General features: G+C 32.8%; 8 protein-coding genes and 1 non-coding gene across 11 annotated transcripts in view; 4 read left to right on the forward strand and 5 right to left on the reverse strand.

Moving 5' to 3' along the window:
* LOC11446804 (T-complex protein 1 subunit gamma) overlaps positions 1-5,256 on the forward strand; it is a 6,177-nt gene extending 921 nt beyond the window's left edge. Inside the window, exons 3-14 of the mRNA XM_003593524.4 lie at positions 531-592; positions 694-766; positions 1,295-1,362; positions 1,544-1,613; positions 2,006-2,074; positions 2,157-2,228; positions 2,532-2,605; positions 3,171-3,833; positions 3,911-4,036; positions 4,167-4,271; positions 4,352-4,426; positions 4,725-5,256. Of these exons, the coding sequence (XP_003593572.2) occupies positions 531-592; positions 694-766; positions 1,295-1,362; positions 1,544-1,613; positions 2,006-2,074; positions 2,157-2,228; positions 2,532-2,605; positions 3,171-3,833; positions 3,911-4,036; positions 4,167-4,271; positions 4,352-4,426; positions 4,725-4,910 (1,643 nt within the window). The 3' untranslated portion in view covers positions 4,911-5,256. The remainder of the gene's footprint in view (positions 1-530; positions 593-693; positions 767-1,294; positions 1,363-1,543; positions 1,614-2,005; positions 2,075-2,156; positions 2,229-2,531; positions 2,606-3,170; positions 3,834-3,910; positions 4,037-4,166; positions 4,272-4,351; positions 4,427-4,724) is intronic.
* A 2,032-nt stretch (positions 5,257-7,288) lies between these two features.
* Positions 7,289-9,366, reverse strand: LOC25485936 (E3 ubiquitin-protein ligase RMA1H1). Of its 3 annotated transcripts, none has more exons than XM_013607055.3 (2): positions 9,216-9,366; positions 7,289-8,264 (listed from the first exon to the last, which is right to left on the reverse strand). In XM_013607055.3, exon 2 carries the CDS (start codon positions 8,204-8,206, stop codon positions 7,496-7,498), a length of 711 nt encoding a protein of 236 aa, XP_013462509.1. In that variant the 5' UTR covers positions 8,207-8,264; positions 9,216-9,366; the 3' UTR covers positions 7,289-7,495. The 3 variants fall into 3 exon arrangements, with proteins under 3 accessions (XP_013462509.1, XP_024631661.1, XP_024631662.1); XM_024775893.2 differs by having other exon boundaries at positions 9,126-9,280; XM_024775894.2 differs by lacking the exon at positions 9,216-9,366 and adding an exon at positions 8,535-9,106.
* A 9,145-nt stretch (positions 9,367-18,511) lies between these two features.
* LOC25485937 (probable 2-carboxy-D-arabinitol-1-phosphatase) lies at positions 18,512-21,797 on the forward strand. The gene is made up of 7 exons (XM_013607058.3): positions 18,512-18,767; positions 19,127-19,284; positions 19,847-19,966; positions 20,049-20,148; positions 20,802-20,941; positions 21,022-21,101; positions 21,456-21,797. Exons 1-7 carry the CDS (start codon positions 18,629-18,631, stop codon positions 21,580-21,582), a joined length of 864 nt encoding a protein of 287 aa, XP_013462512.1. The 5' UTR covers positions 18,512-18,628; the 3' UTR covers positions 21,583-21,797.
* A 5,036-nt stretch (positions 21,798-26,833) lies between these two features.
* On the forward strand, positions 26,834-33,774 carry LOC25485938 (callose synthase 11). Its single transcript, XM_013607059.3, has 4 exons — positions 26,834-32,498; positions 32,781-32,882; positions 32,981-33,137; positions 33,413-33,774. Exon 1 carries the CDS (start codon positions 27,158-27,160, stop codon positions 32,483-32,485), a length of 5,328 nt encoding a protein of 1,775 aa, XP_013462513.1. The 5' UTR covers positions 26,834-27,157; the 3' UTR covers positions 32,486-32,498; positions 32,781-32,882; positions 32,981-33,137; positions 33,413-33,774.
* On the forward strand, positions 30,126-30,204 carry LOC112419622 (small nucleolar RNA J33). Its single transcript, XR_003009747.1, has one exon. It is a non-coding gene; the product is annotated as a small nucleolar RNA J33 (small nucleolar RNA).
* A 2,802-nt stretch (positions 33,775-36,576) lies between the features above and the next one.
* Positions 36,577-39,915, reverse strand: LOC11446805 (uncharacterized). The gene has a single exon (XM_003593525.4). The coding sequence runs from the start codon at positions 39,635-39,637 to the stop codon at positions 36,824-36,826; it is 2,814 nt and encodes a 937-aa protein (XP_003593573.3). The 5' UTR covers positions 39,638-39,915; the 3' UTR covers positions 36,577-36,823.
* A 1,649-nt stretch (positions 39,916-41,564) lies between these two features.
* Positions 41,565-47,959, reverse strand: LOC11443820 (probable ubiquitin-conjugating enzyme E2 24). Its single transcript, XM_003593526.4, has 9 exons — positions 47,550-47,959; positions 46,058-46,936; positions 44,442-45,904; positions 44,201-44,338; positions 43,635-44,069; positions 43,484-43,547; positions 43,107-43,246; positions 42,692-43,003; positions 41,565-42,006 (listed from the first exon to the last, which is right to left on the reverse strand). The coding sequence occupies exons 3-9, from the start codon at positions 45,891-45,893 to the stop codon at positions 41,773-41,775; spliced, it is 2,775 nt and encodes a 924-aa protein (XP_003593574.3). The 5' UTR covers positions 45,894-45,904; positions 46,058-46,936; positions 47,550-47,959; the 3' UTR covers positions 41,565-41,772.
* A 19,615-nt stretch (positions 47,960-67,574) lies between these two features.
* Positions 67,575-68,322, reverse strand: LOC11441804 (uncharacterized). Its single transcript, XM_024775604.2, has one exon. The coding sequence runs from the start codon at positions 68,196-68,198 to the stop codon at positions 67,761-67,763; it is 438 nt and encodes a 145-aa protein (XP_024631372.1). The 5' UTR covers positions 68,199-68,322; the 3' UTR covers positions 67,575-67,760.
* A 2,608-nt stretch (positions 68,323-70,930) lies between these two features.
* The window catches only part of LOC11441256 (probable hexosyltransferase MUCI70), a 6,653-nt gene continuing 6,083 nt past the window's right edge, over positions 70,931-71,500 (reverse strand). Inside the window, exon 9 of the mRNA XM_003593529.4 lies at positions 70,931-71,496. Coding sequence (XP_003593577.1) covers positions 71,275-71,496 — 222 coding nt within the window. The 3' untranslated portion in view covers positions 70,931-71,274. The remainder of the gene's footprint in view (positions 71,497-71,500) is intronic.

The raw sequence follows: 71,500 nt of genomic DNA on the forward strand, positions 1-71,500 counted from the left end.
AGTATAAGAATCATGTTTGGAGTCAAAAGGTACAAATCCTAGCTTGAAGTTAGAATCAAGTATGTTGACGAGAACAATTCTATTCGAGAACATTCAAACATGAAAAAAAATTAATTCTACACCTCCAGAATCATTTGGTAATCAAATAATTTGCCATATTTTGTTTGGTGGTTCATGTTTCCGTTTTCACATTAGAGAATGCATTATGGAAGTTTTGGAAAATGATTTTAAACATAGGTTGGGTATTTTTGAAAAGCCTATAAAATTTCTAACATTGTTTTCGGTGTTTCTTTCTCTCTAGTTAGGTTCCATTTTATATCTGTCCACATTTTAAAAGAATAACTTATAACCATACATCATTTCATCCACCCATGTACAAAGTTAAAATTGAGAACATTGTTTGAAATTGAACGGGCTCTTAACCTTTGGTTTTAATTCTGATGTGTTTCAATATTTGATTTCTGTTATACATTTAAGCATTGCTTTTTAAATATGGACTGGTTCATTAAATCCATGCTTTAAATGCGCAGAGGACTCTTTGAAACGTGAGTCTGGACCAAAGGTGCATCATGCTAATATTCAGGCATCAAAGGTGAGCCTATCACTGATTACTGACCAAAACTAAGTGCTTGCTAATGGTTCTTAATATTCATTTGTTTTTTCTAATTTAATGTTGTTTTTGATGAATGGAAGGCTGTTGCTGATATAATTCGTACAACACTGGGACCCAGGTCCATGCTAAAGATGCTTCTTGATGCTTCTGGAGGTTAGTGTTTTCATTACGTAAAGGGAAATGTTAACGAGTGCCCCCGGGGCACTCTCTTCACACTTTAATTAGTAAGTTCTTTATGAAAAGTTGTGTATTGAGTGGTTTGCAATTGTCATTCACCGAGGTTATAACTTATTAAGGACTATTGTGAATCACACCTTTTGCGATTGTCATTCACTGAGGTTATAGCTTATAAAGGACTATTGTGAATCACACTGTTTGCAATTGTCATCCACTTAGGCTAAATATTTTCTTATTATTTGTATCATTAGTGTCCGAGATGTACATAGTTTTTTGCTGATTGCAAGATGTGGTAATTTTTGCCATTTTTTGTAAGAGTTTGGAACTGTGTTGTTCAACATGAGATTCAAGTTGTAGGTTCTGGGCATGATTTTTATCATTTTTTGCAAGAGTTTGGAACTATTTGTGTTCGACATGTAATAGTGTTTTTCATAAATGTATAGTTTTATGTCTTGTTTTTCCAAGTACTTATACACCTATTCGTTTCCCTGTAAACTACTACAGGAATTGTGGTGACAAACGATGGAAATGCTATCTTACGTGAATTAGATATTGCTCATCCAGCTGCCAAGGTACTTGTCTCTCTTACTTCATTTTATTGATATTGCTCCGTGGTACACATATTGCCATATAGTGCGTTCTTGATCACGTCCTTTGAAGGCACAACTTTCCGGTTTGCATTGAATTTTCTACGTTTAGTTTCTCTTTTGTTTAATATTTTCTGAAATTGTTGGCTTATTGGAATGGCTACAGTCTATGATTGAATTAAGTCGCACCCAAGACGAAGAAGTCGGAGATGGAACCACATCTGTCATCATTCTTGGTATGCTATTTGTGTCTGTATTAATTGATATTATTTGTGTGGGTATGTATGTTTATGTCTGGTATATATTTATTTAACTGTTATCACGGATTATATATTGGGCCTATTCTGAGCCCCTTTCATACCTCAATTGGTAAATTATTTGAGTCAATTAGCAAATCTCTTCAATGCTGAAATTTCCTGATACCTGTTGTAATCTAAATTCTCCTCTCTGGTGTTAGGTTGCTATTTTGGTGCATGATTTAATATCAAATTCCATAGTGTTTAGTTGTCTCATATACTAAATAGAAGATTACTTTTGTCCTGATTTATCGGGATTGCTACTTCCTCTTTTTTTTTAACAAGATCGGGATTGTCTCTTCCTATTTCAATATCTCATCATTTTTGTGCAGCTGGTGAGATGCTCCATGTTGCCGAAGCTTTCATTGACAAGAATTATCATCCTACAGTTATTTGCCGAGGTAATGTATGGTATTAATCAACGGTTGTTTCCTTACAGTATAAAATTGTGTAAAATGACTGCTACAATTATGTAATTTGCAGCATATAACAAAGCTTTGGAGGATGCTATTGCTGCTATTGACAAAATTGCGATGCCTATTGATGCTCAAGACCGTAAGTTTTTTTTTTTTTTACTATCAAGATTTGTACATTTTTTGTCACAAACCCTCCAAGTGGATTTGCAAAAGTTCAGTGAGCTAAACTGTCAATTCTATATTCCGATTTTTCGCGGAGGTGGAACCTTGATAGTTTGTACAAATAGTTATTGGGAAGTAATTCATAGCACAGTGCCATATTGCAATTCTGTTTGCTTCAAATTCTCCTAGCTGTCTTCAGTATGTAAGAACAGCACATCATTCATCCATTGAATTTCTTCCTGACATATAATCCCAATGCTATCAATGAACTAAAATGCAGGAGGTCAAATGCTGGGGCTTGTAAAAAGCTGCATAGGTACCAAATTCACTAGTCAATTTGGGGATTTAATTGCTGTGAGTATATTTCTCTTGGCTATATTTTCAAATGATATCCTTTGCTCTTTAATTCTTAAACCAGATAATTTCCAAAGCAACTAAAGATTTTTGCTTAAAATTTGGCTTAAAAATGGTGTTTTTTTTGCTTATAATTAGGGAGTATTTTTTTTCCTTTGTCAATTCAATTGCTTTGCATGCCAGACCTAGCAAATAGTGTGTAAATAATATCATTATTTGTGGTCTTGTTCTTTGGTTGTATTTGTTTCTGTTCAAGTGAACATGACTAAAATTTAATGCTACTATAAATGCAGATAATTATTACTGCCCTTTATAACTATTAATATGCACAATTGCATTCATTATTGTTAAAAGATTGGCCATGGCAATTGGCGCCACCTTGGCGGGTTTTTAGATAACTGCCATAGACAATCTGTCAAGGGATGCCCGCCATGGTGGCATCATAGGCCGCAATGGCGTGTTTATAGGGCTGATTTTCAGCTTTCCACCATATACAACATTGATTGCATGACCTTGCTAGATCTCTTGAATTATATTTAAAGTGCTGTCTTTGGTTATACTCCAGGATTTAGCTATTGATGCTACTACAACAGTGGGTGTTGATATTGGCCAAGGTTTAAGAGATGTAGATATTAAAAATTATATCAAGGTTGAGAAGGTCCCTGGCGCGCAGCTTGAGGATTCGAGAGTTCTCAAGGGAGTTATGTTTAACAAAGATGTGGTTGCCCCTGGCAAGATGAGGAGAAAGATTGTTAACCCACGTATCATTCTTCTTGATTGTCCTCTTGAGTATAAAAAGGGTGAAAACCAAACAAATGCCGAACTGCTTAGAGAAGAAGACTGGAGTCTCTTGCTGAAGTTGGAGGAAGAATACATTGAGGAGCTCTGCATGCAGATATTGAAGTTTAAACCAGACTTGGTAGTTACAGAGAAGGGTCTTAGTGATTTGGCATGCCATTATCTGAGCAAGCATGGAGTTAGTGCAATCAGAAGACTGAGGAAAACTGATAATAATCGAATTGCTAAGGCATGCGGTGCTGTTATTGTGAACAGACCAGATGAGTTGCAGGAATCTGATGTTGGTACTGGTGCAGGGTTATTTGAAGTTAAGAAAATTGGAGACGAGTACTTCGCTTTTATTGTTGATTGCAAAGAACCTAAAGCTTGTACTGTTTTATTAAGGGGTGCTAGTAAGGATCTCTTGAACGAGGTTGAAAGAAACCTACAGGTTAGTTATTGATATTTATTTACCATTGACCAAACATATTTGATCATGCTGCTTTCTGAAACTCTTTTGCATGCCAGGATGCCATGTCTGTTGCTAGGAATATAATAAAAAATCCAAAACTTGTTCCTGGAGGTGGTGCTACAGAGATGACTGTGTCAGCTGCTTTGAAACAGAAGAGTTCTTCTATTGAAGGCATAGAGAAGGTGAGTGTATTTCACTGTTGTTTCAGTGCACCGGTGGATACTTCATTCATGTTTGGTGGGTTTGAATTCCTATCCTGTGTTGAGCAACAGTTTGCTCTGGTTCTAACCTTTTATTCTTGCTGATTATCAGTGGCCATATGAAGCTGCTGCTATTGCTTTTGAATCTATTCCACGTACTTTGGCACAAAATTGTGGAGTAAACGTCATCCGGACAATGACTGCACTGCAAGGAAAAGTAAGTTTTGCTATGTATATTCTATATGCTCCTTTCTCTGAAGCCTGGTATTTTTTAACTTATATTTTTGAAAATTATAGCATGCAAATGGAGAAAATGCATGGATTGGCATTGATGGAAATACTGGTGTCATTGCTGACATGAAAGAGCGCAAGGTACTTTATTGTATTCTTGAAGTTTGCATATTGTAATTGAAACCGAAAACTATCTATTGTTATTTTGCCAAAGTCACATTAGAATTAGGACCTTTGTTATCCATTTATTTCTAAAAGAGGCAAGCAACACAGTGAAGAAATCCATGTTTATTTCATTACAATGGAAATACCTTTGCAACTTGTAATCACTAAACACTGTTATTTTGATTTACTGAGCACATGCCACATGCTTAGTTGTCTTGTAACTGTATATATCTTTGTAATTGAGCTCTGATAATGTTTTGTATTATGGTGCTAGATCTGGGATGCCTATAATGTGAAGGCACAAACTTTTAAGACTGCCATTGAAGCTGCATGCATGCTTCTGAGAATTGATGATATAGTGAGTGGAATCAAGAAAAAGCAGGCCCCTGGAGCAGGCCCTTCAAAGCCTAAGATTGATACTGAGGGAGATGCCGACGGCGAGCAAATCCTTCCTGACTGAAAACACACTTCCCTTGACGTTGTTTTTTTGACTTGTAGAGTTGAAAATCTGCTAGGTTCTTCTTCCTCTTTAAAAGTATTTAGTTATTCTTATGAAATTTTGGGTCCTTGATGGTGCTGTTGTTTTATACTTGGTACTGTTTGTTTAAGCAACTTGTGAACTTTAATGATGTTCAAGTGTCATATGCTTTATGGAGTGTTCTCGATCTGTTTTGAGAATTGTGTCAGGCTGAAATGTTTGTTTTCTCCTTTTTGAGAGTTGCCTGTTTTCTACTAAATTTCAGAACATGTATCTTTCTGCCAGTAATGTGATTACGCAGGGCTTTCTCTGCATTGTATCATTGAAACTGGTAGTAGTAGAATTAGAATAGCAAGAAACTGAAAAATGCTATGGAGAGTCGTACTTATGTACACAACATAGAAGGTTTGCAAATCAAATGATTTATGGAAGTTTGTTTGGCTCATGTCCTTAATATTAGGAATATGTAGGCTGGCCTTACAAATATGATTTAATTCCATTTTTATCATAACAAAACTCTCTTTATAGTTTTTACAGAGAGGGTAAAAATAAGACAATAAATTTTTCAAATAAGTGATAATTTTATTACTTTCTTATTTCTACAAACATTTAACAAATGAATTTACTTGGAGAAGTTAAAAATATATCATTGAGGCAAAAAAATATAAATTACAATTATTTATTCAAATAAAATATATTTTGAATAGAATAATTATTAGTTAGGTTGTACTCACCTTTCTGTCGAAATTTGGATTAACAGGATCCATTTCTCTGCGAATCAAAGGTTAACAATAAATATATATATATATATATATATATATATATATATATATATATATATATATATATATATATATATATCTATGTATGTATGTATGTTGGGGTAGTCTAAGATACCTTATTATTCTTCATATTTATTATGCCTGCCCCTGCAAGGTATCCTCTCCCCTTCTAAAAAGGGAGACAGTGTGGTAGTTTAGAGACAAATTTGATAGATCGTGGATAGTTTAGAAATGATTTATTAGATTTTTATATTCTATGAAGTAAATAAAAGATAGATTGGTAGTTTTTTGTTTTGTTTTGAAGAAGCTAAATTTGTCCACTTAAATTGACATTTGAGAGAATCGAACCTGAGATCTCGAGGAGGGGCACACTCTCAGGTCCCGGGACAACCCAAATTGGATAGATTGGTAGTTTAGAAACCAAATTGGAGATTTATACTTACCAAATATTAGTAGCGTGGATGGTCTAAAACATCAACATGGAACTAATATTTGGTATGGATCAATTTCAATGTTTTTTAAGAGTTTAATACTATGTATTCATCCCTTCAAACAACAAGAGAGTTTAATACAGTGTACCAATAATACTAAAATTTTATCATGTAGATTCATTTCCCCTTCCACAACATGTTGTGCAAATGCAAATTATGCAATATGGCTTTCTTCCTTTTATTGTTCCTTGTTGATGATTTTCCATTGGCAAGTTCTTTAGACTCATTATTATTAAGATAAGATTGTAAAGCAACTAGTCAACTGGATTTTTGGTTATGAAGTGTAATAATTTTCACTGTCAGCTTCTTTTGTTAGGACTCGTTTACAAGGATAAGGTTTGGAAAGATGCTAGTCCCCGTCGACATTTTTGTCTTCTAATAACAGCTAAAGTATGTAATGATAAGGAGAGGGTGCAACTGCAATGATGGAATCATGTGTTGGTGTAAAAAAAGAATATATAATTAAAGGGTCGGTTAACTATTGTCTATCCAAAAGTATTTATTAACATTTTTCATAATTATATTATTTATATTATGATAATTATTGTACTAAAGATTAAGTCGTATTTTTATATATTTAAGCGGGCAGAACTATCAACGAAAAAAGAGATGTTAAAATCGTGATTTATCCACAAGAGGGAAATTGACAGCCAAACTAACAGTTGTTTTGATATCTGGGTGGATAGGATGAAAACATACATGTGTGGACTTGATTGGGGTTTTCTCACATGTAGAATTGATGACCAAAACTTTTACCGTGGAACATACAACTCTCAAAACAGCTTCAAGAAAAGCGGTCAAATATGACGAAGTATATATCAAACAATCAATATGTTATTGTATCATTTACATTTGACACTTTTGTCTTCCTAACACCTCAGATCGTGCATTTTCTACAAAGAATTCAAAGCATCGTTCATATCAATGTTGCATCTCTTAAGCCCATGAATATAGTTTTAAAAGGATTGGTTTTACTGAAAGAGATTGAGGGGTTGTTTGTTGCTCGTTGTATGTAGTTTTCTAAATATTTGATATTAAGACAAATGAATTGAACAATTATACATCAGAATTTATATAAGCAATTAAATTTAGGATTGGTATGAAATAGTTATGAACTAAGTGAAGCCTTATCTTGTACTGTAAGAGTAAAACATTGGCAGTGACTTTCTGTGATATGAAACTAAATTGATGTGTACTAAATAGTGTAGAAGTGCACAAATTCTCTGACCGATGATAATTCATTGAATCAAGTTCTCCGATGCACATTCAGAATAATCTCATCCCAATTGCACATTCAAAAGACAATAAGACACAAAAGAAAGCAGCAAAATAGAAAATTTGAAATTCTGTTCAAAAATTTATCAGTCTGCAACTCTTGCCTTCTCAGTCTAGAGCTATTATTTCCCACCATCTGATAAGAATTTGGCGGGTGGCCGACTACTCCGGAAAAAATCATCTCCTCGAACATTCTAACCACAGTATGGTGGCGAGATCTTGATGTCATTGAGGCACCAAGATTAAGCATTTGTGAAGTAGCATCACCCTCTTGTTGGTGGTATGAAGAGGAGTTTAAATATTGTCCCTGATAAGGATTTCGATACGGAAGTCGCTGATGTTGATCACTTTGAGATGCTGTTGCCAAAAGAGCTTGAGCACCTGAAGCAGTTGGTCTTGGTGGTACAAAATTATCATCACAACAAGATGATTTTCCACTCGGTGGAGTGTGGCCACCGCGGCCATACAATGGGACCATTGTGGTATGTGATATATTTTCTTTACATACAGGACATTGTGGATGTTCATCAGATCCAAGAGAATCATCACTTTGAACATGTAGCCACTTGTAGATGCAAGGCCAGCAGTAAAGGTGGCCACAAAGGGTGACTACCGGTTCGTTGGCGAAGTCTAAGCAGATGTTACAATCAAAACCATTGGATTCTTCTGCTTCTGACATGGAATTTGGAATGGTTTTCAATTCATGGGAAAAACAATCCTCAAATGCCATGAATCAAGGAACTGGTTCTCACAAGTGAAAACAGTTACTTATTGGTGCTTCTTTGGCCCTGAATATACAAAAGAAAAACCAACTTAATTAATATTGGAAAAAGAAAAAAGTATTGGGAGAACCAGATTAATAGATTAAGTCACTCATAATTGAAACTAACTATAGGACATGAAAGTATATAAATCAATTACAATTTCATTAACTCAATCCATTAAAAAGAAAATTGTCAATTGAAAAAGTATCCAAATTGGATCCATCAATGAAGTGATACCATTGACCTTGACATGTAATTCAAGGTGGTTGTTAAATAAGTAGAAGATCAACTCACTCTAGTAAGGTGGACCGAATAAATTCTTGTTCATAAGCAATATTTCAATCCCTATCCACAACTTGCTTATAAAGAACTAGTATCATAAAAACACATAAAGCAAAATAATTAATTTCTATGGTTCTTGTGGCACATGGAAAGAAAGAAGCACATCAAATCTATTAAATCAAGCACTGTCAACATCATATTTATAGATGATAAGAAACTAAAAAAAAAAACTACAAAGAGCATATATAGGAATAAATCCTTCCTAGGACACTAGTATCATTAGTTTGTTCATATTCTGGGGATTCACCAAGACAAACCATCTAATCAAAGATTTTCTAGAAACCTTTAGTGTCTTATAAGATGTCATGAATCATGATCATGTGCTTGTGTGCAAAATCTAAAAACACATAAAGTACAAATTGCTTGACATCAAAAACCCACAAAGAGAAATTCCATAATACTTACTTCAATTCATTTCATATACCAGAATTCTATAAAAGGAAAAAAATCTTTGAAAGGAAGCAAAAACACAAGATCTAATCTAAGCAGTGAAAATTAAATGAAACAAGAAAGAGCTTGCAAAAAAGAAAGAACAATAATAACCTGAAGATGATGATAAAAGAAACAGAATGGATATGGAATCAAAGAGATGAAACAAGATAGTATATAACAAAAATGAAAACAGAAACATACCAAGATAAATACAAAAGAGAACAGCTTTTGGCTTTCTTTCTAAGAAGTTTATTGAATGTAAGCAACAACAAATGAATAAAGACACAACAAGTGTTTCTGTCTCTATATAGTGCTAGATAGATAGGCCTAAACAAATGATGACATGGTTTCTGATAAAAGTAGTTCTTAAATGATTTATAAGAAATTAATATTACATGTTTATAAGTAATTATGAATTCAATTTTTTCATCTTTTAATCAGTGCTTAAATTAAAAAAACAATTTAAACATGACAAAATATATAAAAAAAAATATTTTTAAAGTTAATTTGTATCATTTCAATTACTTTTTTTTTTTAATTAGCCTTTTAGATATTAATTTATACTTGATTTGGATATTTTCCATTTTTTTTTTTGAAGGAATATTTTCCATTGTTAAAAGTGACTATAGAAACAACAATATTGGTTTGTGCGACCACGTGATTGCATAGCCCATTGTTAGACAATGGAGTCCCACTTTATGATGCTTTTTATCGGTTACTTCCAAAACACTCAACTCAACAACATTAAAAATCATGACAACAATTCCCTTCAGAATTAAATATAGACTTTTTTTTAAGGAAAAATTAAAAATATAGACTTATAAATGTCTAATAAAATAGATGTATTTTTTTTTTCAAATTTTTAATTAAATATATCAACTTTGTTTGATTTTTCTTGATAATATTTGATTTTAGAGTAGTATTTTTTATGAGAAGTTTTAGGTGATTATAACATTTGAGCACAACATTTAATCACGCTTACATATTTAAAAGAAGATAGAAAAGAAAAATTCAATAATGATTATTTTTAAAATAACTAAATGATATCTTTTTTTTTTTTGAGGGAAAATGATAAATATCTTAATGTGTATGTTTATATATTTTTCTACTTCTAATGTAGGTCCATATACCCTACACTCTTATGAACACAAGTTTTCAAACTTTATCTTTTCAAAAAGTATATGCGTGTAGGGGGACCAGCTCAGTTTTTCTTTGTTAATCTGATTCACATGTTTGATTTTATTTAGGCTTAATACATGCTTTGGTCCCTTAACTTATTTTCGGATTTCATTTTGGTCCTCTAACTATAAAATGTTTCAATTTGGTCCCTTATGTCTTCTGCCGTTACCTCTTTTGATCATCTCCATTAGTTTGTTTTCAAAAATATTTAACCCTTGTCCACATGTCATTTAAGATTGGTGATCAAGGACTAGATTTGAAAAGTACACAAGTATACAATAGGCTCACAACATATAATCATTTCTATTTTTCTTGATTTTCCTAAAAATATAAATTTAAAATCACCATCAATCTTCTTCATCTATTTATATATTTTTAAAATAATTTGTATCCAAATTTTTAAAAATTAAAATATTTTTCAGAATTTTGTTGAAATTTTTTTATAAAAAAAAATCTGACCATTTTTTTTTCGTAATTTTTTTTTTTTTCAAATTTTGAAAAAGATTTTATAAAATTCAGGAATAATTTTTTTCATATTTTATAAAAATCTGAATTTTTTATATATTTTCCAGAATTTTGTAGAAAAAAAAAAACCTTTTTAATAAGACCTTTTTAAATTAAAATATTTTTCAGAAATTTGTACCCAGATTTATTATATATTTTTTTAAATATTTTCCATAATTTTTTAGAAAAAATTTAAAAAAACATTTTTTTTTCGGAAAAAAAAATCTGATCTTTTTTTAAAATTTCGTAAAAAAATAATTGTTTTTCAAATTTTTAAATCTTGGCAAAGATTTTATAAAAATTCTAGAATATTTTTTTTCTAATTTTAAAATCTGAATTTTTTATATATTTTTCCAGATTTTTAAAAATTAAAATATTTTCTAGAATTTTGTAAAAAAAATTTAAAAAAACTTTTTTTTTGGAATCAAAAAGTTCTGACCTTTTTTAAAAATTTGGTAAAAAAAATATATTTTTTTATTTTGAAAATGATTTTATAAAAAATCTGGAATATTTTATGAAAAATATGAATTTCTTTTTATATATCATAGACTACAATACACCTACATGATCTAACGGTTTCTATTTGAAAAATAGATCAAACAGTTAAAATGTAACGGATATGACCAAAAGAGGTAACGGTTAAAGACATAAGGGACCAAATTGAGACACTTTATAGTTATGGGACCAAAATGAAATCCGAAAATAAGTTAAGGGACCAAATTATTATTAAGCCTTTTATTTATGAGAAAAGGTTAACATGTGGTCCTGAGGTACTACTAGTTAAAGATCTTAAATAATAATTTTTTATGAAAGTTTATGTAATCAATGTATTGAGAATTAAAAATTTTAATATTTTTAAAGAATAATTACTTAATTTAAAATATCTTAAAAACACTTGTTAACAAGACTCATATGATTGATGAAATTTTAACTACCACAATTTTGAAAATCCATAATAAAGTGAGTTCCTAATTTGTTAGGAGAAAAGTGAACCAATTCTGTCAAAGAAAGAAAAAGACAAGGTGGGCATACCGCATATGAAGGGATATATTCCAAATAAGGCAATGCTATATATCTAGATAAAGAGTTGAGATATTTTCCTTAAAAAAGTTGTGATATTTAAATAACTATTTAAAACAACTTTAATTATAAAAAAAAAATTCTTCGATTTTTCTTGATAAAAAATAAAGTAAATATAAAGAGTCAGAATCTGTTGACACCAGGTGTAAGTCAAAAGACTTACACCAAATCTTAACCGTTAAATTTAATTGATCGTATGGTTTAAATTATATCCACGGAAGGAACGCATAACAGGGGATCTCGTTAAAGCATGTCATCTACACCAACTACAACCTTCTGTTAGTTTCGCTAAAAGTATCAGATCAGAAACCAAAGGATCTAGATGCAATTGAAAGCATTGAAATCTCAAAACAATCATAATTGAAAAGAAACGCTAAAAGGGGATAAAAAGAAAAATTGAAATATTTTAATTACTTTTGGATTCATAAAATTGATTGAATCTGATGATTTTTCATCCATAGAAAAATTTGTTGTCACATTAGGAGGTTTATCCAAGACTAAGAACATTTAGGTCTTGAACCAATGAAGAATGGATCTCAAGTGATGGTAGATGTGAGATTGTTGGTGAGTGGTGACATAATGGATCTCAAGCCAGAGTAAACGGAATCGCAAGTTTCATTGTTAGAGAAAAAACTACTATGAGGAAGGAGAAAGAATGAGCCGTGTTCCAATATTCAAATTTAATAATGACCGTACGATTTATTAGTTTTAACGGTTGAGATTTAGAGTAAGTCTTTTGATTTACACCTGGTGTCAACGGATCCTGACTCAAATATAAAAGAGATAGTTTTCAGAAATTTGTAACAAAAGATTATACAAATATTATTTCTTATAAGTAAAATAATTTTACACCATACATAAAAAAAAAATTGCGATTAAATTAACAAGTTTTATCATATCATATCTTATCCGGTTATAAAAACCAACATGATATAACATTCATTCACTTGTCCATCATCATAGAAATAACTCTGGTCTAGAAGTAATGCTAGACATTTGTTAACCTAGCTTTCTTTTTATATATATCGATTGATTGATTACACTTTCCTTCTCGATTTAATTTAAGCTAGAATAAGAAATGGAGAATGTACCAAAAAATGAAAAAGAAAAAGAGTATTTGATAATTTTAAAGTCGTAAAGCTATAATATGTGGATCGGTGCTATTGGGAGAGTCCCAAAGGGATTTTGACCAAAGCACCACAAGCTCAAAAAATTGAGTTTGGAACCTTGACAATGCATAAGAGTGATTTTAATACTTTGGTCTAAAGTAGAGATAGCACTTGTGTACCATTATATTATATAATATTAGCCAATTAAGATGTGCCATGTGGCACTCACTTTAAAAAACATATATAAAATAAAGCACTTATAAAGTAAGGGTCTTGCTAACCGGTGCCCTCGGGGCACTGGTTAAACATACTATAAAAGGAAATTATTACCATAAAAGGAAACTGTTTTTGACATTATTATAAATTAATTACACAATTTCAATGCATTAACTACTATATAATTTCCTTTTCCATACCCTTAACCAGTGTCCGGGGGCACCGGTTAGCATTTTCCATAAAGTAATATTGATATAATATTGATATGTGACACACTCTTACCAATCAATGTTATATAACATTGGTACCTTAATGATACACAAATGATGTTCTTTAAAGTAGCTGTACTATATTGAAATCTATACAAAATCCAATTGATCTGCATTCATCGGTGAACAAATCTTCTTTAGTAGAAAAAACAAAGAACATAAATCTTCTATTTTTTTTTTAATTGACAAATCTTCTATCATGCATTATCAGCATTGATATTAGCCAAATTGGTCTTGGAGAGATCTAATTAGCCAAATTACTACTATTATACATCCGAAAAATTGTCTAACCAAATGTAATTGGATAGCTAACCTATGAGCAATCCAATTGCCATTTACCTTAAAAAACACAAATTTGAGTTTTTAACATTTGACGATTCTAATAGATGGATCTCAAACATTTAAAATTCAGTACCTCGAAGGTCTTATATGATTTAGGGTCTCAACCAAGCATATTCTTAAGTGGGACCGCCCATATTTTTCTTTAAATGGGACTCATACTTTTTGTAATATTAAAAAATTAAAACGTAATGATATAAAATTATCGATAGTTAATTAGTGGTTCTTATTTAAGAAATTTGTGTGATATATTGAGTTGGACGGATTGAGTACTTATTAATTACTACTATTAAAAAATTATAAATTAGTAATATATACACGTGAGACTCATTTAAATACCTAAAATGAGTATCTTCATCGAGGATACTCTTGCTCAGAAAAAACACCAATGAGACCCCACTAAGAATTTGAGAATTTTTTCCATACTGGCTTAATACCAATCTTTGAAATTGATATCCACGCCATTGCTGAAATTTATATCCAAATGGTGGCCAAACGAGAATTGGATAGCTTAAATACAATATTGAAACACATGATCTAGAGTTTCAATATATTTTTCACATTTATGGTAATTAGAGGGCATGAAACCTCTTTCTTCCTTAATTGATTTTACATTAGAACATAATCATTTAAAATACTCCAAAACAAATTGAAGGAATATATATATATATATATATATATATATATATATATATATATATATATATATATATATGGAGTTTTCTAACTTATGCAACATTGCATAGGATAAGGTATCATAAATATTCCAATTTTTTTTTGTCAAAAAGATGTTCCACTTTTTTCAAAATAAATTATCATATTAATTATGTTTTTCTTGAAAAGTGGTTTCTTTCTCTATCCTATTAACCATTCTATTTTTTTTATAACTTTATACTACAATGATAAATATTATTTATTTTCTTTAGATGGATCATGAATTTTTTTTTCTTCTAGAAATCCTTCACCGTGACAAAAACAATATTTCCTATGTATCATCCCATTTTTCTTAATTAATTGACCTTTACTGATTGAGAACCGATCCTTTTAGAATATATAAAATCTGGAAGCTTCTTTCTCATTTAGAAAACACTGACCAATAAAAGGTTCAAAACAATTTTTAATTTCCTGCTCACTGTTGCTCAAATCAATTACTTCATATTATGATTTATCACATGGTTCATTATTTAGAAGATTTGTTCAAATCAAATAAATTTGTGACTCTCAACTTACACAAATATCGAATGCATAGGTACGGGAACATATGAGAAAAACCTGAAAAAATTGGAAAAATGTATATGTATAACTTATTGTGATTTAGCTACCATATGAGAATAAATGGATGAGTTTTGTCCACTTGTCATATATTTTAAAAAAAATGAACGTGGAAAGAGAAAATAATGTGAAAAAAAAAAAAAAACTTAACTACATTGAATTTTATTTAGAAGATGCCTATTTAGTTTTCTTAGTTTTTCACAGAATACAATAAATAAAATGGTTAATTAATAAGGGCGAGAAGATTCTTTTAATCACTTTTCAAGAAAAACATAATTAATATTCTCTCCGTCCCTATATATAAGACCCTTTTGTCAAAATCACGGAAATTAAGATAGTGAATATTTGTATTAAAGTTGTTTGTAATCACTATTGTAATCACTATTGTTTTTACAATTTTATCCTTTAAAAAAGAAGGTTAGTTTATGTTTTCAACATGTTATTTATTGTTGATTGAAGAAAAAGATGTATAATAAATAGGGGCATGTATGTAAAGAATTAATTAATGTAGTATGATAGTTTAGATTGAAGAAAGTGGTGTACTTATTGGATCTTCTCATATGCAATGTTCCATAGGTTAGAAAAATCCTATATTTATTTATATAGGGGCTGCTAACTTACATCCAATTAAAAACACTAAGGTGCAAGTTAGCAAGTTGCATCCACTTATAATTTACTAAAACACCCTTTTGTTTATATTCTAATTAATTTTAAATAGAAGGGCAATTTGTAACTAGCTTAAAAAAGATCCTTAAAAAAAGAAATAAAAAAGACAATGACATGCTTAAGGTACAAAACATATAATAAAGACAAATTTTTAAGGAAATAATATTTGAAATGATGAAACTGGGTGTAAATTAATGAAGGTTGCTAACTTGCACCTTAATAATACTTATAAAAATAAGTGTAAATAATCAAGTGGGTGTAGGTTGCTAACTTGCACCTTAATAATATTAGGTGGGTGTAACTTGCTAACTTGCACCTTAATATTTTTAGGTGGGTGTAAATTAGCAGCCCCCTATATATATATATATATATTATCATTTAGTCTTCTTCTAATCAATTAGGCTAAAATATGGTTTTAGTCCATGCAAATATGCCTCGTTTTGATTTTAGTCCCTGTGAAAAAAAAATTGTTTTTGGTCCCTGCAAAATTTTTTGTTTTTGAAAATAGTCCCTGGCCCCAATTTTTTGTTTTCACAGGGACTAAAACCAAAACGAGGCATATTTGCAGGGACTAAAACCATATTTGAGCCAATCAATTAATTAAAAAGTTTTTTTTTGTTAAGTTGCATAGTGATTGGAACTCACACATTTTAAACGAGAAGAAGTGAGAAGTCTATAGTTTAAACTCCGGCCCATGTATAATATTATTCTCTTATGACTACCAACTGAGTTGTATTTACATAACAATTAAAAGTATTTTTAATTCCCCTAAAAAAGTATTTTTAATTGATTAGACGTGGTAAAACAACTAATAAATGTTTTATAACTATCTTATATTGATGTGTAAACATCCAAATATTCAACATTCATGTGGAACGTGCAATAGAAATTGTTACTGAATCTACTTTTAATGGAGTATTGGATTTGTATGTTTTTGCAAAACATGTTAAATCTGCTAATGTTCGTGGTAAAAATATAAATGTTGAGATTTGTGAGTCTTCAAAAAGTGATATTCATGTTGATGATATATTAAAAAGAGAGAAAAATACAAGCATCACTTTTTGAAGACTAACAAACCTCAATATTCATATTTTTTCCACAAAAATATTAGCAGATTTAACATGTTTGACATGAACATACAAATCCACTGTTCCCTTAAGAATATATTCAGTGACTATTTCCATTGGACTTTCATCATTCTCTAACTCCTTTATCTTTAAGAAATTCTTGTGTAGGAACGAACCTAACTATCATTCTTACAAACAACAAATTAAAACATGACACATCATTTTTTTTCTTCTTTTAACCATGATTGATGGTGGTGAATAGTAACCACAAATAATGGTTGAGAGAGAGGAGGAGCAGTTATTTTTCATTTCTTAAATTATTTCCAAATTATTTTAAAATAAAACAATGACGTGTTATATTTTAATTTGTTATTTGTAAAAATGATATATTAGATTCGTTCCTCCATAAGAATTTCTCCTATAAGAATACCCAAAGTCTCATAATATAACCAACTAACTAACAGGGTCGCACCAGAGTTCACGATCAATCCTCATCTCATACTCAAAATTATCTTATGAGATCCCAAAGTCCATGATTGTGGATCGTAACCTTAAACAACCAACACGACCCATGCATTCAAAATCTACATGAGTAACAATGAAGAAAATAATTTCAAAAAACCGTGATTAAAAATCCTAATGTGAAAACCTACCAGTATCATACAAAGAGCCCTAAAAAAAGTCGAATGCGAAAAAAAAGACCTATTAGCAATGGATTAAGATATTCAAAGTATCATTTGGACAAAAAAACATTATTATTACAATCTAAATAGTTTTACATACCTTGATGAATGTTTGTTCCTCCTATGCGTTTGGTATTCTTGATGGACATCTTTAACTCTGCAACTCTCAACGCAATGAAGCGAAGAAATAAACAATTGAATTTATAAATAAAAAATAAAAACCTAAACCAATGAAACTCAACTAAACCCATAAACTTTGTTAGATTAAAAGGAAAGTTGGAGTCATACTAGTGTGAAGGAAGATGATTAAAAAAATATTGTGTATAACAAAATAGAAAATGAAGGAAGATGATTATTGTTGTTGTGTGCAAGTATGAGTTATATGTCCCACATCGAATAAAATTTATAAGTAAAAGATCTATAAACCCATTGCCTTAAGATTTTGGGTAAGAGTGTGGTGTCTCTCTTAATTGTGTGGTTGTTCTAGTCTCGATGTGGACGGTTCCCCTGGCTCCCCCTAGTGACCCAACGCTGTTATCAGAGCCCCGTTCGACGAAGGGTGTGATCGAGGCAGCCGGTCCGTTTGCGCAGAAAGCAGCGGCGGCGGTGCAAGCAGTGTCGGTCCGTTTGCGGAGAAACCAGCAACGACAATACATGCAAAGTAAAAGCTTCCGCTTGAAGAGGGAGCATGATGAATTGATGGACTCACACTTGAGGAGGAGTGTTGTTGTGTGCAAGTGTGAGTTATATGTCCCACATTGGATAAAATTTATAAGTAAGAGGATCCATAAACTCATTGCTTTAAGATTTTGGCTAAGAGTGTGATGTCTCTCTTACTAGTGTGGTTGTTCTAGCCTCGATGTGGACGGTCCCCCTGGCTCCCCCAGTGACCCAACAATATTTTATTAAAAAAAATATTTGTACAACCATTCTATGATAATTTATGAAACATTTTTTTTTCCTTCATACTTTCATTAGATTCTTACTTTCTCATTGCTTTGATTTTTGTATCTAATCTATATATATATATATATTGTTTTAATATATATTTAGTTGTTATGTAAATTATCACAAAAATAATTATTCAAATCAAATAACACACCTCTTGATGATTTATGAAAAGATAACGTGGACCATAGCATAGAGTTAGATTAGAGTGATGAAATGAAAAGAAGAGGAATGAATGGATTGGTTTGGAGAAACTAGAACCACAAAAGAAGCTGAGAGACAATGGCAGGGATTGTGTTTTTGAACACCACTTTGTTGTGCTCACCACTACCATGTCTGACTTCTTCTCAGCTTCATCTTCCTCTCACTCGCCGCATTCACTGCTCAACTTCTACTTCTACCTCATACCCTGCTGCCACAGGTTAAGTGTTTGTCATATAAGTGCTTATGTATTAGTTATTTCTATAACAAAATATAAAATAAAGTTAAATTGTTTTCATATAAGTTATAAGTTTTTTTCATTAGCTATCTTGAAGAGCTTGCAGAAATATAAGCTCAAAAAACTTATGCACATGTCATAAGTTGCTTTCATAAGCTCTCCCTAATAGTCTCCACAAGTGTTTATGTTAGTTGATAAACTCAAATAAGTCAATTCAATTAGACCCTAATTCTTTTGATTGAATGAGTGAAGAGAGTTATTTGTAAAGAAATACTGGAATGGTTGTTATACACATTTACTCCAACATGGGCTCAAGTTGGTTTTGTGGTGTCTTCATGCAGACAAACTTCCAAATAGTATTGATTTTTCTGTAACTGGTGGTGCATATGATTTCACAAAAGCAACAACATCACTAACAAATGAGTTAATCACTTCATCAAAGAAAGTCACTCTTTTAAGGCATGGTCTTAGCACTTGGAATGCAGAAAGTAGAATTCAGGTTTGCTATCTACTTTTAAGTTCATAGCTCTATTATCGAGTTCCAGGAGATATTTAACTTGCTTCGGAAATGCTTGTATAATATTAGTATTATCATTCTTTTATGGCTCTTAATGACATGGCCGAACCGTGCGTATAAGCTTGTATGGTTAAAGTAGAGTTGTTTGGTAACTGTCTTCTTTCACAAGCTTAAAACGTTTTTTTTTTTCACTAGCTTATAGCGTTTTTTGGTAAGCTACTTCAACTAGCATTTGAACTAATAGCTTTTGACATATCATTTTCTCGCTCTCAATTTACCCTCATTATCTTAATTGATTATTTCAAAATATTGATTGAAAATATCTTTTTATGTCATTTTATATTTTATATTTCTTAGTTAGTTTAACCACTAGTTTTACTAAAAACTTCAAAATCTATTAGATAACTTATCGCTATATGTCATCAGCTAGCTTATCTGTTATCCTCAACTTCCAGGACTAAAGTTTTTGTTTTGATGTTTCACACGGAACATCTTTTTACCACATCTGCAATCCATAGTCATTAAATTGATCATATGTGTTTAGGGAAGCTCAGATTTGTCAGTACTAACTGAAGCTGGGGTGGAGCAAGCAGAGAGATGCAAGAAAGCTTTGGAAAATATTCACTTTGACCAATGTCTTGCCAGTCCAATATCTCGTGCCAAGGTTAGGAAGCGGTGAAATTTAATTCTTGAGCATGCTAATACTTTTTCTGATAGTCATAACTGGTTTTGGATGTTTGATGTAGCAAACTGCTGAAATTATATGGCAAGGAAGGGAAAAACCATTGGTTTACATTGATTCACTTAAAGAAATATCTCTCTATCACCTTGAAGGATTGAAAAATGGTGAGCCTGTCTCTGCTCAACTTTGAAAACAATGAAGATATATTTTTAATATGTTAATGGCTTTTCATTTGCATGCTTAAATTGACCATTATTTTATAGTTAACTGGCATACTTGTTGATAGGAAGAGTGCATTTGATGCTACTGAATATTGAGAATAAACCATAAATATAGTCCCTAAACTATCACACTCCCACCAATTTAGTCCTTAAACTATAAAAATCTATCAGTTTAGTCCTTGAAGTATATAAAAATTTGTCAGTTCAGTCCCTAACATCTTAATAGCAGGGACTGAATTTACATTTCATATACTATAAGGACTATTTACTATATTTATATAGTTTAGAGGTAAAGTTGGAGAGAGAATGATAGTTTAGGGACTAAATTGATGATTTATTTGGATATTGATGATGTGTTTTCATTTTATTTCACTTTTCAATATGGATCGTTCCTGTCCTTCTTTATGATTTAGACTATAGGTCTCAATTCGATTCCTCCTGGTGCAAATTTTGGTGGGCTAGTCCATACAGAGTTTTGTTTTGACGGTGGGATTGGACTTCTCGGATTAGTCGATCCTTGGATTGAATACCAAGTTTTAAATTTTTTTAAATTTTTATTATTAAACTAAATCAGTTTGTTTCTAATTTGGAGGCAGTGGATGCTAAGCAAATATATAAGGAGGAATACAGAATCTGGAGAGAAGATCCAGCCAATTTTGTCATGAATGGTAGATATCCTGTACAAGATCTCTGGATAGCTGCAAGAGATTGTTGGAAGGAAATTTTGTTGTCACCTGTAAGATTTCTTTGCCATTGATACACAGTGTTGCAAGTTTTGATTTGAAATTGAGTTGCAACATTCATCTTACTCTGCAGGGAGAAAACTTTCTAGTTGTGACTCACAAATCAATATTGAGGGCATTAACTTGCACTGCTTTAGGCCTTGGCCCAGAGAGGTAAGCATTATTAATCATATCATTAAAAAGTTAAACTGATCTTGTGCCTACTTATTGAAAATATGTACTTCTGAAAACTTGTTTAATCAACAGTTCAAGTTGGTTAATCTGGTTCAGCAAGACTGCAATGTAACCGGGATCTAGCCAACCAACGAAATGGCTGGTTCCTGATTCAACCAATTGAATTGGCTAGTTCGGTCCAGTTTTTTAAACATTGCTTTTAAGTCATCTCTCTTTTTGAATAGCTTGCTTGAAATTTCAAAACCTGTTGCATGTGTAGCATGAACTGAACCAACCATTTGATGCTCTATCCAATCTAGCAGCTGACATTAAGACATTGATTACAACGTTTAGGTTTCGTTCCCTTGATGTCAACAATGGTGGGATATGTGTATTCAACTTCAACACCAGAGGAGAAGCAATGCTCGAGGCTTTAAACTTGACAGCTCACATGTATAGCGATCATGTATATCCTGCCTGAAATCTCTTGGTTGCTGAATGCAAGGAAGGAAGACAACTACAATTATTTTTTTCATAGAATGGAACAACACTAGTGAGTGCTTGATGTTAACTCATACAGAAGCTGATGAATTGCAGTATAGTATTTAGTTTGTGCTTACTATGTAAATTCCAATGATTAGTGTATTGAGTCTATTTAATCACCTTAATATTTTTGATAAATATTGTTTGATGTCATATAAATCTAGCAAACTCAAAGATTTTGTGTAGGGTGTATGAAAAAATGTAAAAACTTGAATTAATATTTTTAATGATTGATGTTTGTACAAATTGAAAGACTGAAGAAGTTAAAAAGAAATTCGAGCTACTGAAAAGTGGCTCAATGTGAGCTCTGCATTTCTTCAAAGGATGAAGAATATGAGTTAATTTATCAGCCACCACTTACATACATTTACGCATGTGGTGAACAACAGGTGAATAATCTGGTTAATTTATTTGACAGCATGAAAGTTTTATCAAAATACCGACAATAATGACACTCCATGTGACACTGTGTTTTAATCACTATCACTCCTACAATTTATCTTTCAATAAACCATGAAATTAGTCTCTAAATTATCACCTTCACTTCAATCTAAATCATAGTATAAAATGTGTCAATTTAGTCCTTACTATTAAGATGTTAGGAACTACATTGATAGAATTTACACACTTTAAGGTATTTTGTTGACAAATTTATATAGTCTAGGGACTATTTTTGTTTGAAGAATAGTCTAGGTACTATATATATTTTTTTTTTTAAGAAGCTAAATTAACTCACTTAAATTGATACCGGAGAGAATCGAACTTAAGACCTCGAGGAGAAGCATACTCTTAGATCCTAAGCCAATACCACCATGACAACGCAGGTGGGTTAACTATATTTATTATATTTACATATGGGGGCTGCTACCTTACACCCACTTAAAAACACTAAGGTGCAAGTTAGCAAGCTACACCTACTTATATTTTACTAAAAACCCAAATTTCTATATTGTATGTCATCTAAAACTAAAGGACATTTTTGTCAATTTGATTTTTTTTTCAAATAAAAAAAACACGCACATAATATTTCCGGATTTTACGCTTGCAACAATCTTGTTTTCTGAGGAAACTCAAAGTCCACTTGTTGTTTTTCATTCTTCTTCTTTTTTTTTTTTTTTTTTTTTTTTTTTATGGAAAAAACCACTGACTGACGTTGAACCATTTGTTTTTTCAATTTCTTTGATTTTTTATTTATAATTTTTTTGGTTAGCACCCTTCTCTGGCTCGTGCCCACCATAAAATCTGAAATTGATTTTAATCTTGCAATCTCTTTATATTTTTTATTTACTCAAAAAGACATGGTTATAGAAACACGAGAATAGGGATGTTCACAAAACAAACAAACAAATAGAAAAAATTCATGGGGTTCCAACGTTTTTAAAAAACAGTTATGATTTGTGTTGTTTTGTTTTGAAAGACGTGGTTAAATTGACAAACGTACCCTTCAAATTCAAGTGATATAAAATAGTGCTTATTTGTTTTTTAGTAAAATATAAGTGGGTGTAGCTTACTAACTTGTACCTTAGTATTTTTAGGTGGGTGTAAGTTAACAGCCTCTTTTAGACATTAGGTTTGAAAAATAATGACAGTTTAAAGATTAAATTGATAATTTATTTATTTATCATTTAACACAAAATATTTGACACTTTCAAACATCATCTCTATATAATATACTATTTAAAAAAAAAAAAATCTCTATATAATGTATGTTCATGGTCAGAGAATAATGTCTATGCGATGGGAGATTGTTCTGCTTGGCTTTTTTAATGACACTCAATATCCTCCTAAAAAAAGTACACAGTATATTCACTACTAAAGGAGGGAGGGTGATGCTATTCAATCTTTCTGCCTAATTAAGTACACTGTACACCCATGAGTTGTGCAGGACCTCAAATTCAATTGTTTTCAAACGACACAACGGGGCTGTCCACCTGTTATTTGCGTTAGTGGACACACTCTGAACATTACTCATGTAACTTTTCAAGTAAAAGTCATATGCGGAGGGAATTTCAGAATTTGGATTTTTTTTTCGGTACATTCTCGTTAGTGAATCAAAATAAGATTAAGTTTGTTCGAAGAGAAGCGAACATGGCGGCTCAATCCCTTGCAAGATGCTTAATCTCATTTTTATGATTTTATACCTCCTTGTATTGCTTTTTTAATTGATCATGAAATAAAGGTGAGTTTATCTTGTTAAATGTTTAAACCATCTTTTCCTCCCCTATTTTTCTCCACAATGAAATTTGGTACATTTTAAAGCCAATTTTTTTCCCTCTAAGAAGACCAAATTTTTTATTTTCAACTTCACATTTTTTCTAATTTTTCCACCGTATCATATTTTGAGGTCTGTCTTTTTTGTTGATATGGTCAGGTCTCTAATATAGTCGTCGTGCTCATGTGACGTGTTTTTGTTGATATGGTCACTTCTATATAACAAAATATATATTTTTTTATTTACAAAACAAACTATAATTTACCTACAATAATCCACTTGGGTTGATCTGGTGGCAATGACCTGAAACCTTGGAGTGTGCTCCTCTTAATATTTCGTTTGATTCTCTTACCAATTTCAGTGGATTAATTTGACTCCTTCAACAATTTTTTTACAAACAACGGATTGATTCAAATGGTAAAAAATTTAGATCCCTTAAGAAGGAGGCATGGGGTTGATTTCTAATCTTTTCGTATGGAGATAGTTTGATTAGGAAGTGAGAACCCATACTTATATATCCAATTGTTCCCCAACGAAAATTAATCACCGCTAAATGGCAGAGAAAACTTCAAACTAATAACTTCTTTTTTTTTTCCTTCAAAATTCACACTAATAATTTTAGTGCAGCAAATTATAATACTAGGATATTAATGAATGAATAAATACATTTCACATTATTATAAATATATTTTTGACAGAACTTTATTTTAAATTATTTAATGATATCACACTTTCTATTCGAAGTATTTAGAATTTGCACATGATACCACTCTTGATGTTGAGGATGATTGGAAGAAGTTGTGGGGTTGGAGATAGCTGCATCGCATCAAGATCTTTATGTGGCTAGTAGTGTATGGACACTTTCTCGCAAATTTATAAGAGCAAACAGGGAGTGAGAGTTTCCCTCCTATCCATACTCAGTGTGGGAGGTAAGAAAACAATTTTTGAGGAAGGTTTTCATCGTCTTCATGAACTGTTCACGTAAAAAATTGCAAACATCGATGCTTTCACCAAAATCCTCAACATAAGGCGACAATCTACATTGGATGAAAAATACTTCATAGGATTGGATCAAACTCAATTGTAATAGTGTATGCATGAGGGTAGGAGAATTCAATTGCGGAGGACTATTTCGCAACTCAAACATCCGTTAAATTTAAGGCTACATAATGCATCGGCGAGCAAGCGGAGCCATGAGACATACATGCAGACTTGAATATGACTTAGTGCCTGTTTGGTTGGCCGTTTGCAACCTCTAAAAGCACGTTTTCAGACTTCCACCGTGATTTTATGCCTTTTGCAACATGTTTGACTATCATTTCTCAAATCAATTTAGTGTTCCAAAAGCAATTATAGGAGAAGCTCCAAATCCTAGCTTCTCCAAATCAATTATAAGTTTACTGTTGGTTGGCAGTTAAAAACTTTTCTTCTTCCTTATTTGCCCTCTCCTTCATCTCTCTTTTACAACATATCCAACTCATTTTTCTCTCTCCTTATGGAACGATTGTTTCAGTTTCTATTCTATCTTTGCTTTTCTGAATCTACTCTTCATCTTCTCTGTTTTCTTTCAAGTAGATTCCGCCGTCCAAAAACTTCTTTTATTTTCTTTTTATTTTGGTGCAAAGCTGCCAGTATCCTCTATTATGATATGCGTTTTCTTGTTGCTCTTTCCTTATGTTATTGTTATTTTTCTATTTTTAATTTTTTTTTTGGTTTGAAAAAGTATAGATTTATACAAAATGTATTTTGTTTCTCAATATTCCAAAAAAAGGTGTAAGTGAAAAAAAGATTATAACTTACTATTTTAAAAAATATATTATAACTTTTCCATTTTTTTTTGTGTTAATAACTTTTCCATTATGTTATATTTTTTTTAAAAGCAATTCTGTCAAATCTACATTTATATATAATATAAATGATGTCTAATTTGGTAATTATACTTTCAAAAGGTATTTTGATTCAAATTATCCAAACAACTTGAATTGGTAAAAATCACTTCTATATAAATATATTCAAACATAAATTAATTAAATTCAACTCACTTTGTCTCATAAGTCCTAGCTCAACCGGCAAAAAATGCAGAAATTGTTAGGTCAGACGTCATGACCGGGGTTCGAACTCCTGTAAACTTTATCATTTCGTCTATCTACAAAAAAAAAATCGACTCACTTTTAATTAAAATCAATTCTTTTATTAGAGAACCAAACACACACTTAAGTTAAAGTAATATTTGGCAGCTTATTGTGGAGAGTGATTCTAACTTTAAAGAGTCATCTTCGCAATCTTCAAACTTTGGACTAACAACGCGAGGGAAACGTAACTTATTAATTTTAGTTTCATCCTTTCATTTATCACAGTGGGACCGATATACCTCTATAATAGATTACCTACTAGCTTTTGCTTAGATTTATTACTAAAAAAATTCATTACCTTTTCATGCCACTCAGATTCGTCTTCACCAACCTAAAGATCATGCAAAGACCATACCTTTACTAAGACCAAACATACAACTATGATTATAAAATCAAGTGGAAGTAGCAAACAGCCAAACAATAACATAATGAGTTAGAGAAGTGATATTTATACAACTACTTTTGAAAAAAAATTTATACAATATTCTCTCTCATACTCACGTTATCTTCTTATTCTCTCTCTTTCTTTTTCTCTCTATGAGAAGAGAGAATATCAAGGTTGTCCCAAAAATTGTACAAAAAGAGTTGTTCAAATAACACTACTTAATCTAAGTTACAGACACAAGCCATATGAGACACGTGCTTCACGTGCCAGTATACAACAAACAAATCAGATAGATAAATACAACAATTTCACCCATCACCCCCACCGATAATAATAATAGTAATGAACCAATTTTTTATTACTCCAGGCAAAGATTCCCTCATCCCATGTTTTTTGTTTACATCAAAATCAAAATTGCTTTCAAAGGAATAATAATCACACATCGACACGACGCCGTTTCATCGAATAGTACCGTTACACACTTTAATTAATGGTGTTATTGGTAGGTTCCACCATAGGAGCGTGTGTATCAACCGCGACCCAACAGCGCGTGGTATCGAAACTCGAAACTGAACAGTGAATATTAACAAAGTTTCGGTTCTTTTTTCGTGTACTTCACCTCCTTCTTCACACTTCAATCCTATCTCATCATTCATCCATGGCTTAACTGTGAGAAACGAGAAATTGAAGAGAAAATGAGAAAACAAAACTAACTCACGAAAACAAAAAATGCATTCAAATTCTCGTAACAAACTCTCAACTTCGTTTTAAACGGTTACTAAATATGCATATGAGACAACGTCCCACCGCCATGCGCGGTGGTCCGGTGAACCAGCAACGACCACCACCTCCGCCGTTAAACTCTGTCTTCAACATTATCCCCGTCCACGACCTCCTCATAGACCATCCATCGCTCCGTTATCCAGAAGTCCGTGCCGCCGCTGCCGCACTCCGCACCGTCGGCGACCTCCCAAAGCACCGTTTCATGGCATGGCAACCAGACATGGACCTTCTCGACTGGCTCCGGTTACTCTTCGGATTCCAAATCGACAACGCAAGAAACCAAAGAGAGCATTTAGTTCTTCATCTCTCAAATGCACAGATGCGTCTTGAACCTCCTCCGGCTATCCCCGACGCGCTTGACGCCGGTGTTCTACAACGTTTCCGGCGAAAGCTTCTTCATAACTACACTTCCTGGTGCTCTTATCTTGGTCTTAAGTCAAGCGTGAACACGCGCCGCCGTGATCCAACCGATCTTCGTCGTGAGTTGCTTTACGTTTCCCTTTATCTTCTAATTTGGGGTGAAGCTGGTAACCTTCGTTTTGTTCCAGAGTGTCTTTGTTATATTTATCATTTTATGGCAAAAGAGCTTAATATGGTTCTTGATGGGTTTATTGATCCTGATACTGGTAGTCCATTTTTGCCAACAGTTTCTGGTGAATATGGATTTTTGAAATCTGTTGTTATGCCAATTTACAATACTATTAAGATTGAAGTTGATAGTAGTAGAAATGGTAAAGCACCACATTCTGCATGGAGGAATTATGATGATATAAATGAGTATTTTTGGAGTAGGAGGTGTTTGAAGAAACTTAGATGGCCTTTGAATTTTGAGTCTAGCTTTTTTGGGACTACACCTAAGGATAAAAGGGTTGGGAAAACTGGGTATGTTGAACAAAGGTCATTTTGGAATATTTACAAGAGTTTTGACAGGTTATGGGTTATGTTGATTTTGTTCATGCAAGGTGCTATTATTGTTGCTTGGGAGGGTACTACGTATCCTTGGCAAGCATTAGAGAGAAAGGATGTTCAAGTCAAAATGTTTACTTTGTTTATCACTTGGGGTGGTCTTAGGGTACTTCAATCTGTGCTTGATGCTGGAACTCAATATAGTTTGGTTACTAGAGAGACGGCTTGGCGTGGAGTAAGGATGGTGGCCAAGGGTTTGGCTGCTATAACGTGGACTGTTTTGTTTGGGGTGTTTTATGGATTGATTTGGATTGAGAAGGGTTCTAAACGAAATTGGTCTGATGCGGCAAATCAGAGGATTTATACATTTCTTAAGATTGTCTTCTGCTTTCTATTACCAGAGATGTTGGCATGTGTACTGTTCGTATTGCCGTGTATACGGAACTTCATTGAGGAATCAGACTGGAGAATAGTATACTGGTTGACATGGTGGTTTCATACCCGGATTTTTGTGGGCCGGGGTGTGAGACAAGGCCTTATGGATAATGTGAAGTATAGTTTTTTCTGGATTGGAGTATTGGCTGCAAAATTTTCATTCAGTTACTTTCTTCAATTCAAACCTCTTGTTGCTCCCACTAAGGCTCTGTTGAAACTTAGGGGCATCGGCTATAGATGGCATGAGTTTTTCAATAACACCAACAGAGTTGCAGTTGTTTTGCTATGGTTACCTGTTGTGTTGGTATACTTCATGGATTTGCAAATATGGTATTCAATTTTCTCTTCCTTTATTGGTGGCACGATTGGCCTGTTCTCACATTTGGGTGAAATCCGGAATATCTCACAACTCAGGCTCCGATTCCAGCACTTTGCCAGTGCAATGCAGTTCAATCTGATGCCAGAGGAGAAGCTTCTAAGCCAGCAAGCAACGATGCTGAGGAAGGTTCGTGATGCCATCCATCGGTTGAAATTACGATACGGACTTGGTCAACCCTTCACAAAAATTGAATCAAGCCAAGTGGATGCTACCAGGTTTGCCTTAATATGGAATGAGATAATCATTACTTTCAGGGAGGAAGATATAATCAGTGATCGAGAACTAGAGCTCCTGGAACTGCCACCAAATTGCTGGGACATTAGGGTAATTCGATGGCCGTGTTTCCTTCTCAGCAATGAGCTACTGCGTGCTCTCAGTCAGGCAAAAGAGCTGGAAAATGAGCCTGACAGGTCACTATGGTTGAAGATGTGCAAGAATGAGTATCGCCGGTGTGCTGTCATTGAAGCTTATGATAGCATTAAGTACTTATTTTGTATGATTCTTAAAGTTGATAAGGTAGAGTTCTCCATTGTGACTAATATATTCAGGGACATAGACTACTACATTCAGGTGGGAAAGTTAACAGAAGCGTACAAGATGTCTCTGCTACCAGAGCTACATGCTAAGGTTACTGAACTGGTTAAAATTTCGATACAGCCAGACAAAGATTTGAATAAGGCTGTAAATTTGTTGCAAGCCTTGTATGAATTGTGTATTCGAAGATTTTCAAAGGTGAAGAAGACCGCCGCCCAGCTAATTGAGGAAGGCCTGGCGCTACAAGGTCCAACAACAGAAGGGGGACTGCTCTTTGAAAATGCTATTGAGTTTCCTGATGCCGGAGATGAAGTCTTTACCAGGCAGCTCAGAAGGTTGTCTACAATTCTCACTTCAAGAGACGCAATGCACAATGTTCCGTTGAATCTTGAGGCTCGACGGCGGATTGCTTTCTTTAGCAATTCTTTGTTTATGAACATTCCCCGTGCTCCCTATGTTGAAAAAATGATGGCTTTCAGTGTTTTGACCCCGTATTATGATGAGGAAGTTTTGTATAGCAAAGAGTCTCTTCGAAAGGAGAATGAGGATGGCATTACTACTCTGTTTTATTTGCAGAAGATTTATGAAGATGAATGGAACAATTTTATGGAAAGAATGCATAGAGAGGGCTTGAAAGACGAGGATGATATCTGGACAACAAAATCCTTGGACCTTCGCCTTTGGGTATCTTACAGAGGTCAAACATTGTCTCGCACAGTCAGGGGGATGATGTACTATTATAGCGCCCTTAAGATGCTCGCTTTTCTTGATTCAGCATCTGAGATGGATGTAAGACAGGGATCCGAGCATATTACTTCATATGGTTCAACAAACGCAAACAACCGTCTGAATACTCTACGCTCTGATGTGCATCCATCTCTACGGAAGTTGCGAAGGGCAGATAGCAGTGTGACCCTGTTATTCAAGGGAGATGAATATGGGAGTGCGATGATGAAGTTCTCATATGTTGTGGCATGCCAGATGTACGGACGCCACAAGGCAGAGAAGAATCCCCGAGCTGATGATATACTGTATCTGATGAAAAACAACGAGGCCCTTCGAGTAGCATATGTTGATGAGGTTTCTTTGGGGAGGGAAGAGACTGAATTTTACTCTGTTCTTGTGAAGTTTGATCAGCAATTGCAGAGTGAGGTTGAGATCTTTAGGGTCAGATTGCCTGGTCCTTTAAAACTTGGAGAAGGGAAACCGGAAAATCAGAATCATGCAATGATCTTTACGCGGGGTGATGCAATTCAGACCATAGATATGAATCAAGACAATTATTTTGAGGAAGCTCTCAAAATGCGGAATCTGTTGGAGGAGTTCAATGTCTACCATGGTATCAAGAAGCCAACCATTTTGGGGGTTCGTGAGAATATATTCACAGGCTCTGTTTCGTCGCTTGCTTGGTTCATGTCATCCCAAGAGACAAGTTTTGTGACACTGGGCCAGCGATTTCTGGCAAACCCTTTGAAAGTACGGATGCACTACGGTCATCCGGATGTGTTTGACAGATTTTGGTTCTTGTGTAGGGGTGGAGTCAGCAAGGCATCTAGAGTGATCAATATTAGTGAAGATATTTTTGCTGGTTTCAATTGTACATTGCGAGGTGGCAATGTGACACATCATGAATATATACAGGTAGGTAAAGGAAGAGATGTTGGCTTGAATCAGATATCCATGTTTGAGGCCAAGGTCGCAAGTGGCAATGGCGAGCAGGTGTTGAGCAGAGATGTCTACCGGCTAGGACATAGATTAGACTTCTTCCGCATGCTTTCAGTGTTCTACACAACTATAGGATTTTACTTTAACTCCATGGTAGTTGTAATGACAGTCTATGCCTTTCTTTGGGGCCGACTTTATATGGCCCTCAGCGGCATTGAAAAGGAAGCCCAAAACAATGCTAGCAACAATAAAGCCCTTGGTGCAATCGTAAATCAGCAGTTTATAATCCAGCTTGGTATTTTCACTGCCCTCCCAATGGTTGTTGAAAATACTCTTGAGCACGGGTTCCTTCCTGCAGTATGGGACTTCTTGACAATGCAGTTGCAGCTTGGATCACTATTCTTTACATTCTCTTTGGGAACTCGCACCCATTTCTTTGGTCGGACTATACTTCATGGTGGTGCTAAGTACAGAGCCACAGGTCGCGGTTTTGTGGTGGAGCACAAGAGTTTTGCTGAGAACTATCGGCTATATGCTAGAAGCCATTTTGTCAAGGCCATTGAACTTGGAATTATTTTAATTGTGTATGCTTCTCATAGTCCCTTGCCTAAGGCTACTTTTGTGTACATAGCTATGACACTCTCAAATTGGTTTCTTGTAGTTTCATGGATAATGTCTCCTTTTGTCTTCAATCCCTCTGGGTTTGATTGGCTGAAAACTGTATATGACTTTGAAGACTTTATGAATTGGATTTGGTATCCGGGTGGGCCATTCAAAAAGGCAGAATACAGCTGGGAAACATGGTGGTATGAGGAGCAAGATCATTTAAAAACAACCGGTATATGGGGAAAGCTGTTAGAAATCATTTTAGACCTTCGATTTTTCTTCTTTCAGTATGGCATTGTTTACCAGCTCGGCATTGCAAATCATAATACTAGTATAGCTGTTTACTTGCTGTCATGGATATTCATGGTTGCTGTTGTTGCGATTTATATCAGCATAGCATATGCACGAGATAAATATGGTACAAATGAGCACATATATTATCGTCTAGTGCAGCTTCTTGTAATTATGGTCACAGTTCTAGTAATTGTCCTCTTACTGGAGTTCACCCGCTTCAGTTTTGTTGATCTTCTAACAAGCTCGTTGGCTTTCATTCCCACGGGATGGGGAATGATTTTAATAGCCCAGGTGCTTAGGCCATTTTTGCAGTCAACTGTAGTGTGGGATACTGTGGTTTCCTTGGCACGACTCTACGATTTACTGTTTGGGATTATTGTTATGGCCCCCATGGCAGTTTTCTCATGGTTACCTGGATTTCAATCCATGCAAACTAGGATTCTCTTTAATGAAGCTTTCAGCAGGGGTCTCCAGATATCTCGAATAGTTAGTGGCAAGAAATCTGCTTAAGATGTTATTGGAGGTAATTTATGCATCATATTCGTAGCAATATTATATAGTTTTTCCTTAATTGAATATGAAGACATGGAGATATTTGTTTGTCCTTGCCATGTAATTAAGTTGAAGTGGAATTTTACCTAGTAAACTGCAATGAACCATGGTTTATAGCTAACGGATTTGCTTCTTGAAGCATTTTCCTATCGAGTCAGCTTGGATTGTGCGATTCTGTAATCTTTGTCCAAATTTAATTGTAAATGTCTGTTGTGCTTATTTGCAGTAACACTCTAATAATTTAAATGTGCAGGTCTTACCTATAACAAAAGGAGTTAGCATTGGCGCTGGGAGAGAATAAGAGACGTGTTTATGTATTTTCCCATGTAGTATCAACTTAGTGTAGCAGTCCAAGGTACTAATTTAAAGCAAAACCTTAGTCCAATTTAATTGTAAATGTGGAATGTGCTTATTTGCAGTGACATTCTATAATAATTTACATTGCATGTGCAGGTCATACTTAAAACAAAGGGTGTGTTCATTGGCCCTGGAGAGATGTGTTTCTATATCTTCCCATGTAGGAGCATCAATTTGTTAGTGTACTAGTAAAAGATACTAATTTTAAGCAGAAGGTCGCTTGTGACTATTCCGGCCTCGTTGTTTTGCCATGGTGAGTGGATGGTGTCTACAGATTAATGTATGTACTTATCAGAACCAAAACATTGTTTTCTCAACTACATTTCCAAATGAATTTAGTTAAGCAGCAATCTCAAGTATAATGAATCTCTGTACCTCACTAACCATAAAGATTAGTGAATAATATAAATGTGTGTCATGCTGTTTTATAACAAAACACGTGCATGTTCTTTCCAAGCAATCATTTGTTATATATTTGCTTTTATTAGAATATTTCAATTCTAATCCAAACTTGGTACTTATTTTCAGGTTATGCAATATCAAGAGCCAAGGTTTAGGCTTCTTTCCACGACAATGGTGACTTTTGTACAATTACATGACATTATTGATGACCGATCTATCAAGGGAGGATGCTGATTGTGATTGTCTCCCACACCAGTACATCACCATGCTTCTCATTGATGATCTAATTGTTGTATATATTGTCCATATCTAGTGCAACCTAGTTATTAGCTAATAAAGATGACCTCGAGGCAGCTATGCTTTCTAGTTAGTTTTCAGTTAGCTAGTAAATTGAGAAGTTAGTTATGCACTTAGATTATGCTCTATGAACACATTTTGTATTTTTCATTAGATGTTAAGAAGATTCATTCTGCTATTTTCACTCTTCACTAGTTTTTTTTTTTTTTTTACTAAGATGGTATTAAAGCTCTTGCTTAGAGCGGCTAGAAAGTCAATAGATGTTTACATGGAAAATGCGATAGATGTTTGAATTGATCTTTAGAGATAGACCTGAGCTACACAAATGAACTAGAGAAAAATACAAGCTTCATCTTCATGACTATATCTGCAACGCCACAACCACTATCCTTATCCTTATCCTTTATCCTCATCCATTTCACATTTCCATATTCCTAAATCACACCTCATTTGTATCCTCCCTTTGCAATCTGAAATCGAACCTACCTTACCAAGTAACCAGTAAGGATCCTCGATGGATAAAAGCAATGGATGGAACTTGAGATTGCAAGCTTGGAAACAAATTAAACTCATGAAAGTTTGTTGATCCACCACCAGAGTAAACTGACCGGAAGTAAGTAGAGCTACCAAATTAAACATATGTTGATGACACAGTCTTGAAGCAAAAGAGTTATTCAAATTGTTGGAAAGTTGGATTGATTTAGCCTGAGTTCTCGGGCGGCATCTCCATCAGCTGGACTTGAACAATGTAGACTTGCACGCTAAGATTTTTATGAGTAGGTTTAAATATGCATATATATAAACAACAATCAAAAGCTCTCATTTCAGTAGTTACGAAAGGCTTTTAAAATCACAACCTCATTTATAAATAAGGGTGTGACGGTTCGGTTTGGATCAATCTTTGCTCAAAAAAATTGTCCGAACCAATGACATCTTCATTGGTTTGGTTTGGTTCGGTTTTTACTATTTAAAAAAAAAAGAAACGGAACCAAACTAATCAGTTCAGATCGGTTTGGTTGATCAGTTTGTTTGAAAATACAATTAAAATAAGGGTCTTGTTAATCAGTGCCCTCGGGACAATGGTTAAGGATTCTACAAATAGAAATTTTATCTTTGAAATATAAGATGTTACTTTTGATCGTAATGATTACATAACTTTATCATAAAATTGTGCTTGTTTTGGCTGCTTAACCAATGCCCTTGGGGCACTGGTTAGCATTCTCCTTAAAATAATTCATATTTTCACAAATTTGTATTTCGTGCATACACTCAAATATTTCATAGAACTTTGTTTTTCATGTTCTATGTTTTTCAAACTACTTTATATAACTAACATGAAAAAACTAACAAGAGATGGATGATCCCATCAGCGATGAGGAACGATGTGTTAGGTGTGACGGATGGCAAGTGTTCTTTTTTAGTATAAACGAAATAACTTTGAGTGATGAGATGAGATGATGATGAGAGAAAGTGAATGAAGGAGTATTTTACGTTGGACTTTAATTTTGAGCTTAATCATAAGTGTGTGTGCGAGGAGGGATAATATTACTAAAATGGGGAGTAAGGTTAGCATCGGTTCATTAGATCTCAAAATTAAAAATCGAGAACCGAACCAAACTAGATCGGTTTAGGTTGGTTTGGTTTAGTTCGGTTTTGAACCGAACATAACAAGGGCGAATACTTTTTCGATTTAGATTTTCGGTTTCATCGATTTTACCCGACCAATTACGTCCTAAATTATAAACATGTGACATAATTTCTTAGTTGATCGATGTGGGACCTGAATCACACAAATCAACTAGGGAAAATCACAACCTTTTCACCTTCATGACTATAATAATATTTGCAATGCCACAACTTCTATCGCTTATCCTTTGTCCTAATCCATCTCTCTTTGCAATCTGAGATAGAACCTACCTTACCAAGTAGCCAGTAATGACCTTCTAACATTCCTATTGATCCTTCAATTTAGCTTTAGCACGACAATGCTTCCCCTTTTTCAGAAGTTGCTGCATATAGAATCATAGATGTCTCATTGGCCATTTGCTTTATATTTCAACCACTGAGCCTCCATCGTGCAACCATATGTGTGCTACATTATCTTAAGTCACCTGAACGTTATTTATTCTTTCCGCCTCATTCAGAGGAATCAATCATAAGCTTTTTTATTTTTATTTTTTTTAAAGCAATTAAATCATAAACTTATTATCAAGGAATCAAGCCAAATGTCTACTTATTTATGTAAAATTTATCTAATTATCATATTTAAATAAAAAAAAAAAAATGGATTAAATAATAGTATATACTTCTGTACATACGCAATTGATTTTATTTTATTTTTGGAAAAAGCTACACGCAATTGCTTTATATAACTTGAAAAATTTCCTAGAAATATAAATACAGTGATAATTTGCCAGATACACAAATCAACAACATTGTCTCGTAGCAGGGAGCTTTGGGAAAAACTTGACAAAAATGCAGATCATACTTAGTAGTTTATACGCAAATGATTTTATTTTTTCCAAAAAAAGCTATATGTAATTAATTTAGGGCTGAATTTTTAGTCCTTATATTTTGCGCCCTTTTGAAGAATAGTTCCTACATTTCATTAAATGTTTTTAAAATCCTCACATTTTATCACCGTTATCAAAATTAGTCCCTGCAGTTAATTCTCTAACGGGATGTTAATGTGGCGGTTAATGGGTCCCAATTATTTTAGGGTTAAATATGTTTTTTGGTCCCTACATTTTGCGTAACTTTGAAGAATAGTCCTTACATTTTGTGACCCACTAACTGCCACATCAACATTCCGTTAGAAAATTAACAGCATGGACTAATTTTGATAACGGAGATAAAATGTGAAGATTTTAAAAACATTTAATGAAATGTAGGGACTATTCTTCAAAGGGGCGCAAAATACAAGGACTAAAAACATATTTAACCCATTAATTTATAACTTCAAAAATTTCCCATGAACACAAATACAATGATAGTTTGCCAAATGCACCTTAAGTTTTTAACTTGCCAAATACTAAAATGAACAGCATTTTGTCTCATAGCAGCGAGTTTTGGGCAAAACTTAAAAGATTATACAAAAGATGCTAAATGGTAGGAAAAGGTTTCTTGATATGGGCAAAATTCTATACTCTTTACCAATAAGTGTCTGCCATTGCAATAAGTGTCTTCTAATACTCAACAAAAAATATCATTTTACAAAATGTAATCAATATTAGGCTATCATCACAAATCATCATTACCAATAACAGGTACTTTCTCATAGGCAGAAGTTTTTCTAAACCTCTTTGGAAGAATGCAGCGGCTTCCAAATCTTTGTTGAAGGTATATGAGGACAGCAAATGAAAGACCACCAATTGGAATTATGATGTCCCAAGCTGTGGAATAAAAATCCATTCTATGGTCTGCGTATATGGATGATATATTAAGGTACCATGCAGAACTGTGAGCTCTAAAGAGATCATATGCATGGGGCATTATACGAACAACGGTTGTTCCAAAATAAAATGAAGATGCCAAAGCCTTCCCTTCGGAGTTAGACACTATGTTGAACAGAGTTTGTGGGAGCAGAAACCCATCAAGGAGTAAACCAGCATAAGATTTGAAGTCTTCCCAGAGCGAAGGAAGTGGATAAGGATGTCCACGAGGAAACCTAAACCTGTGGCGTGAAAGATGGAATGGACGTGAGCTTTTCCGGCGAGAATCCTTCCATATGTGCACGAACCATGCAGTCAATCCACCGCCAAAATACAATGGTAGAGTCATATAAAGAACCCATTTTTCGGAAGCCCACAAACCTGTCTGGCTTTCCTCACTCTGTCTTGAAGACCAGGTCAGTTGTAGAAGACGCAGCTCTAGAAGAAAAGCTACCATTGTCACCATCCTCACAACTACTTCATTCACTTCAAGCCACCCTTCACTCCCAAGAAAAACATTCTGCACACCATTATGATTCACCTTGAATAGGGCTTCAAAGTTCAGCACCAGGGGAATCATGTGACCTAGAGTAATAACAAGAAGCATCACAATGGAAATGCGAGGAAGTACTTCTGTGTGCTTTTTCACATGGAGGAGTTGCAATCCTACAAACACACAAGAAAGTGTGTTTGATATCAATACCATAATTATCTCAAAGTCCATTCTCCAAATGGATGCATCTACTTGGTTTCTGTATAGAGAATATGAAGACAACTGAAGGGGCTCAAAATAATAAGGGTCTGCCTTTTGTCGCATGCTTTCTATGGTCCCTTTAATAAATTCACCTCCTTTTGCATTCAATGGAGGAAACTGGATATTAACCATGATTTCACAGTCCAGAGATTCATTCTTTAACAGTATTTTTCCATTTGTCCTCAAATCCCGACATCCTACAAGACACATAACTCCAGTATTCCTATTGTACAATCCTTCTGCAATAATTTTAACTTTTGTCGCGGACCCCTCACTATCAAACTTAAAATCAGGTGAAAGTTTAAACTTAATCATATAGCTGACATTCAATGAATTGTTGTACTGTGAACTGTGTGCTTTTAAGTTTCCATTCGTTGGCACAAATGGAACACCATAAGGCTGCCCGTTATAACGTCGATCACCAACAAAAAGTGGTGAAGAGTAACCTTGAGCTACTTGACCTTTACTGTTTGTCACAGACATGCTAAATGATGTATCAGAAGAGTATCCATCTGGATACTTCTTTCCTTTTCCGCTAGCAGTAACCTTTTCTCCACAAGATTTTCTTACTCTGTCAATTTCAGTATACTTGTATTGTAAACCACTGAGACCTCTTGATCCTATCCAGCTACCCTCAAATCCAATGCTACTGAAGTAGCCAGATTCACCAACAACTTTATCACTCCATATCCGGCCCAAAACAGTGCTCCTGTTTCTCAAAGACAACACAGAAGGAAACCATAACGTGAACTTAATCGAGCAATTTCCAACATAAGGAGTTTCTGTGAAGTTCAAAATCCGGCATGCAACTCCACAAAACCGATTCTCCTTCTCATCCCACACCCCTTCAGATATTAAGGTTGTATTAGGACGAAACGGAAACTCATAGCCACTGTAAAGTGAGTCAGGAAAAGCCAACAACATCTGAATCTTCCGCCTCTCTACGCATCGAGCACTATAAAAATGCGTGAAAGCAGGCAAATTCTTAACACCACCAGCACCACCAAGGGGATTACAACTAACATTATTACATTGACTTCCATAATCAAGTTGAAACTTATCAGTATGTCGTAAAAACACAGAACAAGCATCTCGGTTCAAATTTCTATGGCTTAACCTTTCCTCATTTGATCCCGCTACACAATTACCATTTTCATTTTCCTTCCCAATCATTGTAAAATTATAATTTGAACTATGAGACAAAGCCATTATCGAAACGGGTTCAAAATGATTCAAACTATTCTTCATTTCATCAAAGCTTTCCAAAGTTCCAGTAATAAAACTATCGAAAATTGTAACATTACTCGGAAAACGAAGCTTAAGAACAACATTAACATTTTGCATATTTTTCATACCATAAGTACCTATTCCAAACATACAAATCTTACCAGAAGATTGTGACCAAAAACCAGTGAGAGAAACCTTCAGTCGTTGAGTAAACCTCACCCAATGTGAAACCCTAGCTTCCGGATAAAACCTAACCAGCGATCTATCGGAGCCCACTTTGTCTTGCTTGATAGTCACTTTCGCCTGCAATTCGTGCACGCCGTCGGTGGTAGTTCTCCGGACGGAGGTGACGTGAAAAGAGAAGCGGTTAGAGATATTTTCGTCGGCAGATTTGTTGAAAATTGGATCGCCGCCGGAGAAGTAACCGGACATAATTCGGAGAGATTCAGCGAAATCGAAGGAGGTTTCAGCATGGGGCGGCGTTGTGGATGCCGGGACAACGTCGTTGCAGAGATGATAATAGGTGGTTTTGAAAGATGAATCAGAAGGGTTTGAAGCTACAAAGGAGAAGAAGAAGAAGAAAATGAAGAACGTAAAGAAGAAGAATAAGGAATTTGAAGAAAACTCCATTGGTGGCTTCATGTTTTAGGGTTTTTGAATTATGTTATAGTATTTAGTTAGGAGAATTCTGCGCGCAACTGCATATATTAATCTTGATCGGATATCTCTTTTGCGCGTAACTGCTGATAACACTGCAATTAATATCATATCAAAATTGATATTTTTGTGTACAAGTTTTTTTTATTGGCATAAATTAAATTAATTCATTCCGTTTTGGAAGTGGTAGCGTGTGTTTGAGGAAGAAGAAAGCATTGGAGTGAGCCAGGTTGGAATTAAAGAAAACAAGTGTTTGTTTTGTAGTGAGTGACTCAACTCAACCAAAAGGCAAAGCAGGGACTTAATGAAACCATCTTTTCTTAATTGGTTTTAATTAGTAGTAAATTATTTACTTTGAAATCATCTCCAGCTAGCAAGGATCTTCATATCATACTATAATAATAATAATAATAATAATCAGAATTCTGATTGATTATGTGAATAGAGATCTTGATCTAACAACTATGCATCCTGTGCACAGAGAATCTTTTTGTTTGTTTCTTGACATGATTTTGTATGAACTAAAATATTACTCTATTTGATTTTGTCTTATATATACAAAAGTAAATTGACTTTCTAATATGCACAAACCTGTTCTCCATAATTAGGTCATAGAACCGTATATCTTTTATTTAATTTAAGAGTGAAATTTATTGATTCAATGGTATAAACACTTTTGTGTATGATATAAAATATGTCTTTTCTTCTTCTTAAGGTAAGACATATGTCTTTTGTGCGCTATAAACTTCACCTATTTCACATCATATAACATTATTCTAAATCAAAAACTATTTTGTTTGGGAAGTGCATACTCAAAATAGTAAAAAACTATAATATCCATAAGTCTCAGCTAATGTTGAAATTGTTAGACCGAGTGTGATCAAAGTTCAAATCTTGACTCCTCCACCTAAGTTTGTGACCGTGAGATTCTAGTGATTTCTGTTATTTCATCTTTCTTAAAAAAACTACTACAATGGCTTGAAGAAAAAAAAACGGCATTTTAAATGCTAGTGTGCGGGTTGGAACTTGCAGCATTACCCATATTCTTCCCACTTAGTGTGCCTGCACAGTTTGTGTTAGACTCTAACACAAAAGGTATAGTTTTGGGAGGACTCAATGGTTAATCACTTGAGGTGTTGAGATTTGAAATTCACTTGATTAATCAACTTTGATAACATATTAGTTTGAGTTTTTTTTTTTTTTGGAAGAAATAACATATTAGTTTGAGATCAAACCTTTACCATATATTTAAGAGATTCAGTTTTCTGCTAATTATATTATGCCATGTTTGGTAGATTATTAATTTGACAATGAATAATGTACACGTTAATGCTGTTTGCTGGACAAATCAAATATGCTTATCCTTTAAACTCATTTTATACCTTTCATAAAGAAAAAAGAAAAAACTTTTTCCTGATTTTGTTCCCACATAACTTGCATTCAATTTCAACCTTTTCATTCTCAACACAATATTGATGCATCGTTATTAGTTAAAACCAAGTTTATTTATATCTGTCCATCACATTGAATAACATCTCAGAAGCTATTCAAAATCTAATAATGATATTGAGTCAATATTGTTTCACTGAATAATTATTGACATCAGTGATGGCTGAAGCAGTATTATTCACATAAATTAAGTAATTCTTGCAAACTTAGGAAAAGCCAAGCAAATCAGTATGGACAAGCATTATATAGCGTAAGAACACTCCTGTTTTAAACACAATTTTTACCAATACCGTATGCGACAACTGTGGTGATACAAGCAGTGTGAGTCTTGCACGGAACCCCGATGCAAGCTAAAAAATTATAAAAAAATGCCAATCCGAACCACCGATCGGATAGAAATACGGCGTCGGTGTCACTTTTTGTGTTCATTTATATTTCTGATACCATAGAGACATGATAAGACTGGTCACAGAATTAACTGTTTTTATTCTCATTATAAATTTTCACATATGCAAGCCATATGACACACACACCACAAGGTTTTTATTTTTGTTACAATTTCATTCTTCAAGCTTAACTTGATATATTATACAGATACATGAAAACAAATTAATATTACACATTAGGTTGGAACCAGAAACCTTGATGGTGAACTCAACTTCGTCGAGTTTTCATTTTTGGATGTCAACAAACTGGGAGCAATCGATTCCCTTATCAGAAAATGCCTCAACAAGCTTAGGGAGGAGTTTAGCAAGCATAATTTTAAATCCTGTTGAAGTTCCCTTCTGGTTTTCATGCTCAATTTGTTCACCTCCAATAGGAGCTCCTTCAAGATATGCCTTACAAGCAATGAGTATATGTTTTGAGTGTTGTCGAAAATGTTCTTCCACCAATGCCTCAAAATGCTGCAATAACAATCAGTTTAGTTACAATTTCAAAGTTGTTTCGTGTGAAGATTGAGAGAATCATTAAATATCCTCAATGACAAGTAAATATAAATTTATTCGACTATATTACTCTTATTCCACTTGGGGAGGATATGAAAAGATAAGGATAAAGTCGAAAAAAAAGTAATCGATCGATGCCTTTTTAGTTTAATAAAATGAAAATTAATTTGAAAGAAACTAAAAACCTCATGATGATCATTATTGTGAAATGGATAGAGTATACTTGGAAATATTATAGCCTCAGTGTTAATCAACTACAGTAAATTTATGAATGAAAACTGAAAACTTAAGAAACTAATGTTAATTGGAAATCAAGGATCATGCACACATCTCAACATAGCCTCTCCATTTCTCTTTTTATAGAAGCCAAACTAACCCGCCGAAATTGGCACCGAGGAGAATCGAACCAGAGACCTTGAGAGGAGCACTCTCCAAGGTCCCAAGCCAATACCATCAGACCAACCCAAGTGGGTTTAGCCTAGCCTCTCCATTTCTAACTACAAAATACTAATAATTGCGCTCTATTAAATAGAGATACACAGTCCAAGACATGCAATGAGTTATTGTCAATTGTTTCCTAGGAAATCATGTTCCAGTGTTATAATAAAGGCAAAATCAAAGTAAAGAAGTATAGTTATTTTACCCCCGGCGGCTTTCTTAGTAGACCTAACATGGATTTGCAGGTGAGGAGGAAAGCATTCTCATTGTAACTCACAGAGTTTTTCTCTCCTTCAGCTCTACCAATTTGTTGGTCATATCCAGCTTCATTAAAATAAGGCTTTTCGTTAAGGACAAGAGCCTGCAGAGAGAGAAGGACTTGAAGAACTGTGGAGGCTCCAGGGTTCCACACTTCAGTCGCGGTACCACTCCACGTATTTAGGAGACTCAAACACACTTTCCCCGACTCATACAAATTAGGATTTATTCTTAATCCGCCAGAAATGTAGTGTACCATCTGCAAAAGATTTCAAAGGCCATAATGATAGAATGAGAAATTGTTGAAGCATAAAAGTAATATAATTCACAGAGAACCCAAAAAAATACATTCAAAAGCTTACAGGTGGTTCATTGGGATACTCGGGAGGGAAACATATATCGAAGAAAAATAACCCGTCATGATAAGGTGTCCCTGACGCACCAACAATGGCTGCTCGCATGAGATCCATTCTATCTTCGAAAACACGGACATAAATAGTTTCTGTTTAAGCATATAAAGATTGTATGTCAATTAGCAGAAACTGTGATGGATATTACAGCATATTTCGAGTGATTTCCCTTTCTTGCAAGTAAATTAACTCGGACATTTATTTACTCAATAGGCTACTTATTTTCAGATTAAATATTAATTGACAATAAACATTGCTTATTTAGTGAGATAGTTTGGTTGGTTTAATTTGACTGAGATAGTTATAATAATAAAGTGAGAAGTATGCACCAGGAAGGTTTTTCTCCAGGATGCTCCATTCTTGCTGTACCTTTTTCGCCCAATCTTTCTTAACCTACAAAGGAGCAAAGGAGAGGGAAAAAATAAGCCAAAATGCTTTCAATATAATTATGTTACTTAAGTGATGTGTCAATTTTATAACCTGAGATATTGGCAACCCTTTTCTCTCATTGAAAAAGTGGTGATCTAAACAAGTATCAATTACATCAAACCGCTTCAACTGATCTGAACCATTGCTGTCTAAAGAAACCGGAGCACTGCTCCTCTCATGAATCCTAATAACTTCACCATATGGAGTTGGGTCTTCAGTAGACTGCAACCTGCTCGCAGGATGTGAATCAGTCTCAGGGCCACAAGTTTCCAAATCTTTCTTGTCAACAAAATCGGGCGCATTTCCCTCTTCAAATGTAGGGACTGTGGAAACAGCTCCATAAAATGATGTCATGCCAAGTTTTTGGAAAATGCCGGCTTTAATGCTAGAGAAAAGTTCAAGGGCAGCTTGAGGAAGGGAAAACGAACTACTCTCTCCTTGATGCTTTTCACATTTATCTCTATCACTGTTACAATCTGACAATCCCTGATCATCAAAGTGAGATTCAGCTTATGATTAGACAATCCTAATGTTAATCTCGACAACTAATCTCATTGAAAAATGTTATTTTTAGATGTTATTTTTGACAAGTTTAAAAGTTATATTATTTCCCTTACCTTTCCCTTCTGGTCAGAAGGTAGATTTCCATGTTCAGTAATCTCTTCAGCCAACTCCTCAATACTTGTTTCATAAGAAACAGGAGTTGCAGTCGAAGCTTCATGTTTACCAATCCGAAATATTTCATAGGGTGCAACCTGTTCAAAATAATGTAACATCATAAAATTCACGACTAACATCACTATATATAGAAAGTAGCATCATTAACTGCAATATATTCACAAAAAGTTGACAGCATACCTTGGTCATTAAACCAGTAGCCCATTTCACCTCCACATGACCATCTTTGAAACCAGTAACATTGCCAATGCAGGACAGGTGACAGTTACCTACAGAGCTATTCGGATAACTGATTTGGTACAGGTTTTTCAGAGGAGCTTCCACATTCAAGTCACTCATTGAATTTGCATTATATTTTTCAGCTAGGTAACCGGGCTGTTTTTGAGCCGCCTTGAACACAATATCGCCAAAACAACAGGAAAAATCTGGGTGCTCAACAAGTTCATAGGCACTCACAGTTTCCGTCGTTGGTTCTCCTGCCAAATCATCTGGCTTGGATGTAGGAGCTGTTCTCCATTGTACGTTTACCGTATGCTCTTTTGCATCGACCGATAGAATGACACCCCATCTTTGATTGCTAGATTTATCATCATCAGAAGTACCTTTTTCCATCACAAACTGATGAGGCCAAAATTCATGAGTGTTTATGACATTCACAGGAACTAAATTCTGCGGATCTGAGCCCAAAGTATGTTCCCCATTTTGCCATATAATATCAACTTTGGTCTTTATCTTCCCAATTATAAACAATTCATCCCTGCTAGAGTTAAGGTTTCTTCTCCTACATTCTCTAGCCATACTATGCTTATTAGGAAGATAACTATCGGATGAATCTCGAATCATCTGTTCAACTTGTTCCTTTTGGTCTGCAACCGGAAGCATACACCAGTCACCAAGTTGCCAGTTTGCATGCGGAAAACACGACAGTAAGGTCAAGTTTTTGGAATCTTGCCAGCATGGAGGAGTATTCACATTTGAATTAGAACCTAAAGGAACCGAGGCAAGCCAATTAACATACACCAAACCTGCTTCCACAGAACAAACAGTTCCTTCATCATGATTGTCTCTCCAATTGTCACATAGCCATCTAGCTGATTTAGAAGCGGTCGAGGACTTAACCTTCACTCTCTGCCCTGGATAGTATGGATACTGCAAATCTTCAAGAAAATTAGGATTTTGTGCTAAAATCTTATCATTTTCCAAGGTAGTGATCTCGTACTTAGTCCCGTCATCAAACAATACACTTAATCTGTCCACCACCCTTTGAACCTGACCAAGCCACGGACCGTTAATTACGCAATCACCTTCCGAAATGGAACGAATCTTCAGAAGTTTCTTGGAGTTCACATTTTTTAATACATTTCCTTGAATGTTTTCCAAATCCACTAACACGTCAACACTTACGACCCTCCCCATCTGTCCAGATGGGTCTGACAAGGAGCACACAACATCGCCGTATGCAAATGTTCTCTCGAATGAGAGGAAATCATTTATCCTACCGATGCTTTCCTCTAAACTTGATAATATGCTCTGAGCTTGGCCACCATAGAGAAAATCAATATCCTCTTGATCGTCACTGCCGCTGCTCTCACTGGAAGACTCCCAGTCTGAATCAGTCATCTGAGCTTCCATCAACTATATGCCTGTCATAATTTGTCACAGTTAACATCAATGCTACAAGAAAATAACTTCAAGACACAATAAAAGTAGGAAATAATAGTATTGTTAGGAAGTGAAATCTCAACAAATCCTTAAAGGAATATTCCAAATAAATAAGGATTCAAGAAGATCCTTACCTTTCCAAGCTAGTAGAAACATTAAACACCAGAGTCCGTATGTATTGCAATCAACAACGGATGAGTCGATACCAACTTCAGAGGATATTCTGTATATAATACAAAATGTGTCTGATTGATACCTATGCTTGTCACAGATACAAAGCCAGTTTCTTGAAAAGAAAGAATACCTTCACCACTGAAACTGAAAAATTAAATGCCAAAGGAGATTTGCCCAACAGGACAGGGATAACTGGAGTCTATTATGACTCCGAATTGCCAAAGGAGATTTGCCCAGTTTGCACTGGAATTTACACAGAAAGAAACTAGAGAGGTTTGCAAAACTAGTATCAAGGAGCTACAACTATCAGATTTTTTTGTGATTTTTTGGAAGGAGACTTTAAACAAGGTTGAGGAAACCGACTAAGATAATCAAAAGATGCCAAAGGAGATTTGTCCTAGTGAAAGTGTGGAATAACTTTAGAAAGGTGATACTTTCATAGAAGATGAAAACTACTATTTTGATATGCTAAGAATCAACACAAAGAAAATTAAGTAACTTTTGCCAAAGGAGATTTGCCCGATACAGCTGAATCTTCAAACATAAGTAATTTCCAGATAGTAGTTAACAAATTTGCCTCTTCCAAGATTGAGACTCAGAAACTATATTGCCAAAGGAGATTTGCCCCACGGTGAAGCTAAACACTCTACCAGATCTATCTGGTATTAAGGGAGATTGATCGATATCCAGAATCAACAAAATTTTGAAGTTGAAATCAAGAATATCATCAGAAAACAAATCAAACATATACTTTCTGACAGAACAAAGTCCGATTCAAAACACGACTGCAATTGCCAAAAGTCGAAAGAGCTTTTAATACCAGATCATTTCTTTTGAACCTGCAACAAGAAGACAAGTGAGTATTTTCTCTAATCATTTTCAATAAGAAAAAGCAAATGAAAACAACAAAATTAACATATATCCATAAACTAAGCTGACAACATTTTGAACTACTTTTCATGAACTGAAATCTTTATTTCCACATAAAAGAAAAAAATCTGAAAGAATCTCTATGTTTTGATTAAATAAAACTTGAAAACATTTTAAAAAATTAATAACTAATCACTTTACTAAGATTCCTATGTGTGTAAGTCAATATAGCTGCTTCTAGCATCCAACATAAAAGTCGGTTGGTAAAGCAGCCACTAGACACAACACAGAAGAGAAATCAAAACTTTCCAAGGAGAGTAATGATATTTAATATTTGTTGGAAAAATAATACAAAATAGCCCTTTTGATTATATAAATATCAAACCTTCAGAATTCATATGAAAGTACTTGGAGCTTTATCATGTTCCATAGAAAACAACAGTAATGAATTCAAAACACAATCAAATACCAAAAATCTAACAATATAATGAGTTTACACAGAAACTTATGAACCATTAACCTCAATAAAAAAGTAAAAAGTTATGCAAAAAAATGATGAACTTGTAGAGGAAGTGATTGTACCATTTGGACCACCACGAAGGTTGGTCCCATAAAAGCTAGAATTAGAGTTTATAGAGCCAAGCTAAGAAACCAAGATAGCCCATGATTTTAAACACTCGAAAAATGAACATAACATAACAAGTTGAAACTAAAAATTTGATTTTTTTTACAGTTTGAAAAGGTGGGTTGTGTTGTTAATTCAGATAGGCTTAGTTCCACGCCCAGTTCCACCATCATCATCAACGCCACCACTGAACTTTGGAACCATTTTAGAGACACTTTTTTTTTCTCTCTCTCTCTCTCTGTTTGTGAAGTTTTGCAGTTTTGAGAAATGGGAAAGGTATGGTTATTGTTGTTATAACGAACAACAAGAATGGAAAAAGAACAGTATGAGACAACAGACAAGAGATACTGCTGTTGTAGATAAAGACAGTTAAGCCAAGCGTGTTTGATTGGGATTGGGAATCTCAAATATGACTTGTTTGATTTTTTATTTTTTATTTTTTTCTATTCTAAAATATGCAAATGAGATAAGTTTGCATATGAATTTCCACTATTTCATAAATTAATTTTATATTAAACTAAATAAATTATGATGAGACTCATCGATGTTTAGATTGACGTTGAACCTTGTATTCTTGCTATGCAAAGTTCAACATGATCTTAAGAAGCTAGTATTCCTAACTACATTGCAAACGTGGGGAGTTAACGTAATTTTGGCCTAACGTGGAATTTTCATCGCCAAAGCAAACATAGGCTAAATATGAGAAGAAGAAAAACACTTGTATATGGTGTAAGACTGATTTTTTTTTTTTTGGTCGACCGATTTACTTTTGCATATTACACAAAATCGTTTTTTCTATAAGCAAAGTACAATTAAGTGAGTAGAATGGTACTCTGAGAGCATCCACAATGGTAGTTCTTTAATATGAACTCTTTAAATGGACCTCACATTACACATCATTTATTTATAATATTTTAATAAAAGTACCTATTAAGGACTCAATGACTCCGGTGGAAATACATTAATAAGGATTACAATAAAAAGTACTTATATAGGTCCCACTAACTTTACATCATTAAACAAAAATAATTTATTTATTAAATTATAGATTACCTCATAATATTTAATTATAATTCTTAAAAAAAATTAAATTATAAAATATTTATTTGTTCGTATAAACTTAAATTTCTGCCACATTTGCTAATAATTTAAAAATGGAAAAATTAACATTACAAATTTTACATTCCTTCGTTAAAAAATAATAATAATAATAACTCGCATGAATTACATTTTATTTAAAATGATGACAAATAGATAAAATAATATTTAAAACACCTATTAATTTTTTTTTTAAATCAATACAACTATTAATTATTAAAATATTACTTATTTTGTAAGCAGGACCACATAGTACATATTTTATTACTTCTTTTAAACGTGAGACCCATTAGTAACCTAGGAGATAGAGGATCCTTATATAGTTACTCGTTCCATAATGGGGACTCATAATTTTTTCTTTCTCCAATAGAGGATCCTTAATAGGGAGTGGTCCTTATTAAGTAAGAACCTTCCGTTGAAGATGCTCTAACAAACCAATAACACAACTTTGTAATTGGTCCATGAGTAAGAATGGCAATGTGATACTGAATAATTACACATTACTCTTTTAAGCATATTTATATATACTATCAATGTAACACTCTTTTTTTCTTTTGAAGAATCAAAAATGGATTATATTAACAACGGCGATGAATTCTCTATAGCACAAGGTGTATTAAAGAGGTCACCCCAAAGAACAAACAGTCACTACATAATTACAAAAAAAATGAGTCGATACCCAAACAAAGTAACGGGTCCGACCACCATCTACCCGTGCCATAAACAAAGTTGGCATTGTTAGCTTTCAGCCACCACAATGAATTATACTTAACCTTTTTTACAAGATCTATCATAGTAAGTTGTGTATTATTGAAAATTCTATTATTTCTTTCGTGCCAAATAATCCATACACACAAGAGCCAAAGCATTTGCATGATTGTCCGGCGCTTCGTCGACCCACCAATAGAGTTAGTAAACTGATAAAAATGATCATGAATGGTAAACGGATCGACACCTGAAAAGCCAAGCCAATTCCTGATATGCTGCCAAAGGCCGCAAAAAAAATCACAATGAAGAAACAAATGATGTGCCGTTTCGTCGAAGCCACACCCCGCGACACACCTGATAGCCTCGGGGTGGACAATGCCGCGCCGCAAGAGATTGGTCTTCGTGGGCAGCCTATCGCGAAGAAGTCGCCAAGCTAGAATGGACACCTTCAGAGGGATATACTTGTGCCAAACGAGATCATCTGTCACGGTAATCAAAGGGGCAGCCTGAAACATTAAGTTCTTATACGCATTGCTTACTGTGTAGCCTCCCCCAATGTCCGGGAGCCACTGCCACCTGTCAGAAACATCAGTATGCACAATAAAAGTATTAAGTAACAGGCAACACTTGCCTAACATCTCCTCCTCCCACACCCACAACGGTCTCCTCCAGCTCCACGCATCACCTCCTACCTCCCAGCCACGCATGAACATATCTGACACCGTACTTAGCTTATTAAGTGCTAAGCTAAATAAACGTTCAAACCGCCTAAACAACGGAATACCTCCTATCCACCTATCATACCAAAACAAGGTATTCAACCCATCTCCTACCTTCTTCACTACCCTCTCATCAAACCAGCCCCCTCCCTTTTTACAGATGTAGGCAATTATATGTTGTCACGATCAATTTATTAAAAACAAGCAAATTGTGCTTTGTAGTTGATAATTTTTTTTGTTTTACTATCTTTGCTATATAATTTCTCGGTGAGGTTTAGCATAGGAAAGCTACTTTTTTCCCACCATGGGAAAGTTAGTTTTTGACCATTAGATCAAACCAAGAACACATCCATATCATACTCCCTCATCACTAGATTTTGTAATTTTATTATTTTAAAAACAAAAAATATATTTTGAAATTAAAATAAACATTTAAAAATATGGAAATTAATTTTACAAAATTTTAAAAAATATAAATAAACTTGTTTTCAAAAAATTTAATTATGATTTTCGAAGATTAAATTTTTTTAATTTTCAAAAATTAATTTCCATATTTTTTTAGAATTTTTTTATTTCAAAAAAAATGTAAAAATTTCTGAAAATATTTGTTTTGTATTAATCAGACTTTTATTTTTTAATTTTTATTTTAATTTCGAAATATTTTTTTATTTTTAAAATAATAAAATTATAAAATCTAGTGATGAAGGAGTATGATAAGGATGTGTTCTTGGTTTGATCTAATGGTCAAAAACTAACTTTCCCATGGTGGAAAAAAAAAGTAGTCTTCCCATGCTAAACCTCACCTAATTTCTCATACAAATGTGGGAGATTTCGTGCAATTTTTTTTCAATGAAATTCTAACCATTAATTTGCCACTACCACATTGATTCTCTCATGTATGAAACAAAATATGAGATGGTTATATTAATGATTTCACTGTTAAAATGTATTTAACTCCACTTATAATTTTGTAAGTTGTTAGAGCTCAATAATTTTAATGGTAAGATCGCTAACATAAGCCTCTCAAATCAGTGTTGAAAGTGTTTAAAAGTTTAACATCATCATTCAATTATACTGTATCACAAGGTCTTTGTTATGATGTTTATGATTTGATAATCTATTTATTTACTCTATTAAAATTGATACCATATGAAATTCCCATTTTGTCCCTGGAATGGGCATTTAAGTAATTTTCTAATTGGTGGGTTTGGTTTGGTGCCACCTCATCTTTTTTATGCCAAATTTTCCATTTTGCCCCTCACCAATTTTTTAAATTATTTTCTAATTTTTAATAACTTTTAACTATTTTCCAATTTTTATGTTTTTAACTATTTTTCAATTTTTTCTCCCAAATTCAGTTGCTTCTACATTGCCGTTGTGGGAGATTAAGGTATCGTTTGACCCGGCTTTTTTCCAAATTCTCTACATTTTTAAGGAGAAGTTAGGTCAAACACAATATCAATTATTTTAATTTCAATATTGTTTAATCATCACAACCTCACAGATATATTTATTCACGTTGTCATTTAATGATATCAAATATTTTTATTTCCTTTCTTCAACCTCGCGAATATACACACACATTAATGTTTAGAGTAATATTATATGTCTGTTTGTCTATTTTTTTGTTACGATAATGCATATAATTTTTTTTGGTGTTGCTTGGTTGGGTGCTACCTCACCGATTTTTTTATTTTTTAGTTTTAACTATTTTCCAATTTTTTCTCCCAAATTCAGTGGCTTCTACATTACCGTTGTGGGAGATTAAGGTATCGCTTGACCCGACTTTTTTCCAACTTCTCTAAATTTTTAAGGAGAAGTTGGGTCAAACACAATATTAATTATTTTAATTTCAATATTGTTTAATCATCACAACCTCACAAATATTTTTATTCACGCTGTCATTTAATGATACCAAATATTTTTATTTCCTTTCTTCAACCTCGCGAATATATACACACACATTAACGTTTAGAGTAATATTTTATGTCCGTCTGTCTGTTTTTTTGTTACGCTGATGCATATAATTTTTTTTAGTGTTGTTTGGTTAGGTGCTACCTCACCGATTTTTTTAAACTATTTTTCAATTTTTTTTATTTTTAACTATTTTCCAATTTTTTTCTCCCAAATTCAGTTGTTTCTACACTGCCGTTGTGGGAAATTAAGATACCGTTTGACCCGGTTTTTTTTTTCAACTTCCCTATATTTTTAAGGAGAAGTTAGGTCAAATACAATATCAATTAAGTACTTTCTAAAAAATGTACCTTTTTTAATGCATAAAATTGAATGCAATGAACTTTGACCAAAAGTTGTTGAATGCTTCTTCAAAAAACTACTTCTCGACAATTTATTTCACAAGCATCTCTCTTCAATTCACGTTGGGAACCTTTTTTTTTATTTTTTAATATTATACTTCAATATATTTTTTTCTTCCATTTAATTTGAAGCGTTCAATTTAATTTTTTTTAAGGAGGTTCCATTTAATTTTATTACCTTTTTTTCAAAGGAATTTTATTATCTTTTTATCACTTATAATTTCAATATCGTTTAATCATCACAACTTCACAAATATTTTTATTCACGCTATCATTTAATGATATCAAATATTTGTATTTTCTTTCTTCAACCTCGCAAATATATACGCACATACACATTAGCGTTTAGAGTAATTCTTTATGTGTGTCTGTTTTTTTTTTACGCTAATGTGTATAATTTTTTTTAGCGTTGCATAATGCATATGATTATTTTTATAAAATTTAAATTTTAATTAAAAGTAAAATTGTAGATGTCTTTTCTTCAAAAAAAGGTATAGATGCCTAAAAAGGTATATATATATATATATATATATATTGCACCTTTATATCGTAACAATCTATGCATATCATTTTCATGTTCAAAAAAATTAAACATGTCTGTTTCCATGACACCAACAATGTAACAAATATAATATCATATAATATATATTCTTATCTTTTTGAAAGACACAAAAAATATGGTATTCTTATAACGAAATTTGTTATAGAGTATAATTGAAATAGAAAAAATCAAATATTTTGATATTATTTATATTATTATTCCAGACTCCTTAAATTGTTTCTCCTATTCAAATATTTAACAAGTTATTTATATGATGATACTAATTTGTATTCATGTTACACAAAATAAACGTTATTGAGTAAATATCGTATTTGTAAAAAAAATATCTTTTATTTTTTTAACATTTTTAGCCTTCATAAATTATTCTAAACATTTTATTTATTTATTATGTTAATTAATAATAAATTCAAAGTTTTGTCCTCATGAGTTTAGCTCAGTTGATAGGAACAATGCATAAATACATGCCAAGTCCGGAGTTCGAACCCCAGACACCATATAAAAAATAATAAATTCAAAGTTTGTACAATATTTTGCCAAACAACATTAAACTTAAATAGCTTTAAAACTAACAAAACAAAAAAACCAAATAACTTTAGTTTCTTTATTAAAGACCTTTATTTTTACTTTGTTTTGAAGTAACTTTTAGACTGTAAAAAACCTTGACCAAACGGTATCTAAGTTCAGTCGGGAACACTGTTTCACTTTCTTCTTCATAAGAGGTCATTTTCTTCGTCCTCGTGAGCTTAGCTTAGTTGGTAGGACAATGCATAAAATATGCAAGGTTCGGAGTTCAAACCCCGGTCACCACAAAAAAAAAAAAAAGGTCATTTTCTATCTTTTTTCATGGTTCTGAGACCATGCATGACTTGAGTTGACTGATTTTTATGGCTTAAGGGCTTCATTTTTCGACACCGTTTTAATTTTTGCTTCATCATAGATGGTTTTCTTCCTTTTTTCATGATTATGCATTTTAAGGGTTTTTTTTTTTTTTTTCCAATTGTTATTGGATTATGTACCAAAATTTGTTATGTTGCATGGCTGTAGAAAAATCGTCTTTTGTTATGTGGAGTATAGTAGAGGTCATGATGACTGAATTTTAACTGATGGTAAGGTTTTGACACAATTGTTATTTTAGCTTCTGGTACAGGAGTTGAAAATAATTGATGCATTTCAATTATTTTAGTTTTTGTGAGTAATCCTAAAGCTGTAACAGTTTTCATATTTTATTTATTCTTTCGTATATCATTGAGCCGTGCAAAAAGTTGATTGGTGTAAATTTGTTTTGATCATATCATTTGGGTCCAGAAAGTTGATGATAGAAATTTGTACATTTAAGATCAGGTTAATTTGATGATACAAAAATTGATCACATAGAAATATGTTACCTTCTTTCGATATCAGAATGAACAAAGGGAATAAAATTAAATGATGTATTATTGTATTTCTATATATGAATTTCAATGTCAAGGGATTATGACTACATTAAGTATCTCAAAAATGATTTAGACGTTTGGAAAATAGGATTTGGAGTACTGGATTCTTGAATTGTGACTGGTAGTAATGAGAATCAACATATGAAGCTCATTATTTGTGATGCAAAGGTTAGATAAGTTAGTTAAGATTTGTAGTAATTTCTTTTATGATTTATCAATGTTACTTATTAGTATACATTTTGATTTATTTATATTTTTTGGTTTCTTTCTCGGATTTAGGGTGATCGAGTTCATGTAATAACTCGATATAGAGATTTAGAGCATTGAGAATATAGTTGATGTAACATTATGGGTAAAATACTTTGTAGCTTTATCATTTACCATTTATTTACCTTGAATTCTTTGCTTCTATTTTGTAGTCAATGACAACGCAAATAGATGTAACAATTGGTCAGGTTCGAGGCTGCTCATCAACCTACATCATCCGGTTGTTGAAAAGTTTAAGACTTAGTAAGTTTGCATTATGATTTCACAATACAGTGTTAGAGTAATTTATTATTTCACAATCTGATTTGATTGTTTATTGACCATGTTTCTTGAATTGTTGTCGTGAACTTAACACTTCTCAAGCTCAGATAGATTAAAAAGTAAAGTTTAAAAAGTACTTCGTAGAACGATTTTTCCAATCTGTCTCAAGTTAGGCCAATTGATGAATCTATAAACTTAGTCAAGGTCTGCTTTTTTTTTTTTTTTTATGCACAAACATGCTTTGAGTTTTTTTACGCACAAATTAAAAATGCATATTACACTATTCTTTATTTCACGTGCATAATTTGTGTTAGGATACATACTCCATCACTATTTGAAAAAACAACTAAATTCAATCCTAACCAGTTTGGATGGTATTATGAGAGTTGCACCAAATGTTCGAAGACATCAATGTCAAATGGTGTTAGCTATAGATGCACATGCGGGAGTGATGCTTAATTTTCATTTGTTTCAAAAATGTTAATTGGTCAACGGGGTACATATAATGCACATGCATGCATTTCTCTAGACTTTATAGGAAGATAATAGAAAGATAAATTAGAAGTCATGGTACATTTTCTTTAGCTTAAAATCAGTTATGTTACCTTCATTTCATAAGTTATATATAACTATATTCGCATACATCTTATCCATGTTAATATGCATTAGATTAATATTACAGTTATTTCCCTGTTTAGCATTTCCCAAACTAGGTGTCAAGAACAATTCTGAAAGGAAAGCGCAAAATAATCACTCTCATTGATGAACAAACATAGAGAAAGTATAAGTGTCGCCTCTATGCAATTAGAATCCATTGATTATAGGTATTTAATATGCTTCTTTTTTTTTTGTTTGCTTGATCACTATAGCCAAATATGATTTCATTTTTGACGATGCCGTTTATTTGTTTATAGTGTTTCTTCAATAATTTTTGTGAATTTTGCGGTTTTCAAACTCAGAGTCATAACTTCAAGCCTGATAAAAAAATTATAGAGAAACTCAATGAAGTCCAATATTTTTTTTGGTCTAAATTGTAACAAAAATAAGTTTAAACAAATTGTTAATTCTTTAATAAATTTATTTCTATACCCTTTACTCTTTTTAATTCTTTTATCAATCATCACAAATATTAATGTGTATTAAAGATTTGATAAAGTTTTCATAAATATTTTGATAAAGATTTATAATGTTTGTGCAATATTCATTAATTTGCTCATTTTTCTTTTAAAATATTTTTTTTTATAAAATACGTTATTAAATCCGTGCAACGCACGGGTTTGTAACTAGTATATGTAAAAAGCAAAATTTACTTGTTACGTTATCTGAAAATACTGCATACTCAATAACACTAATTTTTAATATTTATAGAAAAAGGGGGTGGACATCTATTTAGGAATGTTTGTAGACAAGTATCTTTCGACTTTTGATTTTTCTATTAATAAATTGCACTAAGCTAGATATACAATTTCTTTAAATAAATAACAAAAGGATTGGAGATTAACTAGGTCTAAGAGCGAATCATTTGGTTCTATATAGTATACATATGTACGTATGAACTGAAATACCAAACCAATAGATTAGAAGTAATTGCAAATGTAGGAACAATTAGGAACAATGTTGACTAGGCCTAACAGCACTAACACATTGTCCAAAATGGAAAGGTTAATTAAAACATGGTTTTTTCTAAATTATCTTTGCTATAATATCAATCAAATAATCAAAATATATAATAATATATTATAGTTAAAAAAAGTAATTTACCTACCAATCAATGAAAATGAGCAATTTATTTGTGGGGTCAAGATAGTTCATGAATATGTGCTTATGCGGCTAATGTGTATTGGTTGGGGTAAATTACCCATCATTCTTTCATGGGTAGCCTAGTTGCCACCTTAAAACATATTCCCTCCCATCCTTAATATAAGAAGAAAAACCAAAAAACATCAAAATCAATGTCAGTATTAATTGTTGTAACTTTTTAAATATTTTTACAAAGATATACATTAAATAAGCGATAAAAAAGTCTTTTAAACAATAACTATCCTTAAAAGTTGTGACATTTTCTTATAAATAGAACCAAATTTTTTTTTGAAAATAGGACCACTAAGTGAAAATGACTAATTCCTAACAACTTTTTCTTAATTATAGTGACTATTTAGAGTTTTAAACCTTTTCTTTACTCTTTTTGGGTTTAGTGGATATCAGATTAACTGTTTTCTTTTTATTTTTTTGTATTTGCTGTGTATTGTACCCAAATTTTGGTTTGAAATTCCAATGACTCCTAGGTGATTGTTAGGGACAAAGTTAATTTTTTTTTTTTAATAGACAAGCATTTAAGAAGTACCAATGGTGAAGAGCAATTTTATTGGCTCAAATGACCGAGAGAAATCAGTTATTCTTTTTAGTTACTCTATGGAGAGAAATCCATTCTTGTTTGGTGGATATACATTTTGACTATCTTATTAGATCGGTTTAACCTAGCAACAACGATCATGACGAAAGGTCTACACTTCTCACACGAACTCAATGGTTCTCACACAAACTCGATGGATCTATCCATGTTATAAGGTACACGTTCTTGGAAAATATTTTAACATCATAATTATTATATTGTATATTTGTATCTATGATTTTAGTTTGGCAAAATTGCTCGTGCATTTCCTTAATTTAATCTTAGGTATTAATTTAGCCATTTATCTTTTTTTCACATTATTTTGGACCTTCACCCATGTTTAGAGATGAATTTCAAGTTTCAAATCTATTGTTTTCTTTTCCTATGAACTCTTATTATTAAATATAAATTATATCTTAAAAGAAAAAGCTTGAAAATCCATATAAAACATGGATGAATGACTAAATGACGTGAACAAATATTAAAGATGAAATTGTAACTTAAAATTAACTTAAAAGACTGCGTATATAATTTTCCTACCCTTTTGGTTTATTGTTAAATTTCAACAGATAGTAGTAGTAAGCTCAAGGTTTCTTGGATACCAAGATTTAACTAATAATTTCATCTTAAAGGACGTCCATTTTGGCAGTTCCAATTATAATATTATAATAATTATTCCTCTCAAAATATTATAGTAATTAAATGTATTTGAAATGGGTGAATACGTGTCCATTTTGTTTGTGGTTATTTGTGTTATGGCAAAAGGAGAGATATTAACCGATGAATGTGGAAATAAAACTATTGAGTCTATCTACCTCCCAATATTCTACCACTAAATTGCATATCACTAGTGGGGTTTTTCTTTTCAGAGTATTATTAGTATTATTTTAATTCATAACATTAATGCTCATGGCATGTGGGGAAACCATATCCTAGAAATGTGTTTCAGAATCATCCATTTGTTTTTGAAAGAATGTGTTTTAAAACATCAAAACTGCCACACTCCATAGAATGACATAAACTGCACTAGACATATGGGAAAATACTTAATCCAATTTTGATGCCAACTTTCTGCTGTAGTAATCAAAGACTTGAAATATATTAAAATAGTGTGAACAATTTATTTTTTGCATAATTGTTCACGTCTAAGATTGAGAGCAATAAGTGTTTGGGACGATGATAATGGTGAGGGCTCCTCCTTTAGTTAATTAGTGCTCCAATGCTTAAGTTAGATATGCAGGGATGGGCCTCTTTTCTATTGTATTCATTGGAAAAACTTCAAATGTCACATTAAACATAGATAAGGTTAAATATAAAAATTTAATATGATATTTGAGTCTAGTTAACCACTAAATTATCAATGCGTTAAATTCAATAGTTTTTGTATGTGTTAGTTTTTCGGGAAAATCTAAGTCATACCTCGTGATTTTTAGGCATGGCATTTGAACCTGTTCCTGTCCAGATCCGGCCATCCCGCCCCGTATTTAACGGGGAAAAGCCAATTTAATTGGGTGTGGGTGCGTGTGTGGGGAAAACATGTTTCTTTAATACGGGGATCGGACGCTCCCGTTTATTTTAAATTATTTATTTACCCTTATATTTGATAATTATATTACTTTTATACCCTTATTAACATAACAAATACATATTTAAAGAATTTTTTTTAGATATGTGAAAGAAAAAAAAACATGTTTTTTTTACTACAGCTTCGCGGTGGGGGTTGGGGGGGCTGGAAAACTCGTCCTCGCTAGGGGCAGGTTTGAGTGTGAATTTTATATCCTCGACGTGTTTGGAGGCGGCGGCGGGGATGGGTACAGTGAAAGGGGGCGGGGCGCGGGAATGCTAAAACCCGTCCCCCGCCCCGTTGCAGTGATTTCCCACATGTCTACTTTGGTAAATTGGTTAAATGGGGAACCAATCTAATATAAGTAAAAAACCACTTTTTAGATACATTCAATTAATTATGTATGTAGTCTTTATTATATATCACATACATCATTAATTGGATATACCTAAAAAGTGAATTTTTGCTATATTAGTGATCGGAAGGTGTCCTGATCAAGAATTATTGCTTGATCACAAACGAATGAGAATTAGGACTTGATGAAAATACTTTTTGGAATTTTGATGTGTGTGTGCGCAGTTGAAGTCTTGAAGATGCCTAAAGAGCAATCTTCGCAAATGAGTGGGTCCCAATAATCTATTGTGCACAAGTGGACAGGTTGAGCTTTGAGCCCATCTCCAAACAAATTCATATAAACATAGACTAAGTACACCAAATTAAGGAAAAATAACATAATGATTAACATTAACATAATAATAATAATAATAATAAAAGAAAAAGGTTGAGAACAAACAAAGCCTGCTATCAAGATCAAAACTGATGCAAAAGTGCCAAGCTTGGCTGTTTATTGTCTATGACTGAATGAAAAAATTAATTTATATTAAGAAGATACTTTGAGCACTGAAAATATACTATCATATTTTATTGATAGTAAGTATATGCTGACATTTAAAACAAAAAAGTAGTATAACAAGTTGTGGTGTCTAAATTTTGATAAATTAAGTAGAGCAAGATGCTCTTAATAAACAATTATAGCATGCATTACAACATAAATTGTGACATTATACTTTATCCTAGGAGGAAAAATTACATGCATACTAATAAATTTCTATTATTTTGAAGATTCCCATAATCTATTTACCTAATTGTTTAACCTGTCGTATAGCATAAAGTTTTAGAATTTCAGTTGATGGACCACTGTTTGAAGGAAATTTGATTTGGGGACAACATCTGTTTTGCAAACTTTGTATTAGGGAAGGTTAAAAGGATATTAAGTTGCACAGCTTTTGTGATTAGTTAGTGGTGCATCCACTCTGACTTGCAATTTAGAAAATGAAAGATGGCAGCAGGAGAGGAATCCACTTTGTGTTAGAAAATCTTTTGTTTATTGCTGAATAAAGGTAGGTTTTCAATTGGTCCTCCATGATTAATAAAATAATCATTCCAATTGAATTATAGAACCACTAACTAGATAGTGCTTCTTAATATGCATAAAATACATTCATAGGCAAATATGGACTTTCATACATGCATATACTGTATTTATATTCCTAAAAAAAAATATTTATATATTAAATTGAATATTTAGCACCTACATACAGAATTTTTTTTTTTTTTTTTTTAATTGCACACATTTTAGGGTGACAAAACGAGCCAATTCATTTAGTTTGATCCATTACATCATCAATTCGTCTAACGCAGAATTAGATGAATCAACTAAAATAGGTGAATTGAAACTTTCACTCCGCCCTTAACCCTTTGCGGGGCTGGTGGATTGATAAGTTGTCTGATCTATAAAAACCATAATAATTGAAACAAATTAAATACAATAATTTTACAAATATTTAAAAAGTATTTTCAAATAAAAAATCAAATCAAGTTACAACAAGTATTAAAAATAAGGATATTCATGAATAACTAGGATATATATCAAAAGAGATACATGAGAGTATGATTAGTTACATCTAATCCTAACAAAAAGAGGTTGAACCCCTCGTATTAGTCAATTATTGGACCAGATTAGTTGTCTCATATTCGCTTAGCCATTTTTGATTGGATAAGCTGACTTCCTCTGCTTTGATGCTTCAATTTTTGACTTGAGATATCCTTAACATATTCCTTTCTTCTTTGCTTAATCTACATTTGCATCTGTAAACCAGAAAATGATGTACGGATCACAATACTCATCATTAAATCACCTAAAACTGAAAACATACAAAGATGGGGAAAAAGCACATGTTTTCTACTTAACTAAGTTAGTAAATTCTTTCATTGTTATTGGGCCACTCGGACCACGGTCTAGATATCTAGTTTTTAGCGTGAGGGATGCCTGTTATAAAAGAGTCTCATATTGCACATGTTTTAAAAATGAGGTTAATGATCACCTTACAAGTCAGTTTTATAAGAATAATTATATCTCTTAAAAAATAGTGTAAACAAAATGACAGTCAAATCACTCAAATATAACCTCAAGTTCATCACATTCTCAAACTTTAATAGTAAATCGGATAAGTACAAACATAATATATTATTCAAGTGCTATATATTCTACTTATATGTGGTGGAAAGCTGGAAAGAAGTGGGAGTAGCTGTTGCAACAACAAATTCTTTAATCATAATCATAACCTAAACAAAGTGGAAGAATGTGCTTTAAAGTATGTTCAATGTGTGTTTTGTTGTTCACTCATAAAAATTAGTTTTGAGTGAATTGATTATCTAAAGTTTATTTTAGTTAAAAATGAGTTGAAGGTAAAATGATTTTTATTTTTAGATACATTTTTTGTAAAAGTGAGTTGAATAAAAAAAATTGGGTGTAAAAATTAATTTTAGAATCAAAAATTTTAATTTACAACTTCAAGCTAGAATCAATTAGTCAACTTTAAAACAACCAAATATGTCAGAATTAATTCTATACCTCTAAAATCAATTTTGTCCCCTCAAAAAGCTAAACCAAACATACATTAAAACTTAGAGAAGATTGATGACTCCACATACAACACTTATTCCATGAAAGGAAATATTTTTCATGTAAGTATTTATTCCCGTTAATCCATAAAAACAAATTCAACAGAAGAGCACATAAAAGACTAATTGGATGATAAAAACCAATAGAATTGAGAGAGAGAAAACACTTTTTATTGTGGTTGGTCCATATGATTATGACACCTTAAGCTAGTCGTCAAATGTTTGATCTCTGATGTGTATGGAGAAAACCTAATTGAAAGAAGAAAATCCATTTTACATGCTCATCAAATTTATAACAAAGATTAGTCACTATCAAAATAGCAATAACAATGAATAATCTGTGAAAAATGGTGGGTTGATTAAGAAATCGTCTGAATCTAATGTCTTAACGTTTTGAATTAAGATGTGTTGTCTAACCCATTTGTACGGTTGTTCTTGACTCAATATAGATGATCATCCGGACTTTCTTTATGACCCAACAATAGATAAAAAAAAATAAAAAATTAAGCAAACAATAGATTAATTATGGAAATTAGGTTAAGTTTGTAAAATTTATATGTTCAGTCATTAGAAAAGTTAGCAACGATTTATAAATTATAGGATGCCATATATTTCATTTGAAAAAATAGGATGCCATATTTGATACTTTAAAGTTGTGAGAGTGGTCCATAGTTATAGAGATAGTAACGAATACAATTCCTTGCTGACCAAGCTTTTAATAATGATATGAAAGCTTTATGACAATAAGGGTTTATGGGGTCTAGCCAATGAGAAAGTGGTAGGGAAAAAAGGGCCAAATGGTATTATGACCCAACAAGAAAATGCTCATCCTAATCAAGTTTGAAGTCAACTTTGTTGACATGTCCCCCGTACACTTTTGCTTTAATATTGTCAAATAAACAAGAACAAGAAGGAATTTGGTGTAAGAAGTGCATTGCCAAAATAGGAAATTGTGCTCACTCATCATCTCTATCATAATTTATTTAGTAATAGTCTCAAATTTGCTTATGACTTGTGATACATATTGATCTTCAATTTAATTTGCATAAAAAGACTTGTCATGCATCAAGGAAAGGAATGTTTCCATACCAAAAAATTTATTAACATCCTACAAAAAATTGTTTTTTGTAGATTCATACATATTCCATGGATATTTTTTGGGTCATGTTAACAACATTGGTTAACATTTTTCATATTTTTTAGTTAAATAGATAACTAGCCTAGTTGATGTCTGCTAACCAGAAAAAAGCCAACAACCTTGTAGTTGGATCATAATTTATTTGTTAACAAATTTGATCAAATGCTAAGAGGACAATTCAAATTTCCAAGTCTAACAGGGGGGAAAAGATCCTCTAAAAAAATTTCTCAAGTTCTCTCAGGTTTCAAATTTCAACTCTTAATCGATTGTATCCTTTTTTTTTATTTTTAAAAGGTGTATCCCAATAGAAACACGTGTTTCAATCCTTTAAGCAAAAGACTTTTTAATAAACAAGAAGACAGTAACATAAATTCTGACACTGTATCTTGGTCAATATCACAAAATGGATCAAACATTGCCTTCCATTCAAGCATCCCATTAGGGCTGTTCCCTTCATTTTTTTATTGAATAAGAATAAGAAAACAGGAACGATGACTCGATATTAAAGATCATGAGACCTTGAAAACTGTTTTAAGAATCAACTGACTAGAGCTCAAACATTTCCCACTAAAAATAGAAAAAACAACATTTCCAATTCCAACCTAAATATAGTAACTTCACTGTTTCACATTTTAAAATGTTTTGGTGTAGTTTTTTTTACTTAGTAATAATATTTTCCTTAAACCAGCAACTTTTTTTTAAACTTTTGTACTTTATGAAGCATTATTCATTGTCCGTGAGAATTATGGGTGTTAACTGTGGAGGTGAATAAATTTTATAGCACCAAGTGTGGTGCAATATGATGAAGTTATTAATTTGGGATGTTTTTTTTTGGGGGGATTAATTTGAGATGATTGATGGTAGCGAAACAACCAAATTAGTCTCTGACGGGGCTCTCAAATAATTCTTTAAGATTATAAATATTTCAAAATGTTCTTGATTTTGTCCAATTTTATACATTTTAGTCCCTTACGTTGAGAGATTGAATTGATGATAAGTGGTTAAATGTACGAATCAAATAGATCAAATTGATAGTAAGTGGTTAAATATAATAACCAATTTGACAGTGTAATTGAACCATAGACTTTTGAGATATTTATAATTTCATGGACCTACCTGAAATCGTCCTACAAAGACAAAGACTCGAGTAATTTGATAGTTTACTCGTTGATTATGCAAAAGCATGCCCACATTCTCCCCTTCTAGTACCTCACCTCTATGTACACTAACATGGGTGCTTCAGTCCAGCACTCAGCAGGCAATACCCCCTTACGTGCCCACTTGTAAAGAAACTGTCACCCAGGGAGGAGGATTTAGAGTACAAAGAATTTATGGAGGACCCAGAATGATAGTTGTTGTCTTCCTTACAAAAATTGTTTCATTACATATAGCAGAGAAAGAAACTTACAGATTACGTTCGTGACCCCCTAATCATAGATGCATTCTATAAACTTTCCGTGGATCTATAGACAATAAAAAAGGAGGTCGAGAAAAGAAATTAGAGACCCAAAACATAGAAATAGCTGTGCTGCTGGAATTACTCATAGCCAACTCTGGTCCTGGAGTTACTTGTAGAGAGGTGCCTAATAGGACAAGTATATTATAGATGCATGTAAGGATGCTAAAATTGACTCTAAACAAACCATTAACATCAGATCCACACTGAGAAAATCTTTGGATGATAGCAAAGTAAATGGCAGCACCAACCAACAATGGAATTATGTAGTATTCTATAGACATACTGAGGTTTAAGAAGTATGTATTTGTATAGAACAAACAAGGCACATGTTATTCAAGTAAAAAAAAAAAACCATTGAATAAGCATTTATGCAATTTGTATCAACTCAAACATAGAAACAAATCTCATACCGGAATTCCAACCACACAAGTTGTCCATAGCCATCTCTGAGCTTGGTATTACTTAAGTTATATATGGGTCCGGTCCCTAATAGTAAGCGGAAATGTTTGATTTCCTGCAAAATGGAAGACTGTACAACTAAAGTGCTTGTTCTATATTTCATTTTTAAAATGGTTATGGATAAATCAAAACAAAAGATGAAGAACAGGTTAAGTCTTTGATTTTGTTTTTGACTAATGTCTTAAAATTGGTATGCAGTAGACAAGGACAACTTTTAACCCCACATACATCATCCAATGGTCAAACATACATACCCAACTTATATTCTTCCTCTTCTTAATGCCACTCTCCCTCACCCTCCTCTCTCATACTTGAGTTATGCATAAACCATCAAACACTTGACTACTTATACTGTGTTGTCTACTTGAGATGTCGCTCAAATGCACTGTTTTAGTAATATCGACAAGTTTTCAAGGAAACAAAAACATAAAAAGTCTATTAAGCAAACCATTAAAACCAAGGTAAGTAGCCATGCTCAACTCGCAATATATATGTATTAAGTATACCCTTTCAACTATTCAGCCTTATACCCCAACAACAAGCCTTCTCCCACTAAGTGGGGTCGGCTACATGGATCAAATTACACCATAATGTTCTATCATAAACCATTTTTCGATCCAACTATTCAACCTTATATGGAAATAAAAAAAATTCTATTAGATCATCTGTAAGAGAGAGTAAGGAATGGGTAAAAGATGCTATTATTTGGAGTCCATGGGAGCACGGAAGCAGGGAGGCATTCTCCAGTTGGCCAAGCAACAAAAAGAGACAGAAGCAGACATAAAATAGTGCGGTTAGAAATTTCTTGTACTCACAATTCATGATATATTTTGTAAACACTAACAGAGACAGGCATAAAAATTTAATTCTGTTGAGCATAGATGCAGCTCATAATCAAACAATGATAAATTAAATAGTACTACATATAAAAAACTTTCAACTGGGAAGACAAATTGGCTTGTAGGTTAAGTTAAGAGCATACAAATACCTTCAAAAGACCCAATTCTATTGAAACCAATGTAGCTTCAAACTGGTACAAGAAATCAGGGAATCTCTGCTTGCGGTCGAATCAATTGTGTGAAAAAATCCAAGCTTTGCACACAAACTCTACTTAAAGAGAGAAATATCCTATTTTATGGCACATAAGGACAAGAGGAAGGAAATCCCAATCTAGAAGCAGACATTTAATGTCTGGTTGAAGTGATGATGCCAGTGGCAAGACCATTGAGAAAGAGAGGGAAAGGGGGGAAGAGAGAGGACTCAAGGAAACATTCAAAAATTAGGCTACAATGACAGTTGGTGCAGTATTTAAAGCAAAAAAAAAAAAAAAAAAAATTTAAGGGAATGGGCAAACCAGTTGCAGCAAAATAATTTTTCTAAAATTGGAACTGTCGAACAGCATCATTGTTATCACAGCTATAAAGAAAATGTCATCATTGATGATAGAGTTCCTCCACATTTGTGTACAATTCAATCGTCCATGCCTGAGGATAGTTATTCATAGTGACTCTATGTAGGAAAATGGTAGCTGCAAATTTTCACTTTTCCTGTAAACTTTAGTATATATAGCTAGACTTCTTCAACCCAGAGAACCGGGAAAAATAATCCAAAACATCTAACAAAAAAACCACATAATAACACTGACAATTTCTTAATTGGTCATAGACCGATGAAATGACACTTGTTATCAAATTAGATATCAATGGCTAACTGTCTTCCTAACTCAAAATTTACCTAGAATACATTGTCTGATAGAAAAATGAGTACACCATCACCCACATGTGATTGCGTTTACAATATTGAAGTAAGATGAAATTCAGACCGACACATTATATATATACTGTATACTGTACTGTATTCTAGCAAGTCCCAAAGATAAGATCATGAACATAAATTACAAAGAAAATACTAGGAATTATATGAATATATCAGAATCACAAATTTGTTCAATAATTCTCACACTCAATGCTGTGACTGGATTTAGATATTCACTCACAGAGCATGTAATAAATTAAAATGTGGATAAATTATATCGAATATCTACTATAATCGCAGTTTTATAATGAAGTTTGGGCAAGTCTTACTTGGGCACAAAGAAGTAACTATCATAATCACAATTTACAATGAAGTTTAATATTTTTTATGAAAAGAGACAAATGTAATGAATTTTAATTATTCCATAACAAGTTTAACTTCGGTATAAATTTTCCATTTCAGATTCACGCGATGATCATATATAATAGTAATGAACTTATGTTGTGATTCTAAAATCGTATATAATAGTAATGAACTTTTGTAAAATGCCCTAGCTATGGAGTTTTGTGAATGTTGTGAATGTTCTGTGAGTCTAAAATCGTAGCAACAAGTAACACAACATTCACAAAACAACAGTCGGGATAAAAATCCAGCTAAATTTCAACTCAAATTTCACACTATCCAGGACCTTCGTATCAATTTTCCACTTAACAACAATCAGGATAAAAATTCAACTAAATTTCAGCTCAAGATTATAAAGGAAACCATAAAAAATCCACAACAAGCAGCATAATTTAAACAATTCAATGAAAAATCCAAACTTCACTGAAGTTACAAACTCAAAAACAATCATGTATCATTCATTCATACCCACAATAACAAATCAATAAAAAAACACATTTCTGTAATTTCCACCCTAATTGAACTCAAGGTAAGGTAATTCACATTTCACAACTTATAATAATGTACGATTTAAATACCGATTTGATAAGAAAACATGTGATATAATCGGTCAATTTTTACACAGAATATTCATAATGATAACAATAAACAAAATCAAAAAGGAAATTAAATTTAATCATACTTCTCTCTCCAAGAGTAAACAAGAAAGAAAACCCACGAAAGCGCCAAAAGCACATCACCAACAGTTTGCCTCAACCAATCCCAAGCAAGATCTTCAACTTTCCGTTCAAAGTAAATCCTCCAAAGAGCCATAAACACATGCAACAAAAAACACCCTTTTGCAAAGAAATGCTGAAAATCACGATCTTTCACAAACGAAACCATGAAGAGAAGGAATCCAATAGCAACAAGGAGTAAACCGGAGAAGGAATCGGAGGTTTTGATGAGAAGTTGATCGTGAGGAGTGGATCCGAGAAGCTTTGTGGCTGTTTGAACGCCGTGGCCGAAGGTGTAAACTTCTTTCATGTAGAACATCATGAGTGCGCCGGAGGTGATTGCGATTATGGAGTGGAGAATGCAGATGACGAAGAACGCCGATGATGATGACATTGATCGGAAAATTGATTCGCCGATGAAGATTCGATTTTTTAGGGAGGAGACATTGGAAAATGGAATCTGTAAAACCCTAATTCTCTTTCAGCTCACGAAATAGGGAAAATTGTTACTATTAATGTTGATTGATAGTAGAAAGTTTTTTTTTTTTTTTAGGGATAATATAGTAGAAAGTTTTATTTAGTTTTTTTTTTTTTTTTGATAAATTTAGTTTTTTTTCTTAAAAATCTTGTTAACGAGTAAAGACTTCAATTTTCAATGCAATAAATACACAAATTTTCGTAAAATCTTACCATTTTTTGTGCTTAAAAATGCTCGAGACACTTGTTAACATTTCTCTTTTTTTAATCTATATACATCATCCATATAAAGTTATTTTACGTATGTATTTAATGATGTGTCATTGGATATTGCCTTAAAAACTAAATCGTGGATTCAACATGTCGTCAATGTGAAGATTCTTTTGCTATTTTTTTTAAAGAGTCAATGTGAAGATTCTATAAATATCTTTGTAAACGATTTTGGTGTTTTTTATCTTACAAATGACGAGTTTCTAGTAATTTAGAATTCAGTTGAGAGGTAAATAAAATGTGACAAAAGATTGTTCTATATATGAATCACATTTAAATTATTCCAAACAATTCATCATGTAGTGGAGATCGATAACTTCTGGAGGGTTAAGTATTTGGTTCCTTTCAATTGATGGGATAACATATTATTAAGAAAAATGATATTTATATAATGATTTTGTGACAATTTTTAGACAACTATCTTGTAGTTGGGAACTTCTATGGTACACTCACAATTTTGAGTGTACCGGTACTCTTGTTTCATAAAATATATAAATTAAAGATCACTTTAATGAAATAAAAAAGTATTTGTCAATATTTATATTTTAGAAAACATCATTTCATAAGAAAAACCATCATTTCATTATTTATAAGGATCATATTACAAAATTTACATTTTGTCATAAAAAATAATCAATATTCATTGTTATGAGTAATAAAAATTCTTAAAAATTAAATTTTATTTCGTCGAAACTTTTGGTATATAAAATTTAATTATCTTAGTTGTCAATGATAGAAAATAATTATTTTTCTTCAAAAAAACAACTCATTTATTATTAATTTTACAACTTGGTATACCGATACACCCAAATTTATTAGGTGTACCATAGAATTTGCCCTTGTAGTTACATAATGTCTCCCTCTTTTGCTTTTCAACTATTGCCACTAGCTTGTAATTGTTTGACAATAAGAAGAGTGAAAAGAAAAGTTATTATTCTAAAAAGATATCGCAAATAGTTTTAATCATATATCATTTCCCTATTATTATTTTTTGAAAGTTAGGTATAAAACAATTTATTTATTTTATATCACGGTGTATATAAATTATTTATTTTATTTATTGTTTTATAATGAGAAAGATTCGGAAATGAAGAAGATTCTAAAGTTGGAAGATAAGGATCCAGTGGGACCTGGTGGAATGAAATAGTCCACGTGGAAAAAGGTGGTAGTGCCGTGAAGAGTAATTCTCGGTGGAAATTGGATAGTTCGAATATCTGGTTGTCATGGACGTCGGCAAGGACAATGAAATGATGAGAATAGCAGTAATTCTAGTTTTTGTTGTTTGTGATGCCATAAATACTTCAGTGAAAATTCAATTTCTCCTTCCAAATTGTGAGTCTAAGATCATCTCTATTTTTTTCACTAAAGTTTTCAGTTTAGAATATAAATATAATGTGATATTTGGTGGGAGTCAGATCAATTATTTAATGTTAAGATAAGATGTATAGTCGTTATTATATGTATTTGGAAGATTGACCTCTCTCTTTTCAACAAAGCGACCATAATTTTCTCTTTTTAAGTTTTCTCTTACAATTTCTTTATTGAGGGGTGGTTTTGGGTCAATTTTTGACCTAAAATCATTCCTCTTCATCTTTTTCTCTCTATTTCAATATAAATAAGTGATTTTCACATAGATCTTGATTTTTTCTTTGTGATTTCATCGTCTAAGTGTGGTGGTTTGTTGTTCGTTGTCTTGTACGGCGTTGTTTGATTTCTCGTCTTTGTGTGGTGTTCGTTTGATTCATATTGAAAGATCGATTATTCAATCAAAGATTTGAGCGTCAACGTTGTAGATCCAGAGGCCATAGATATTCCGATCACTTTAATTTTTTCATATATTTTTGTAGGCATTACGCCGTTATATGCTATTAGTTTGGATGATGTAAGTTTGTTTACAGATTCATCCTTTACGTTTTTAGTGGTGTTAAATGATGTAATCTCTCGATTTGAATAAATGAATATCATTTTGTTTTTGTCAAAAAAAAAAAAAATGTATTTGAAAGATTATTTATTTGAGGGTACATTTTTAAAGTCTTCTTCTTAACATCAAATTGATTAAAGTCGAGTTTTTCAACATAAAATCTTCCAAAACCAAATTTTTTCAAAACTAAATCTTATATATATTGTATTGAAAATTATGTTGTCAATCCCTTAAAAGTCAATGAAGTATCTTTTTTAATTTAAAATTTTCTCTTTATGATTTTCTTAACTAGTGCCCCGAAGACACCGATTAACATAACTAATATCATAAATTATGGATCACAAATTGATATAACCAATACAAAAATTGACTTTAATGCCAGCCTGGCTCATTTAGATACGGAACTTGGAAACAAAAACCAAACGGGAAACAATTTTTAACGTGAATAACACGTTTCCTTATAATAATGCAGTGAAATTGCAAGCATCTATATTTTTCCTTGTAATAATGGAACACCAAAATGAGTTACCGTATGCTTAGAATTTTTGGCCACAGGTAGCAACCATTACCATAATTATTGAAAATTTTACTTTATATATATATACAACAAAAAAATCAACAAAGATGGACAATTGCACAAAGTAAAAAGAATGAGAGTGTCCTTGTGGAAAGTGGAAACCGTACAACATTCATCTTCTAGTTCCACATTTACCCTCAGCTCTGCAATGAATCATTTTCGTAGGTAGAATGCCGAAAGAAAAACAACAAAAAAATTATGATATAATCACCCAAACCAAAACTTTTAATTTGCTTCAACGTCTCTATTTCCAGCCACAACTTTGCGGTGCCGCCTAGAACCCGGTCTTCTATCTCTTCCACGTCTTCCTGAGCCTCTCTTAGCTGTTGGAATAACAACTTTGTCTGGTGTAGTTTCAAGCATAGGCAATGGAGGAGGGGGAGGTGGTGGCGGATCGAGAGCAACCACTGGTGCAGCTAGGTGCTCCAATACACCCCTATGGTATTTCTGT

This window comes from Medicago truncatula, chromosome 2 (assembly GCF_003473485.1).
Source record: "Medicago truncatula cultivar Jemalong A17 chromosome 2, MtrunA17r5.0-ANR, whole genome shotgun sequence".
In the NCBI taxonomy this organism is placed as follows: Eukaryota; Viridiplantae; Streptophyta; class Magnoliopsida; order Fabales; family Fabaceae; genus Medicago; species Medicago truncatula.

Bases quoted from the DNA above. Each gene is read 5' to 3' on its own strand.
- LOC25485936 (XM_013607055.3), bottom strand. From the start codon at position 8,206: ATGGCATTTGAGGATTGTTTTTCCCATGAATTGAAAACCATTCCAAAT.
- LOC25485937 (XM_013607058.3), top strand. From the start codon at position 18,629: ATGGCAGGGATTGTGTTTTTGAACACCACTTTGTTGTGCTCACCACTA. The intron at 19,285-19,846 runs GTTTGCTATCTA...ATATGTGTTTAG, and splicing joins ATGCAGAAAGTAGAATTCAG to GGAAGCTCAGATTTGTCAGT. The intron at 19,967-20,048 runs GTTAGGAAGCGG...TGTTTGATGTAG, and splicing joins GTCCAATATCTCGTGCCAAG to CAAACTGCTGAAATTATATG.
- LOC25485938 (XM_013607059.3), top strand. From the start codon at position 27,158: ATGCATATGAGACAACGTCCCACCGCCATGCGCGGTGGTCCGGTGAAC.
- LOC11446805 (XM_003593525.4), bottom strand. From the start codon at position 39,637: ATGAAGCCACCAATGGAGTTTTCTTCAAATTCCTTATTCTTCTTCTTT.
- LOC11443820 (XM_003593526.4), bottom strand. From the start codon at position 45,893: ATGGAAGCTCAGATGACTGATTCAGACTGGGAGTCTTCCAGTGAGAGC. The intron at 44,339-44,441 runs GTATGCTGTCAA...TATTTTGAACAG, and splicing joins CTACTGGTTTAATGACCAAG to GTTGCACCCTATGAAATATT. The intron at 43,548-43,634 runs GTTATAAAATTG...GCTCCTTTGTAG, and splicing joins AAGGGTTGCCAATATCTCAG to GTTAAGAAAGATTGGGCGAA.
- LOC11441804 (XM_024775604.2), bottom strand. From the start codon at position 68,198: ATGTCATCATCATCGGCGTTCTTCGTCATCTGCATTCTCCACTCCATA.